General features: G+C 50.4%; 1 protein-coding gene and 1 long non-coding RNA gene across 4 annotated transcripts; one reads left to right on the top strand and one right to left on the bottom strand.

Moving 5' to 3' along the window:
• Positions 1 to 38,794: 38,794 nt before the first annotated feature.
• Positions 38,795 to 53,960, bottom strand: LOC116970044. Its single transcript, XR_004410991.1, has 4 exons — positions 53,866 to 53,960; positions 47,137 to 47,144; positions 46,404 to 46,408; positions 38,795 to 38,815 (listed from the first exon to the last, which is right to left on the bottom strand). It is a non-coding gene; the product is annotated as an uncharacterized LOC116970044 (long non-coding RNA).
• znf574 (zinc finger protein 574) lies at positions 44,577 to 55,214 on the top strand. 3 transcript variants are annotated; one of them, XM_033016772.1, is made up of 3 exons: positions 44,577 to 44,669; positions 50,249 to 50,661; positions 53,162 to 55,214. In XM_033016772.1, exons 2-3 carry the CDS (start codon positions 50,320 to 50,322, stop codon positions 55,124 to 55,126), a joined length of 2,307 nt encoding a protein of 768 aa, XP_032872663.1. In that variant the 5' UTR covers positions 44,577 to 44,669; positions 50,249 to 50,319; the 3' UTR covers positions 55,127 to 55,214. The 3 variants fall into 3 exon arrangements, with proteins under 3 accessions (XP_032872663.1, XP_032872662.1, XP_032872664.1); XM_033016771.1 differs by having other exon boundaries at positions 44,583 to 44,673; XM_033016773.1 differs by lacking the exon at positions 44,577 to 44,669 and adding an exon at positions 44,962 to 45,047.
• Positions 55,215 to 71,316: the final 16,102 nt, after the last annotated feature.

Raw genomic sequence — 71,316 nt, 5'->3', positions numbered from 1 at the left:
CATCCAACTCAGTATCCTGTACCTGCCTTCTCTCCATACCCCCTGATCCCTTTAGCCACAAGGGCCACAACTAACTCCCTCTTAAATATAGCCAACGAACTGTGGCCTCAACTACCTTCTGTGGCAGAGAATTCCAGAGATTCACCACTCTCTGTGTAAAAAATGATTTTCTCATCTCGGTCCTAAAAGATTTCCCCTTTATCCTTAAACTGTGACCCCTTGTTCTGGACTTCCCCAACATCGGGAACAATCTTCCTGCATCTAGCCTGTCCAACCCCTTAAGAATTTTGTAAGTTTCTATAAGATCCCCCCTCAATCTTCTAAATTCTAGCGAGTACAAGCCGAGTCTATCCCGTCTTTCTTCATATGAAAGTCCTGACATCCCAGGAATCAGTTTGGTGAACCTTCTCTGTACTCCCTCTATGGCAAGAATGTCTTTCCTCAGATTAGGAGACCAAAACTGTACGCAATACTCCAGGTGTGGTCTCACCAAGACCCTGTACAACTGCAGTCTATCCAGTCTTTCTCAGGCCCGTACGAAGCTTTTTAAAAAGGGGGGTGGCATGACAGGATTACAAAAAACTTAACGTGAAATAATGTGCGCGCTGCGCACGTCACGAGCGCAAAGCGTGAAGTCCCTCGATGCCAGGGTCCAGGGCCCGCTTAAGGGCCCTGGAAGCTCAGGGGTTTTAGATGCTTTCTGATGCATTCTGAGCCTTGTTTTGGAGCATTTTTGCACCAAATTTATGACCAATATTTCAGAAATTAACAGGAATCTGAGGTAGCTTTTTCACACAAAGGGTGCTGGGTGTATGGAACGAGCTGCCAGAGGAGGTAGTTAAGGCTGGGACTGAGACATTTGGACACGTACATGGATAGGACAGATTTAGATGGATCTGGGCCAAACGCGTGTGAGTGGGACTAGTTTAGATGTCAGTCGGTGTGGGCAAGTTGCGCTGAAGGGCCTGTTTCCACACTGCATCATTCTATGACTAAAAAGTGAAGAAGAAAAATGCATGTAGATAAGTAGAGCAGATTTGAAAGAGGAGTGAAATGTAAAGGCAGAGAGAGGTTTATGGGTGGAAAGGAACATAGGAAAGGGGAGGGGGAGAGTGGGCTTGGGCAGATGCTTGAAGAGAAAATAGTCACAAAGTGCTGGAGTAACTCAGCGGGTCAGGCAGCATCTGTGGAGAACATGGATAGGTGACATGTCACAGAGTGCTGGAGTAACTCAGTGGGTCAGGCAGCATCGCTGGAGAACATGGATAGGTGACATGTCACAGAGTGTTCAAAAGGGAACTGCAGATGCAGGAATATCGAAGGTACACAAAATTGCTGGGGAAACTCAGCGGGTGCAGCAGCATCTATGGAGCGAAGGAAATAGGCGACGTTTCGGGCCGAAACCCTTCTTCACAGGTAGCATCTCTGGAGAACATGGATAGATTATATTTCAGGTCAAGACCGTTCTTCAGTAATATTCATGATGTGCCATGCATAGACATTCTTGAATGTTACCCACACCATCGTGAGCTACTTTGTTACGGTGCTTGCCCTCTCCTATAAAGTCTCTGCTGCCTTGGGTGATGCAGGACAGGACACGAGCTTTGGGACACGGTGTGAAGCTGTTGCCGTCTGTCCCAGCCTGGTAAAAACCTGGATGGAGTGGATTTGGAGATGGGATTTGGCCCAGTGGGGGTCAGTTGGGGTGGCGTGGGCCCAGCGGTGGTGGCGTGGGCCCAGCGGGGGTGGCGGGGGATGTTTCCACTTGTGGGAGAGTCTAGGACCAGTGGCCACAGCCTCAGAATTAAAAGACATTCCTTTCGGAAGGAGGTGAACAGGAATTTCTTAAGTCAGAGGGTGGTGAACTGTGGAATTCATTGCCACAGACAGCTGTGGAGGTCAAGTCAATGGACATTTTTCAGGAGGAGATTGATAGATTCTTGATTGATACGGGTGTCAGAGGTAATGGGGAGAAGGCAGGAGAATGGGTTTGAGTGGGAAAGATAGAGTAATACAGTGTGGAATCAGGCCCTTCGGCCCAGCATGTCCCATCTGCACTAGTCCCACCTGCCCACGTTTGATCCATATCCCTCCGAACCTGTCCTATCCATGTACCTGTCTAACTCTTTCTTAAATGTTGCGATAGTCCCTGCCTCAACTACCTCCTCTGGCAGCTTGTTCCATACACCTACCACCCTTTGTGTGAAAAACATACCCCACAGATTCCTATTAAATCTTTTGCCCTTCACCTTAAACTTATGTCCTCTGCTGCTCGATTCACTTACTCTGAGCAAAAGACTCAACCATATCTATTCAAATCATGATTTTATACACTTCTATTAGATCATCCCTCATCCTCCTGTGTCCCAGCCTACTCAACCTCTCCCTATAGCTCTGGCCCTCTAGTCCTGGCAACATCCTCGTAAATCTTCACTGTACCCTTTCCAGTTTGATGACATATTTCCTATAACATGGTGCCCAGAACTGAATACAATACTCTGAATGCGGCCTCACCAACTTCTTATGCAACTGCAACATGACCTCCGAACTTCTATACTCAGCCTGACCCGCTGAATTACTCCAGCACTCTGTGAAACATCACATAACAGGGCAAGATTAGCAAGTTTGCTGATGATACAGAAGTGAGTGGTTTTGCAGATAGTGAAGATGGTTGTGAAAGATTGCAGCAGGATCTGGATCAATTAGCCAGGTGGGCAGAGGAATGGTTGATGGTTGCATGGTTCCTTGAAGGTCGTGTCACAGGTATATCAGGTGGTCAAAAAGTATTTTGGCACTTTGGCCTTCGTCAGTATTGAGTACAGAAGTTTGGAGATCTTTCCCTCTCAAACCCATTCTCCTGCCTTCTCCCCATTACCTCCGATAGCCGTATCAATCAAGAATCTATCAATCTCCTCCCAGTGGGGGTGGCGGGTGTGGCGTGGGCCCAGCGGGAGTCAGCGGGGGTGGCGTGGACCCAGCGGGTGCAGTGGGGTGGCAGTGGGGTCCAGCGGGGGTGGAGTGGGCCACCAGGGGTGGCGTGGGCAAGGGGGTGGCGTGGGCCCAGCGGGGTGGCGTGCCCAGGGGGGTGGCGTGGGCCAAGCGGTGGGGTAGGTGCAGCGGGGTGGCGTGGGCCCAGCGGGGGTCAGGGGGTGGCGTGGGCCAGGGGGGTCAGTGGGGTGGGTGTGGCACCAGCGGGGTGTCAGTGGGGGTGGTGTGGGCCCAGCGGGGGTGGCATGGGCCCAGCGGGGGTCAGCGGGGGTGGCGTGGGCCCAGCGGAGGTCAGCGGGGGTGGCATGGGCCCAGCGTGGGTGGCGTGGGCCCAACCGGTTAGCGTGGGCCCAGCGGGGGTGGCATGGACCCAGCGGGGGTGGCGTGGGCCCAGCGGGAGTGGCGTGGGCCCAGCAGGGGTGGCGTAGGCCCAGCGGGGGTGGCGTGGGCCCAGCGGGGGTGGCGTGGGCCCAACAGTGGTCAGCAGGGGTGGTGTGGGCGGGAGATGGCTTGGGCCCCGGCGGTGGGGGGAGGTGAGGGAAGCGGGCCCCACCGCAGCGGCGTCTGGTGTTGGGGTTACAGCCGCTGGGTTCAGATTCAGCCACTCCCGCCCGGCGACGGGAGAACGGAGAACTGGCCGTTTCCAAAGTGGAAACGCTGATTTTCCCCCCCGATTAATTTATTTATTTTGATTTTTTCTTACTCTGGGGGGGGGAAAGGGGGGGGTGCGGTCGCACCCAACGCACCCCCCCCTTCGGACGGCCATGTTTCTTCATATGAAAGTCCTGACATCCCAGGAATCAGTCTGGTGAACCTTCTCAGTACTCCCTCTATGGCAAGAATGTCCTTCCTCAGATTAGGAGACCAAAACTGTACGCAATACTCCAGGTGTGGTCTCACCAAGACCCTGTACAACTGCAGTAGAACCTCCCTGCTCCTATACTCAAATCCTTTTGTTATGAATGCTAACATACCATTCGCTTTCTTCACTGCCTGCTGCACCTGCATGCCTACTTTCAATGGTACACAAAAATGCTGGAGAAACTCAGCGGGTGCAGCAGCATCTATGGAGCGAAGGAAATAGGCAACGTTTCGGGCCGAAACCCTTCTTCAGACTGATCGGGGGTGGGGGGGGGGGGGCGGGGACAAGAAAGGAAAAAGGAGGAGGAGCCCGAAGGCTGGGGGATGGGAGGAGACAGCAGGGGGACTAAGGAAGGGGAGGAGACAGCAAGGACTAACAAAATTGGGAGAATTCGATGTTCATGCCCCCAGGATGCAGACTCCACAAGCGGAATATGAGGTGCTGTTCCTCCAATTTACGGTGTTGCTCACTGTGGCCATGGAGGAGACCCAGGACAGAGAGGTCGGATACGGAGTGGGAGGAGGAGTTGAAGTGCTGAGCCACCGGGAGATCAGCTTGGTTATTGCGGACCGAGCGGAGGTGTTTGGCGGAACGATCGCCCAGCCTCCGCTTGGTCTCACCGATGTAGATCTGCTGACATCTAGAGCAGCGGATGCAGTAGATGAGGTTGGAGGAGATACAGGTGAACCTTTGTCGCACCTGGAACGACTGCTTGGGTCCTGGAACGGAATCGAGGGGGGAGGTAAAGGGACAAGTGTTGCATCTCTTGCGGTTGCAACGGAAAGTGCCCGGGGAGGGGGTGGTACGAGAGGGAAGGGAAGAATTGACCAGGGAGTTATGGAGGGAGCGGTCTTTACGGAAGGCAGACATGGGGAAGATGTGTTGGGAAGATGTGGCGAGTGGTGGGGTCACGTTGGAGGTGGCTAAACTGACGGAGGATTATTTGTTGTATGTGACGGCTGGTGGGGTGAAAGGTGAGGACTAGGGGGACTCTGCCCTTGTTGCGAGTGCGGGGATGGGGAGAGAGAGCAGTGTTACGGGGTATGGAAGAGACCCTGGTGCGAGCCTCATCTATGGTGGAGGAGGGGAATCCCCGTTCCCTGAAGAATGAGGACATTTCAGATGTCCTGGTGTAGACGGAGGAATTGGGAGTAGGGGATGGAGTCCTTACAGGAAGCAGGGTGGGAAGAAGTGTAGTCCAGATAGCCATGGGAGTCAGTGAGTTTATTACTTTTAATGACTGGTGTACCATGACACCCAGGTCTCGTTGCATCTCCCCTTTTCCTAATCGGCCACCATTCAGATAATAGACTACTTTCCTGTTTTTGCCTCCAAAGTGGATAACCTCACATTTATCCACATTATACTGCAACAGCATAATAGAAACATAAAAACATAGAAATTAGGTGCAGGAGTAGGCCATTCGGCCCTTCGAGCCTGCACCGCCATTCAATATGATCATGGCTGATCATCCAACCCAGTATCCTGTACCTGCCTTCTCTCCATACCCTCTGATCCCCTTAGCCACAAGGGCCACATCTAACTCCCTCTTAAATATAGCCAATGAACTGGCCTCGACTACCCTCTGTGGCAGAGAGTTCCAGAGATTCACCACTCTCTGTGTGAAAAAAGTTCTTCTCATCTCGGTTTTAAAGGATTTCCCCCTTATCCTTAAGCTGTGACCCCTTGTCCTGGACTTCCCCAACATCGGGAGCAATCTTCCTGCATCTAGCCTGTCCAACCCCTTAAGAATTTTGTAAGGTTCTATAAGATCCCCTCTCAATCTCCTAAATTCTAGAGAGTATAAACCAAGTCTATCCAGTCTTTCTTCATAAGACAGTCCTGACATCCCAGGAATCAGTCTGGTGAACCTTCTCTGTACTCCCTCTATGGCAATAATGTCCTTCCTCAGATTTGGAGACCAAAACTGTACGCAATACTCCAGGTGTGGTCTCACCAAGACCCTGTGCAACTGCAGTAGAACCTCCCTGCTCCTATACTCAAATCCTTTTGCTATGAAAGCTAACATACCATTCGCTTTCTTCACTGCCTGCCGCACCTGCATGCCTACTTTCAATGACTGGTGTACCATGACACCCAGGTCTCGCTGCATCTCCCCTTTTCCTAGTCGGTCACCATTTAGATAATGGTCTGGTTGAACACAAACTCAAAACCGACGCTAGGGTCGGGTGAGCGGGCGTATGGAAGGGCAGTGGGATATATCTCCGCTTCTTTCACTCCTTCGTTAGTTCTGGGATTTTCCTTTTTACTTTTTCGTGTTTTTCTTGAAGTTTTTTCTTTTCTTTTTCTTTCTCTTTTTTCCTTTTTCTTTTTTTCCGATCCAGTAATTAGTTCATAAAATGTTAAAACCGAAGCAGCACGAAAATTGTATGACTGTTATGTCGATCATTGTCTCTTTGTACAATTGCTTCGAATATAAATAAATATTTAAAAAAATTAAATTGAGAATAAAAACTTTATTTGTCACTTACACATACAAGATGTGCAGTGAATTGAAAGTGGCAATGCCTGCAGATTGTGCAAAAAACAACACAACAGAATAGAACAGAATCAGTATTTATATGTTAGATTTAAATTTTAAAAAGGCACAACACAACAGTAATTACGCCCTGTGTTCAAGAAGGAACTGCAGATGCTGGAATATCGAAGGTACACAAAATTGCTGGGGAAACTCAGCGGGTGCAGCAGCATTTATAGAGCGAAGGAAATCGGCGACGTTTCGGGCCGAAACCCTTCTTCAGACTGATAGGGGGTGGGGGGGGAGAAGGAAGGAAAAGGGGAGGAGGAGGAGGAGCCCGAGGGCGGGCGGATGGGAGGGTGGGAGGAGACATTTTTAAACGATCGCCCAACCTACGCTTAGTCTCCCCGATGTAAATCAGCTGACATCTAGAGCAGCGGATGCAGTAGATGAGGTTGGAGGAGATACAGGTGAACCTTTGTCGCACCTGGAACGACTGCTTGGGTCCTTGAATGGAGTCGAGGGGGGAGGTGAAGGGACAGGTGTTGCATTTCTTGCGGTTGCAACGGAAAGTGCCCGGGGAGGGGGTGGTGCGGGAGGGAAGGGAAGAATTGACGAGGGAGTTGCGGAGGGAGCGGTCTTTGCGGAAGGCAGACATGGGGGGAGATGGGAAGATGTGGCGAGTGGTGGGGTCACGTTGGAGGTGGCGGAAATGGCGGAGGATTATGTGTTGTATTTGCCGGCTGGTGGGGTGAAAGGTGAGGACCAGGGGGACTCTGCCCTTGTTGCGAGTGCGGGGATAGCCCTGGTGAGATAAGAGTTTACAGTCCTAATGGCCTGTGGGGAAGAAACTCCTTCTCACCCTCTCTGTTTTCACAGCATGGCAATGGAGGCGTTTGCCTGACCGTAGCAGCTGGAACAGTCCGTTGCTGGGGTGGTAGGGGTCCCCCATGTTGCTGGCTCTGGATCTGCACCTTCTGGTGTATAGGTCCTAGGGGAGGGGCGAGTGTAGTTCCCATAGTGTGTTCGGCCGAACGCACTAGTCTCTGCAGAGTCTTCCTGCTCTGTCCTGAACCTGGACATTACAATTTTCAGTCTTCCTGATGGCAGGGGGTGAAATAAGTGTGTGGGCAGGGTGGTGTGGGTCCCTGATGATGTTGGCTGCCTTTCTGAGGCAGCGACTCAGTAAATCCCTTCGATGGTGGGGAGGTCAGAGCCAGTGATGGGACTGGACTGTATTCACCACTATCTGTAGTTCATGTCGATGGTGCAGAGTTGCGCAGGGCTCGGTGCTGGGGCCGCTACTCTTCATGTTATATATTAATGATTTGGACAAGGGCCAGGTTGAGGGGCAGGTAGTGTAAATTAAGCATGGACTCTGCAGAAGGACTGGGACAGGTTGGGAGAGTGGACAGGGAAGCGGCAGATGGAATATAGTGCAGTAAAGAGTGGCAATGCATTTTCGCAGAAGGACTAAAGGCGTAGTCAGGATCAAACCCGGTCTGTGGTTTAGTTTAGAGATACAGTGCGGAAACAGGCTCCTCGGCCCACCGAGTCCACGCCGACCAGCGATCCCTACACATTCAGAAGCAAGGAGGTCCTACTGCAGTTGTACAGGGCCCTGGTGAGACTGCACCAGGAGTATTGTGTGCAGTTTTGGTCTCCTAGTTTGAGGAAGGATATTCTTGCTATTGAGGGAGTGCAGCGTAGGTTCACCAGGGATGGCGGGACTGTCATATGATGAAAGAATGGGTGGATTGGATTTGTATTCACTGGGATTTAGAAGGATGAGAGGATATCTTATCGAAACATATTGAATTCTTAAAGGTTTGGACAGGCTAGATGTAGGAAAAATGTTCTTGATGTTGGGGGAGTCCAGAACCAGGGGTCACAGTTTAAGAATAAGGGGTCGGCCATTTAGGACTGCGATGAGAATTTTTTTTTCACCCAGAGAGTTGTGAATCTGTGGAATTCTCTGCCACAGCAGGCCGTGGAGGCCAATTCACTGGATGTTTTCAAGAGAGAGTTAGATTTAGCTCTTAAGGCTAACGGAATCAAGGGATATGGGGAGAAAGCAGGAACGGAATACTGATTTTGGATGATCAGTCATGATCATATTGAATGGCGGTGCTGGCTCGAACGGCCGAATGGCCTAGTCCTGAACCTATTGTCTCTGTTTCTAACACTATTCTACACTAGGGACAATTTTACATTTACACCAAGCCAATTAACCTAAAAGCCTGTATGTCTTTGGAGTGCGGGAGGAAACTGAAGATGTCGGAGAAAACCTACGCAGGTCACGGGGAGAGAATGTACAAACTCCGTACAGACAGCACCCATAGTCAGGATGGAACCCGGGTCTCTGGCACTGTGAGGCAGCAGCTCCACCCGCTGCACCTCCTTATTATGTATAGGTGGTTCTATATAGTGATGCAATTTGACACAAAGTGCTGGAGCAACTCAGCGGGACAGGCAGCATCTCTGGAGGGATGGAATGGGTGATGTTTCGAGTCAAGACATTTCTTCGGACTTAGAGTCAGGGGAGAGGGAAACAAGAGATATAGATGACAATAGACAATAGACAATAGGTGCAGGAGTAGGCCATTCGGCCCTTCGAGCCAGCACCGCCATTCAATATGATCATGGCTGATCATCCCCAATCAGTACCCCGTTCCTGCCTTCCCCCCATATCCCCCGACTCTGCTATTTTTAAGAGCCCTATCTAGCTCTCTCTTGAAAGCATCCAGAGAACCGGCCTCCACCGCCCTCTGAGGCAGAGAATTCCACAGACTCACCACTCTCTGTGTGTGAGTCCTCGTCTCCGTTCTAAATGGCCGACCCCTTATTCTCAAACTGTGTGTGGCCCCTGGTTCTGGACTCCCCCAACATCGGGAACATGTTTCCTGCCTCTAGCGTGTCCAAGCCCTAAAAAACCTTATATGTTTCAATGAGATACCCTCTCATCCTTCTAAACTCCAGAGTGTACAAGCCCAGCCGCTCCATTCTCTCAGCATATGACAGTCCCGCCATCAAATAATTCCCGAATTAACCTCGATGATGTAGAGAGATCGAGAACAAATGAATGAAAGATATGCAAGAGTTAACGATGATAAAAGAAAGGTGGAGCCCACAATGGTCCATTGTTGGGTGATAACGAGTTTTACACACAGTGAAACTTGTACGATGACTTGGGTGGGGGAGGGATGGAGAGAGAGGGAATGCCGGGGTTACTTGAAGTTAGAGAAGTCAATGTTCATACCGCTGGGGTGTAAGCTGCCCAAACAAAATATGAGGTGCTGTTCCTCCAATTTGCGCTGGGCCTCACTCTGACACTGGAGGAGGCCCAGGACAGAAAGGTCAGTGTGGGAATGGGAGGGGGAGTTCAAGTGTTTGGCAACTGGGAGATCAGGTAGGTCCAGGCGGGCTGAGCGGAGGTGTTCAGACAACAAAGTATTGAGTATAGAAGTTGGGAGATCATGTTGCAGTTGTATAAGACGTTGCTGAGGCTACATTTAGAGTACTGTGTTCAGTTTTGGTCACCGTGTTGTCCGAAAGATGTTGTCAAGCTGGAAAGGGTTCAGAGAACGTGTAGAAAGTAATTGCAGATGATGGTTTAGGCTGAAGATAGACACAAAGTGCTGGAGTAGCACAGTGGGTCGGGCAGCATCTCTGGAGAAAAAGGATGGGTGACGAGTCGAGACCCTTCTGCAAACCCTGCAGAAAAGATTTATCAGGATGTCAATAGGCAATAGACAATAGGTGCAGATGAAAGGTCATTCGGCCCTTCGAGCCAGCACCGCCATTTAATGTGATCACGGCTGATCATCCACAAATCAGTACCCAGTTCCTGCCTTCTCCCCATATCCCCTGACTCCGCTATTTTTAAGAGCCCTATCTAACTCTCTCTTGAAAGCATCTAGAGAACTGGCCTCCACCGCCCTCTGAGGCAGAAAATTCCACAGACTCACCACTCTCTGTGAGAAAAAGTGTTTCCTCGTCTCCGCTCTAAATAGCTTACCCCATATTCTAAAACTGTGTGTGGCCCCTGGTTCTGGACTCCCCCAACATCGGGAACATGTTTCCAGCCTCTAGCGTGTCCAAACCCTTAACAATCTTAAATGTTTCAATGAGATATCCTCTCATCCTTCTATACTCCAGAGTGTACAAGCCCAGCTGCTCCATTCTCTCAGCATATGACAGTCCCACCATCCCGGGAATTTTACTTCGGAGTCACGTGAGTGACTACGTGAAGAAGGCCCGTTCAGCCGCATGTGCGTCATTACATCAGACACATTGGTGCATGTGACCGGTTGGGGCAGCAGGAGCTCCCCAGCCCGGTAAGTTTAAAACTCAAGGCAAGCTTGTTTTCTTACCTGTTTTATTCCTAGCAGGAACCTCTTGCTCCAGAGGCTTCCTGATGGAGGATTCGCTAGGCCCGATGAGGGAACCAGCTATGGGCTGTGGGGAAACCCCGGTTCTTGCCGCAGGTGCAGATAGCTGGGTTGTCGGGTGTCGCTGTAGACGGTCGCTGACGGGTGGTCAGTGACTTCTAGGCGCTCCGGGTGCCGGGAGGGTTTCCCTCCGATAGGTACATAGACGCTGGGGTTCCCATGGAGGGGACCTCCAGTAGGCCGGGTGCCGGGAGGGTTTCCCTCCGATAGTAATAATAATGGATGGGATTTATATAGCGCCTTTCTAATACTCAAGGCGCTTTACATCGCATTATTCATTCACTCCTCAGTCACACTCGGTGGTGGTAAGCTACTTCTGTAGCCACAGCTGCCCTGGGGCAGACTGACGGAAGCGTGGCTGCCAATCTGCGCCTACGGCCCCTCCGACCACCACCAATCACTCACACACATTCACACACAGGCAAAGGTGGGTGAAGTGTCTTGCCCAAGTACACAATGACAGTATGCACTCCAAGCGGGATTCGAACCGGCTACCTTCCGGTCGCCAGCCGAACACTTAGCCCATTGTGCCATCTGTCGTCCCGATGATAGGTACATAGACGCTGGGGTTCCCAGGGAGGGGACCTCCAGTAGGCCGGGTGCCGGGAGGGCTTTTCCCTCTGATAGGCACATAGACGCTGGGGTTCCCAGGGAGGGGACCTCCAGTAGGCCGGGTGCCGGGAGGGCTTTTCCCTCTGATATGAATATTTATGCTGGGGTTCCCGTGGAGGGGACCTCCAGTAGACCGGGAGTCGGGAGGGGTTTTCCCTCCAAGATAAATATTTATGCTGGGGTTCCCGTGGAGGGGACCTCCAGTAGTAGGGAGGGTTTTCCCCCCGATATAAATATATATGCCGGGTGTCGGGAGGATTTCCCCGATATACATATAGAGGCTGGGGTTCCCGGGTAGGGGAATCCAGTAACTATGCGGCTTTCAGACTGCAGAGATCCCCAGGTAAGAGGTTAAACGGACCGGAACGGTAGGGGTTTCCCTCCAGTAATATATAAGGGTGCTGGGATTCCCGGGGGAGGGGAAATCCACCAGCAATGCGATGCCCAGACCGCAGAGGTCCCCAAGATATGGGGTCAATCGACCCAAGTGGTCAGTCCTGGTGCCGGGAGGGTTCCCTTCCGGTAAAATTAATAATGTGCAAGTTGGCCAGGATGGAGCCATTGAAGGAGGCTCAAGATAGATACACCCTAACATCAGGAGATATGGCAGTGTTGGGCAGATGGGAGAGCCTTGCCAGCAGCGCCTTGTAACAGGGCTGTATAATGGGAATCCTGAGTCTATGGCAGTGCTGGCCTATTGCTCTAGGCCGTGCCAGCAGTGCCTTGTAGTAGGGCTGCTTAATGTGTCCCTTATGGAGGAGGAGAACATGCCGGGTCAGTGTAAATCTGATGCTGAGGCTGAGAGTATAGCGTGGAGCATACCTCAAGGGATGAAGGGCATGTGACAGAGGTACGATTCCTGGCAGCAAGGTTGCCATCCCAACACAATGCAGTGAACACCACTATCAGGGGACGTTAGAGCCACCCGCCGAATCTTCTATTCAGGTAAGACCTATTCCACAGGCAAAACCTGAAGGACGAAGCATAAACTGTTGGACCAATTAGGCCAACGACGAGCAAGGCTTCATAGTTTCGAGGACAATGCACCCCACGGCTTCATCGGCAGTAAGCGGTTCACTGAAGCTGGTGGCAGCATGAAAGCTGACCAGAGTTACAACTAAGTGACCACGAACAAGTTGGTAAGATTTACAATTGGTTGGGCAATACACAAATGATTGAGACATTGTCATCTACTCAGAGGCATTTTAACCAGGTAAAACTGGACATTACTAGTATTCCAAGAAGGTTGGAATTTGGCCAGAAGAGTGTTGAGCCAGGTCCAATATTTTAACCAGGTTTGCCTTCAAGACAGGCTCGGAGATATGGGGAATTGTCTTTCAAGGCAAGGTCAGAATTATGGCAAGAGTTGTCTTGGGACATGTGAGAATTATCGGTAACCGGGCCAGAGTTGCCGTTCAGGGCAGACACGAAATGATGGCAGGCGTGGCCTGTTCATTATGAAAGAAGGGTGATCAAACTAATTTCATAGGGTTTTCCATGTACAATGATCATCAGAGATATTTGAAGTCATTGTTATGATGAGGCAATTTAACAGTATGATGACAATAAATCATTCAAAGGACTACTCAGAGTTCAAAAACACCTGTGATGTATTGTCTGGATGATATTTTGACGCTCTATTTGGCTAAAATCCACAGTTTCAGTCTCAAGCTACTTGAGAAATTGTTCTCCTCTATCCAGTTAAATTAAGTTGTTATCAAATGGATAGTTGGCCTGTGACTCCGCCCTGGGCAACAGATTGGAATCAATAGAAACCTGGAACAGCCTTGTTGTTATAAAGCAGCTTTCTATTCATTAGACTAACTTGCAATGTAATAGATGTGATGCAGCTGTGCAAGTGGGGGAACTGACAGCATGTTTAATGGCAAACTATAAATGGCCATGAAGGTCATTGATAACACACCTTTGCTATTACATCTGAAGCTACTAAAGCCACTATGATGGACAAACAGTATTCAGCATTGCTCCAGTAGTTGATCAATAAATATGTCATTATATTGCTAAAAAGATGCTATGGCTTAAGGTGGGAACATGCGAATGTCATCTCTCGTTGGAGGTGCAGGAGATTTGCATGAGTTATTAACTCTTCAGTATTGGTATCAACTATCTATAGACCCTAGGTGCATTTTATGGGTTAAAGAGTGATTGAGCGAATATGCATAGCTGCATGCTCAACTTCATGTTGATACACTAGATGTGGCATATGATAAGCACGAGGGTGCAATCAGGGAAAAGATCCTGTAAACGGTACATAATCTCATTTGCCACTGGAGTATCATTAAGTACAGATCAATGACAACACAGAATGGGTGTTGGACCACACAGTATTTATGAAATTCTGATTCAATGCAACACTGAATATAGATATATTGTTTTCATGCTAATTTAAAGGTTGCAAAAATATGTGGCATAACAGTGGCGAAAGATACATTCTAGCTACAAGCATGAGGAATGGTATTTTATGTCTTCCTCCATTTTGCTTTATGAGTCGGGTCTTGAAATAGAGTCATCAAGAGCCCGCTTTAGGTTCCAGCTGTGGGATTGGCCTATGCAGTTTGATTCCCGATTTGTCGGGAATAATAATAATGCAACATTATATGGTTATTTTAAACATAACTTGCCGGTTCAGCCTGCGGCTTGAGAGATCAGCCGTTGCATGATAAAATCAATATATGTTCTACAGATTCTCAATAGACTGCTTACGGCTTGGGTTGTCACACCTATTATTTTTGTGGATTTTATGGATTCACAGTACCAAAAGCGGTACTTTGCTGCTTCAGATGGGAAGCGTTTGTTTAATGCTCATGTTATATTTAAAATGATACAGATTCTGAGATTACAGTTCATTTAAATGGTCTTTGACAATATTGAATTATAGGATCATTAACTGTGCCAAGGGGCTTTCCATCAGACTTACTGCAGCTAACGAGATCCAAGTTGTTGGGTTCACCTCGGATATCGAGTTAGTAAAGGATATCTGTTACACAGGTTTCCCAGGACAAGTACAATGCAGTATGGGAGATTGACATTGTGTAACACTATTTCACCAGGGGGTTCCAGCTACATGCTTAGCTTTGATCGGACCTCATTAGGTAGTTATCCTCCTAACGCTGGTTAGCGCAACAGGTCACTCGCTACATTATTGTGACAGGAGAGGATGATTACATCTGCAAATATATGCATAGTATTTATGCTATAATTAATTTAAGCAGAGCAGTAGGGGTGTCAGGTCTCAAGATAGTTCAAGACATACCCAGGGACCTTTCGTTATGTGGGGACACACATATACAACAATACGTCAAGGTCACCAAGAGCCTTTGAGGCTCTGAGCTAACTATGATTGTTATTTACAAAAGACGTTATAAGAACCTATCTGCTCAGATCTTGCCAGGTGTTAAAACGGAGTTGAGGTATGCAGGAGTAGATGCTGATCCGGTTCTCACTCCACCAGGGCTGCTATGACAGCAGCAGCAAGGGTTCATTATGTTCCGCTGGACCACATCATAAAGGCTGTAGTGTGGTCAAACGAACAACATTTCAAACATGTTATAATAACCCGTTGCCAGACATGGGGTATTTCTCAATTTATTTTATGTTCTGTTATAGGTTCCATCCGGATGAGAGATGTGACTATTGTTATTGCTTATTTAACAGCATCAGCATGTTTAAATCTATGTCATGACTGTATGCATTATAAATGTTTTCCCTCATTTGTCATGAGGTTGTGTAGACTTGTTTCTCACGGCATGAAATCACAGAGCTTTGAAATCTTCACGTAGTCACTCACTAAAATAGTAAAATAGTAAGATTAAACAAGAACTTACCAGTTTGAAGTTTGATCTGTATTTTATGAGGAGTTACGATGAGGGATTATGTGCCCTCCGCTCCCACCCTCATTAAGATCATCTTGTAGTTCTAGACTTCTTTCATCTTACTATCATACTTCAGGCACTATTATTATTTGTGATTTCACGGGCCTTCTTCACGTAGTCCCTCATCGTAACTCCTCATAAAATAAAGATCAAACTTCAAACTGGTAAGTTCTCGTTTAATCTTACTATTAACCTTGTAAACCTGCGCTGCACTCCCTCAATAGCAAGAATGTCCTTCCTCAAATTTGGAGACCAGAACTGCACACAATACTCCAGGTGTAGTCTCACTAGGGCCCTGTACAACTGCAGAAGGACCTCTTTGCTCCTATGTTGCCAGGACTAGAGGGTGTGAGCTACAGGGAGAGGTTGAGCAGGCTGGGTCTCTAACCCTTGGAGCGCAGGAGGATGAGGCGTGATCTTATAGAGGTGTATAAAACCATGAGATGAATAGATTAGGTAGATACATTACGATAGAACTTTATTTATCCCAGGAGGGAAATTGATCTGCCAACAGTCACAAAGACACAACATACATGAAACATTAAAGTGAGGAGTGGTGAGGTTTGTGGGTCTGCAAAGATTGGGGAAGGGGAATCAGTCTCAGTCTACCCCACAACAGAAGGGGGAGGAGTTGTACAGTTTGATAGCCACAGGGAAGAAGGATCTCCTGTGGCGTTCTGTGCTGCATCTTGGTGGGACCAGTCTGTTGCTGAAGGTGCTCCTCAGGTTGACCAGTGTGTCATGGAGGGGGTGAGCTGTATTGTCCAGGATGCTCCTCAGTTTGAGGAGTATCCTCCCCTCCAAGGCCATCCTCCCATGGATCCAACTCCAACTCCGCCCCCAGGACAGAGCCGGCCTTCCTGATGAGTTTGTTGACAATAGACCTCCCGTGAATCCAACTCCAACAGCCCCCAGGACAGAGCCGGCCTTCCTGATGAGTTTGTTGATCCCGTTGGCATCCGCGGCTTTCGCCTGCTGTCCCAGCACACGGCCGCGAAGAAGATGACAATGGCCACCACCAATTGGTAGAACATTTGTAGCAACTCACTGCAGACGTTGAAGGAGTGGAGCCTTCTAAAAAAAGTACAGGCTACTCTGTCCCTTCTTGTACAGGGCCTCAGCGTTCCTGGACCAGTCCAGTTTACTGTCCTGGTACATCCACACCATTGATGGAGACAGGGGACAGGGTTGTTCCTCTCCTCCCAATGTCCACCATGGCCGGGCCTGGCAGATCCTTGCAACCCAGTGGCCACCGTCAGGAATACAGGCCTTAGTGGCACGGTGATGCAGCGGGTGGAGTTACTACCTCACAGCGCCAGAGACTCGGGTTCGATCCTGACTACGGGTGCTGTCTGTGCGGAGTTTGCATGTTCTCCCCATGACCCGCGTGGGTTTTCTCCGGGTGCTCCAGTTCCCTCCCACATTCCAAAGACGCGCAGGTTTGCAGATTAATTGGCTCGGTGTAATTGTAAACTGTCCCCTAGTGTGTGTAGTGTTAGTGTGCGGGTGATCGCTGGTCGGAGCAGACTCAGTGGGCCGAAGGGCCTGTTTCCGTGCTGTATCTTTAAACTAGTGTGTGAACGGGTTGATCGCTGGTCGGCACAGACCCGGTGGGCCGAAGGGCCTGTTTCGGCCCTGTATCTCTAAACTAAACTAAACAGTCGGTGACTCTCCGAGAAAATTCTCTGTCCTATCCGGGTTTTCTCCGGGTGCTCCGTTTTCCTCCCACACTCCAAAGACGTGCAGGTTTTTAGGTTAGTTGCCTTGAGGTTGTCGTGTTTAATAGTCTAATGGATGTGGGGAAGGAGCTGTTCCTGAACCTGGACGTTACAGTTTTCAGGCTCCTGTCCCTTCTTCCCGATGTTAGGGGTGAGATGAGTGTGTGACCAGGGTGGTGTGGGTCTCTGATGATGTTGACAGCCTTTTTGAGGCAGTGACTACAATAGATCCCTTCGATGGTGGGGAGGTCAGAGCCCATGATGGATCTACCATCAGCAGTTCCTTCCTGTACATTTCGTCTGCTCCACTGCAAAATCTCCTCAAGGTATGTCTCCTTTGAAGAAGTTCTCCTCTTCTCTCTGATGAGTTCTGCAACACTTTCTCACACTGCTCCCCCACTCCGCAAGCCAGCGGTATGAATATGGAGTAGGCAGTAACTGCAGATTCCCCTGCAACCGCAGGAGATGCAACACCTGTCCCTATACCTCGACTCTGTCCAGGGACCCCAACAGCCCTTTCAGGTGAGGCAGAGGTTCACCTGCACCTCTTCCAACCTCATCTACTGTATCCGCTGTTCCAGGTGTGGACTCTTATACATTGGAAAGACCAAACGTAGACTGGGCGATCGTTTCACTGAACACCTCCGCTCAGTCCGCCTGGACCTACCTGATCTCCCGGTTGCCAAACACTTGAACTCCCCCTCCCATTCCCACACTGACCTTTCTGTCCTGGGCCTCCTCCATTGTCAGAGTGAGGCCCAGCGCAAATTGGAGGAACAGCACCTCATATTTCGCTTGGGCAGCTTAAACCCCAGCGGTATGAACATTGACTTCTCTAACTTCAAGTAACCCCGGCATTCCCTCTCTCTCCATCTCTGGAGAGAACTCTCTGGATGAAAACGTTTTTCCTCATCTCAGTCCTAAATGGCCGACCCCTTATTCTTAAACTGTGAACCCTGGTTCTAGACTCCCCTGAAATCGGGAACATTTTTTCCTGCACCCATTGATCACGTGGTGACAACATTTTCCAGAATAAGTAAATGTGGCAACACAGCAATTGTGTTTTAACAGAAATACTTGGGTTTGCAAGCAACAAATTTCACCGTGCCTTGTTACATGTGAATAGTGAAAGGCATCGCTATAGTTCAAGTTTAAATGTATTTGTCCATGCACCACAAGGTGCACTGAAATGTAATTTACCATGCGTTACAATTAAAAGGGACACAATACACAACATAATTCAACAGACATGCTCCACAGCATTCTTCACTGTTGTGGAAGGCAAGACAGTTCAGATAGTTCTCCTTCTCCTCCTCCTGTTCACTCGTGGTCAAGGCACTGGCGCACCGTAGTCGCTGCCATGCACAGCCCGATGGTTGGGATGGTCGGAATGCCGACGTTGGGACAGGTCAAGCACGCCCGGAGCTCCCAAACCACCTCATTACCAGAGACCGCGGCTTCCAGATGTTGTAGGCCGCAGGCCGGCGTTCGGAACTCTTCTCTTGCAGTTGTATAGGGCTCTGGTGAGACCACATCTGGAGTATTGTGTACAGTTTTGGTCTCCTAATTAGACATCCTTGTGATTAAGGCAGTGCAGTGTAGGTTCACGAGATTGATCCCTGGGATGGTGGGACTGTCATATGAGGAAAGATTGAAAAGACTAGGCTTGCATTCACTGGAGTTTAGAAGGATGAGGGGGTTTCTTATAGAAACATCTATATTACTAAATCTCTGATCTTGACCGCTTTTGGCCCACTCTGCTGCGATTTCCGACAGAACACCGCCACCTACGGCCGTCATTTTTGGCCACCTCGCTCAGAGCCGCCCTCCGCCTTACGGGTGCAGAGGATTTTTCCCATCTATGACAAATCAGAGATATATTAATGTGTTTTTTTTAAATCACCATTCTCTCTGCTGCCCCTGCTGGAGGGAGGGGGAGGGACTATAAAACCAGGAAGTGGTGTGCCTCACTCAGTCTCTGCAAGATGGATGAAGCCAAGGGTTACTGCAAATGGTGGCTTGGGAGCTTTGGCTTGAAGTTGAAAGGCACTACTTACTGCACGTGGTGGCTTGGGTGCTTTGGCTTGAAGTTGAAAGGCACTACTTACTACAAATTGTGACGGGTGCTTTGGCTTAAAGTTGAAAGGCACTACTTACTGCAAATGGTGGCTTGGGTGCTTTGGCTTGAAGTTGAAAGGCACTACTTACTGCAAATGGTGGCTTGGGTGCTTTGGCTTGAAGTTGAAAGGCACTACTCACTGCACATGGCGGCTTGGGTGCTTTGGCTTGAAGTTGAAAGGCACTACTTACTGCAAATGGTGGCTTGTAGCTTTGGCTTAAAGTTGAAAGGCACTACTTACTGCAAATGGTGGCTTGGGTGCTTTGGCTTAAAGTTGAAAGGCACGACTTACTGCAAATCGTGGCATGAGTGCTTTGGCTTGAAGTTGAAAGGCACTACTTACTGCAAATGATGGCTTGGGTGATTTGGCTTGAAGTTGAAAGGCACTTCTTATTGCAAATGGTGGCTGGGTGCTTTGGCTTGAAGTTGAAAGGCACTACTTACTGCAAATGGTGGCATGAAGTTTAAAGGCACTACTTACTGCAAATGGTGGCTTGGGTGCTTTGGCTTGAAGTTGAAATGCACTATTTACTGCAAATAGTGGCTTGGGAGCTTTGGTTTAAAGTTGAAAGGCACTACCTACTGCAAATGGTGGCTTGGGAGCTTTGGCTTGAAGTTTAAAAAAGTCACCATTCTCTCTGCTGCCTCTGCTGGAGGGAGGGGGAGGGACTATAAAACCAGGAAGTGGTGTGCCTCACTCAGTCTCTGCAAGATGAATGAAGCCAAGGGTCATGTCTCTCTGAGCTCTGAATAACACTGAACAAATGTCTACACAAATGTGAGTACCCTTAATGTGGTTTGAAAATGAAAATATGGTTTGTTTGAAGTAAAAAGGCACTGCCTGCAAATGGTTGTTTGGGTGCTTTGGCTTGAAGTTGAAAGGCACTACTTACTGCAAATGGTGGCTTGGGTGCTTTGACTTGAAGTTGAAAGGCACTACTTACTGCAAATGGTGGCTTGGGAGCTTTGGTTTAAAGTTGAAAGGCACCACTAACTGCAAATGGTGGCTTGGGAGCTTTGGCTTGAAGTTGAAAGGCACTACTTACTGCAAATAGTGGCTTGGGTGCTTTGGCTTGAAGTTGAAATGCACTACTTACTGCAAATGGTGGCTTGGGTGCTTTGGCTTGAAGTTGAAATGCACTACTTACTGCAAATGGTGGCTTGGGTGCTTTGGCTTTAAGTTGAAAGGCACTACTTACTGCAAATGATGGCTTGGGTGATTTGGCTTGAAGTTGAAAGGCACTTCTTATTGTAAATGGTGGCTCGGTGCTTTGGCTTGAAGTTGAAAGGCACTACTTACTGCAAATGGTGGCATGGAGTTGAAAGGCACTACTTACTGCAAATGGTGGCTTGGGTGATATGGCTTGAAGTTGATAGGCACTACATACTGCAAATGGTGGCTTGGGTGCTTTGCTTGAAGTTGAAAGGCACTACTTACAGCAAATGGCGGCTTGGGTGCTGTGGCTTGAAGTTGAAAGGCACTACTGCAAATGCACTTACTTCCTGTTTGCACTATATATTGCTTTTAGAAAAAACGCTACCACTTGCGGCTGTGATTTTTGGCCATCTTACTCAGTCCCCCCTCCGTTGAGCACGTGCAGAGAATTCTTCCCATCAATGAAAAATAAAAGTGTTATTAGTGTTTAAAAAATGTTTAGAATCTCTCTCCTGTCAATCATGCCCTGAAAGCCACACCTTTTCCGGTGGGAGGGGGAGGGGTTATAAAACCGTGAAGTGTGGGTGTGGCTCAGTCTCTGCATGATGGGGGAGGGAGAGGTCACGACTCTGTCTGAGCTGTGAATCAAATGAACACACTGAATGTCTACTGAACTGCAAGTTTGGTATTTTGTGTGGTTTTATGGTGGTTTCACTCTGCATGAAATGGTATGAAGCTGCATTTGAATTTGGTGGCCTTGGACCCTGCTTGAAGTGGAATGAAACTGTACTTGAATTTGGCGGCCTTGCATCCTGCTTGAAGTGGTATAAAACTGCACTGAATTTGGTGGCCTTGGATCCAGCTTGAAGTGGTATGAAACTGCACTTGAATTTGGCGGCCTTGCATCCTGCTTGAAGTGGTATGAAACTGCACTGAATTTGATGGCCTTGCACCCTGCTTGAAGTGGTTGGAAACTGCACTTGAATTTGGTGGCCTTGCACCCTGCTTGAAATGGTAGGAACATGGATTTGAATTTGGTGGACTTGCAACCTACTTGAAATGTAATTTCAAGGAATAGTCATGAGTTAACTGTCAGCCCACCAGCCGTGAGTGAGCTGCCAGCAGATCAGGCTTGAGGGACTGAGCTGCCACCTCAAGAACCCATACCAGCACTCCAGAAATACCCCCCACTGGCCATCAATATTGGAATTGGTGGAGAGGTGGAATATTGCGTCGGGGAACCAGCCCTCCCATATGAACATGGTACCCAACGGGTCCCACTTAATCTAGTATGAAATTATAAAAGGACAGGACAAGCTAGATGCAGGAAAGATGTTCCAAATGTTGGGCGAGTCCAGAACCAGGGGCCACAGTATTAGAATAAAGGGGAGGCCATTTAAGACTGAGGTGAGAAAAAACGTTTTCACCCAGAGAGTTGTGAATTTATGGAATTCCCTGCCACAGAGGGCAGTGGAGGCCAAATCACTGGATGGATTTAAGAGAGAGTTAGATAGAGCTCTAGGGGCTAATGGAGTCAAGGTATATGGGGAGAAGGCAGGCACGGGTTATTGATTGGGGATGATCAGCCATGATCACAATGAATGGCGGTGCTGGCTGGAAGGGCCAAATGGCCTCCTCCTGCACCTATTTTCTATGTTTCTATGTTTCTCCGGTGTCCCCCCGGTGAGGGATCGCTCGCTCCACGATGGAAGGTCCGCTCCACGCCTGCCGCCAGAAGCTCCACAGACTGAGGCTCCAAGATGTTGTAGGCCGCAAGCCAGCGGTTGGGGCGCATCTCCGGCGACCCCCGGCAAGGGGGTCCGCAATGTGAAGTCCCCGCTGCACCGCCACTGAAGCTCTGGGCCCGACTCCGGAAAAGGTCGCACCAAACCAGCCGCATGGCCCGAGGAGAGGGATGAAGAAGCAACAAGGAAAATAGACGCATCTCCATCGAGGTAGGTGCCTGAAAAACGGTTCCCCCCTATTCCCCCCCCCACCACGGCGACTCTCAGCCACACCGGGACCCGGGATGTATTTCCACTAGTGGGAGAGTCTAGGACCGAAGGGCACAGCCTCAGAATTAAAGGACACTCTTTTAGAAAGGAGGTGAGAAGGAACTTCTTTTGTCAGAGGGTGGTGAATCTGTGGGATTCTTTGCCACAGATGGCTGTGGAGGCCACAAGTCAGTGGATATATTTATGCCAGAGATAGACATATTCTTCATTAGAACGGGTGTCAAGGGTTATGGGGAGAAGCAGGAAATTTGGTATTAGAAGGCAGAGATCAGCCTTGATCGAATGGCGGAGTGGACTCAATGGGCCGAATGGCCTAATTCTACCCCTATAAATTGTGAACTTGTGAGGAAGTGTCTGAAGAAGGATCTCAACCCTAAACGTCACCCATTCCTTCTATCCAGAGATGCTGCCTATCCTGCTGAGTGACTCCAGCACTTTGTGTCTATCTTTGGTGTAAACAGGCACCTGCAGTTCCTTCCTACACACAAACTAAACAATCTAAGGATACTATCTAAGAACACTAAGACCTTTGAGGTACACAAAAATTGCTGGAGAAACTCAGCGGGTGCAGCAGCATCTATGGAGCGAAGGAAATAGGTGACGTTTCGGGCCGAAACCCTTCTTCAGACTAATGGGGGGTGGGGGGGAGAAGGAAGGAAAAAGGGAGGAGGAGGAGCCCGAGGGCGGGAGGATGGGAGGAGACAGCTCGAGGGTTAAGGAAGGGGAGGAGACAGCAAGGGCTAGCAAAATTGGGAGAATTCAATGTTCATGCCAGCCGGACGCAAGCAACCCAGGCGGAATATGAGGTGCTGTTCCTCCAATTTCCGCTGTTGCTCACTCTGGCAATGGAGGAGACCCAGTCCAGAGAGGTCGGATTGGGAATGGGAGGGGGAGTTGAAGTGCTGAGCCACCGGGAGTTCAGGTAAGTTATTGCGGACTGAGCGGAGGTGTACGGCGAAACGATCGCCCAACCTACGCTTAGTCTCACCGATGTAAATCAGCTGACATCTAGAGCAACGGATGCAGTAGATGAGGTTGGAGGAGATACAGGTGAACCTTTGTCGCACCTGGAACGACTGCTTGGGTCCTTGAATGGAGTCGAGGGGGGAGGTGAAGGGACAGGTGTTGCATTTCTTGCGGTTGCAACGGAAAGTGCCCGGGGAGGGGGTGGTACGGGAGGGAAGGGAAGAATTGACGAGGGAGTTGCGGAGGGAGCGGTCTTTGCGGAAGGCAGACATGGGGGGAGATGGGAAGATGTGGCGAGTGGTGGGGTCACGTTGGAGGTGGCGGAAATGGCGGAGGATTATTTGTTGTATTTGCCGGCTGGTGGGGTGAAAGGTGAGGACCAGGGGGACTCTGCCCTTGTTGCGAGTGCGGGGATGGGGAGAGAGAGCAGTGTTACGGGGTATGGATGAGACCCTGGTGCGAGCCTCATCTATGGTGGCGGAGGGGAATCCCCGTTCCCTGAAGAACGAGGACATTTCCGATGCCCTGGTGTGGAACGTCTCATCCTGGGAACAGATGCGGCGTAGGCGGAGGAATTGGGAGTAGGGGATGGGTCTTTACAGGGGGCAGGGTGGGAAGACGTGTAGTCCAGATAGCCATGTGAGTCAGTGGTTTGTAGTGTATGTCGGTCAGAGTCTGTCCCCTGCGATGGAGATGGTGAGGTCAAGGAATGGTAGGGAAGTGTCGGAAATGGTCCAGGTGTATTGGAGTGCCGGATGGAAGTTGGTGGTGAAGTGGATGAAGTCAGTCAGTCGTGTGTAGGTGCAGGAGGTGGCCCCAAAGCAGTCGTCAATGTAACGGAGGTAGAGGTCGGGGATGGGGCCCTGGTACGTATTGAACAAGGATTGTTCAACGTACCCGACAAAGAGGCAGGCGTAGCTGGGGCCCATGCGTGTGCCCTTATAAAGCTCCGGAGCCAGAAGGCCTTTGAGATTATTGGAATGATATTGTTTTTTGTTTGTTATTAATGTTATCTATAACTACAGTGTAGCAGGCCTGTTATGATCATATCTTATAACTTCTACACCAATCTCTGCCTTACATTGGTCGTGGGGAAGTTGCTGGAGTCGATTATTAAAGATTTACTAGAATGTTGCCTGGGTTTCAACAACTAAGTTACAGAGATAGGTTAAATAAGTTAGGTCTTTATTCTCTGGAGCGCAGAAGGTTAAGGGGGGACTTGATAGAGGTCTTTAAAATGATGAGAGGGATAGACCGAGTTGATGTGATCAAGCTTTTCCCTTTGAGAATAGGGAAGATTCAAACAAGAGGACATGACTTCAGAATTAAGGGACAGAAGTTTAGGGGTAACATGAGGGGGAACTTCTTTACTCAGAGAGTGCTAGCGGTGTGGAATGAGCTTCCAGTGGAAGTGGTGGCGGCAGGTTCGTTGGTATCATTTAAAAATAAATTGGATAGGCATATGGATGAGAAGGGAATGGAGGGTTATGGTATGAGTGCAGGCAGGTGGGACTAAGGGAAAAAAGTTGTTCGGCACGGACTTGTAGGGCCGAGATGGCCTGTTTCCGTGCTGTAATTGTTATATGTAATAAAATCCTGGTCCTCACCTACAAAGCCCTCCACCATCTGGCCCCCCCATATCTCACTGACCTCCTCTCCCCCTACCAACCCTCACGGCCCCTCAGAATCACATCAGCCGGTCTCCTCTCCATCCACAAGTCCAACCTCCGCAGTTTTGGGGACAGAGCATTCTCCAGGGCAGCTCCCAGGCTCTGGAACTCCCTCCCCCAACTGATCCGCAATTCCGTGTCCCTCACCATCTTCCAGTCCCGCCTCAAGACCCATCTCTTCACCTCTGCCTATCCTTAGCCCCACGTCCCCGTCCCTTTTCATCTGTGCATTAATTGCCTCATACTGTGTTTTGTATTGAATTCTGTCTTTAATTTGTGTACTAGTCATGTCTCTACTATTTATTTCATTCCCCTTACATGTTTTTCCTCTACATGCTCAATTTTTGTAAGGTATCCTTGAGACTCTTGAAAGGCGCCCATAAATACAATGTATTATTATTATATGGTTATATGGTTATGGTTAGGTTATAGCAGCGCATTTGGAAAGCAGTGACAGGATCAGTCAGTCAGCATGGATTTATGAAGGGGCATCATGCCTGACTAATCTTCTGGAATTTTTTGAGGATGTAACAAGTAGAACATAAGTCCCTCCTCACCTCCTTCCTAAAGAAACGTCCTTTAATTCTGAGGCTGTGCCCTCTGGTCCTAGACTCTCCCACTAGTGGAAACATCCTCTCCACATCCACTCTATCCAGGCCTTTCACTATTCTGTACGTTTCAATGAGGTACCCCCTCATCCTTCTAAACTCCAGCGAGTACAGGCCCAGTGCCGACAAACGCTCATCGTACGTTAACCCGCTCATTCCTGGGATAATTCTTGTAAACCTCATAATAGATTAGTTGTTCTGTTTTTAGTACATATGTCAATTAAACCTGTTGAACAGCATCTCACATTTTGCTTGTGGACCTTACACCCCAGCGGTATGAATATTGATTTCACTAACTTCAAGTAACATTCCCTCTCTCTCCATCCCTCCCCCACCCAAGTCGCACCAGCTTCTCGTTCTCACCCAACAAACAGCTAACAATGGCCTGTTTCATTACTTTTTTGCACATCTTTCATTCATAGAAACATAGAAATTAGGTGCAGGAGTAGGCCATTCGGCCCTTCGAGCCTGCACCGCCATTCAATATGATCATGGCTGATCATCCAACTCAGTATCCCGTACCTGCCTTCTCTCCATACCCCCTGATCCCCTTAGCCACAAGGGCCACATCTAACTCCCTCTTAAATATAGCCAATGAACTGGCCTCGACTACCCTCTGTGGCAGAGAGTTCCAGAGATTCACCACTCTCTGTGTGAAAAAAGTTCTTCTCATCTCGGTTTTAAAGGATTTCCCCCTTATCCTTAAGCTGTGACCCCTTGCCCTGGACTTCCCCAACATCGGGAGCAATCTTCCTGCATCTAGCCTGTCCAACCCCTTAAGAATTTTGTACGTTTCTATAAGATCCCCCCTCAATCTCCTAAATTCTAGAGAGTATAAACCAAGTCTATCCAGTCTTTCTTCATAAGACTGTCCTGACATCCCAGGAATCAGTCTGGTGAACCTTCTCTGTACTCCCTCTATGGCAATAATGTCCTTCCTCAGATTTGGAGACCAAAACTGTACGCAATACTCCAGGTGTGGTCTCACCAAGACCCTGTACAACTGCAGTAGAACCTCCCTGCTCCTAAACTCAAATCCTTTTGCTATGAAAGGATTTTCATTGTGCTTCATCTGCACCGCCACTGAAGCTCTGGGCCCGACTCCGGAAAAGGTCGCACCAAACCAGCCGCATGGCCCGAGGAGAGGGATGAAGAAGCAACAAGGAAAATAGACGCGTCTCCATCGAGGTAGGTGCCTGAAAAACGGTTCCCCCCTATTTCCCCCCCACCCCCACCACGGCGACACTCAGCCACACCGGGACCCGGGATGTATTTCCACTAGTGGGAGAGTCTAGGACCAAAGGGCACAGCCTCAGAATTAAAGGACACTCTTTTAGAAAGGAGGTGAGGAGGAACTTCTTTAGCCAGAGGGTGGTGAATCTGTGGAATTCTTTGCCACAGACGGCTGTGGAGGCCACAAGTCAGTGGATATTTTTATGCCAGAGATAGACAGATTCTTCATTAGAACGGGTGTCAAGGGTTATGGGGAGAAGCAGGAAATTGGTATTAGGAGGCAGAGATCAGCCTTGATCGAATGGCGGAGTGGACTCAATGGGCCGAATGGCCTAATTCTACCCCTATTAATTGTGAACTTGTGAGGAAGTGTCTGAAGACGGATCTCAACCCTAAACGTCACCCATTCCTTCTATCCAGAGATGCTGCCTATCCCGCTGAGTGACTCCAGCACTTTGTGTCTATCTTCGGTGTAAACAGGCACCTGCAGTTCCTTCCTACACACAAACTAAACAATCTAAGGACACTATCTAAGAACACTAAGACCTTTGAGGTACACAAAAATTGCTGGAGAAACTCAGCGGGTGCAGCAGCATCTATGGAGCGAAGGAAATAGGTGACGTTTCGGGCCAAAACCCTTCTTCAGACTGATGGGGGGTGGGGGGGAGAAGGAAGGAAAAAGGGAGGAGGAGGAGCCCGAGGGCGGGGGGATGGGAGGAGACAGCTCGAGGGTTAAGGAAGGGGAGGAGACAGCAAGGGCTAGCAAAATTGGGAGAATTCAATGTTCATGCCAGCCGGACGCAAGCAACCCAGGCGGAATATGAGGTGCTGTTCCTCCAATTTCCGGTGTTGCTCACTCTGGCAAGGGAGGAGACCCAGGACAGAGAGGTCGGATTGGGAATGGGAGGGGGAGTTGAAGTGCTGAGCCACCGGGAGTTCAGGTAAGTTATTGCGGACTGAGCGGAGGTGTACGGCGAAACGATCGCCCAACCTACGCTTAGTCTCACCGATGTAAATCAGCTAACATCTAGAGCAACGGATGCAGTAGATGAGGTTGGAGGAGATACAGGTGAACCTTTGTCGCACCTGGAACGACTGCTTGGGTCCTTGAATGGAGTCGAGGGGGGAGGTGAAGGGACAGGTGTTGCATTTCTTGCGGTTGCAACGGAAAGTGCCCGGGGAGGGGGTGGTATGGGAGGGAAGGGAAGAATTGACGAGGGAGTTGCGGAGGGAGCGGTCTTTGCAGAAGGCAGACATTGGGGGAGATGGGAAGATGTGGCGAGTGGTGGGGTCACGTTGGAGGTGGCGGAAATGGCGGAGGATTATTTGTTGTATTTGCCGGCTGGTGGGGTGAAAGGTGAGGACTAGGGGGACTCTGCCCTTGTTGCGTGTGCGGGGATGGGGAGAGAGAGCAGTGTTGCGGGGTATGGATGAGACCCTGGTGCGAGCCTCATCTATGGTGGCGGAGGGGAATCCCCGTTCCCTGAAGAACGAGGACATTTCCGATGCCCTGGTGTGGAACGTCTCATCCTGGGAACAGATGCGGCGTAGGCGGAGGAATTGGGAGTAGGGGATGGAGTCTTTACAGGGGGCAGGGTGGGAAGACGTGTAGTCCAGATAGCCATGTGCGTCAGTGGGTTTGTAATGTATGTCGGTCAGAAGTCTGTCCCCTGCGATGGAGATGGTGAGGTCAAGGAATGGTAGGGAAGTGTCGGAAATCGTCCAGGTGTATTGGAGTGCCGGATGGAAGTTGATGGTGAAGTGGATGAAGTCAGTCAGTTGTGTGTGGGTGCAGGAGGTGGCCCCAAAGCAGTCGTCAATGTAACGGAGGTAGAGGTTGGGGATGGGGCCCTGGTACGTATTGAACAAGAATTGTTCAACGTACCCGACAAAGAGGAAGGCGTAGCTGGGGCCCATGCGTGTGCCCTTATAAAGCTCCGGAGCCAGAAGGCCTTTGAGGTTATTGAAATGATATTGTTTTTTGTTTGTTATTAATGTTATCTATAACTACAGTGTAGCAGGCCTGTTATGATCATATCTTCATAACTTCTACACCAATCTCTGCCTTACATTGGTCGTGGGGAAGTTGCTGGAGTCGATTATTAAAGATTTACTAGAATGTTGCCTGGGTTTCAACAACTAAGTTACAGAGATAGGTTGAATAAGTTAGGTCTTTATTCTCTGGAGCGCAGAAGGTTAAGGGGGGACTTGATAGAGGTCTTTAAAATGATGAGAGGGATAGACAGAGTTGATGTGGACAAGCTTTTCCCTTTGAGAATAGGGAAGATTCAAACAAGAGGACATGACTTCAGAATTAAGGGACAGAAGTTTAGGGGTAACATGAGGGGGAACTTCTTTACTCAGAGAGTGGTAGCGGTGTGGAATGAGCTTCCAGTGGAAGTGGTGGCGGCAGGTTCGTTGGTATCATTTAAAAATAAATTGGATAGGCATATGGATGAGAAGGGAATGGAGGGTTATGGTATGAGTGCAGGCAGGTGGGACTAAGGGAAAAAAGTTGTTCGGCACGGACTTGTAGGACCGAGATGGCCTGTTTCCGTGCTGTAATTGTTATATGTTATAAAATCCTGGTCCTCACCTACAAAGCCCTCCACCATCTGGTTCCCCCATATCTCACTGACCTCCTCTCCCCCTACCTACCCTCACGGTCCCTCAGATCCACATCAGCCGGTCTCCTCTCCATCCACAAGTCCAACCTCCGCAGTTTTGGGGACAGAGCCTTCTCCAGGGCAGCTCCCAGGCTCTGGAACTCCCTCCCCCAACTGATCCGCAATTCCGTGTCCCTCACCATCTTCCAGTCCCGCCTCAAGACCCATCTCTTCACCTCTGCCTATCCTTAGCCCCACGTCCCCCTCCCTTTTCATCTGTGCATTAATTGCCTCATACTGTGTTTTGTATTGAATTCTGTCTTTACTTTGTGTACTAGTTATGTCTCTACTATTTATTTCATTCCCCTTACATGTTTTTCCTCTACATGCTCAATTTTTGTAAGGTGTCCTTGAGACTCTTGAAAGGCGCCCATAAATAAAATGTATTATTATTATATGGCTATATGGTTATGGTTAGGTTCTAGCAGCGCATTTGGAAAGCAGTGACAGGATCAGTCAGTCAGCATGGATTTATGAAGGGGCATCATGTCTGACTAATCTTCTGGAATTTTTTGAGGATGTAACAAGTAGAACATAAGTCCCTCCTCACCTCCTTCCTAAAGAAACGTCCTTTAATTCTGAGGCTGTGCCCTCTGGTTCTAGACTCTCCCACTAGTGGAAACATCCTCTCCACATCCACTCTATCCAGGCCTTTCACGATTCTGTAAGTTTCAATTAGTTCACCCCTCATCCTTCTAAACTCCAGCGAGTACAGGCCCAGTGCCGACAAACGCTCATCGTACGTTAACCCACTCATTCCTGGGATAATTCTTGTAAACCTCATAATAGATTAGTTGTTCTGTTTTTAGTACATATGTCAATTAAACCTGTTGAACAGCATCTCATATTTTGCTTGTGGAGCTTACACCCCAGCGGTATGAATATTGATTTCTCTAACTTCAAGTAACATTCCCTCTCTCTCCATCCCTCCCCCACCCAAGTCGCACCAGCTTCTCGTTCTCACCCAACAAACAGCTAACAATGGCCTGTTTCCTTACTTTTTTGCACATCTTTCATTCATTGTTCTTCATCTGCACCGTCACTGAAGCTCTGGGCCCGACTCCGGAAAAGGTCGCACCAAACCAGCCGCATGGCCCGAGGAGAGGGATGAAGAAGCAACAAGGGAAATAGACGCGTCTCCATCGAGGTAGGTGCCTGAAAAACGGTTCCCCCCTATTCCCCCCCCCCCCCCCCCCACCACGGCGACTCTCAGCCACACCGGGACCCGGGATGTATTTCCACTAGTGGGAGAGTCTAGGACCAAAGGGCACAGCCTCAGAATTAAAGGACACTCTTTTAGAAAGGAGATGAGGAGGAATTTCTTTAGCCAGAGGGTGGTGAATCTGTGGAATTCTTTGCCACAGACGGCTGTGGAGGCCACAAGTCAGTGGATATTTTTATGCCAGAGATAGACAGATTCTTCATTAGAACGGGTGTCAAGGGTTATGGGGAGAAGCAGGAAATTGGTATTAGGAGGCAGAGATCAGCCTTGATCGAATGGCGGAGTGGACTCAATGGGCCGAATGGCCTAATTCTACCCCTATAAATTGTGAACTTGTGAGGAAGTGTCTGAAGAAGGATCTCAACCCTAAACGTCACCCATTCCTTCTATCCAGAGATGCTGCCTATCCCGCTGAGTGACTCCAGCACTTTGTGTCTATCTTCGGTGTAAACAGGCACCTGCAGTTCCTTCCTACACACAAACTAAACAATCTAAGGACACTATCTAAGAACACTAAGACCTTTGAGGTACACAAAAATGCTGGAGAAACTCAGCAGGTGCAGCAGCATCTATGGAGCAAAGGAAATAGGTGACGTTTCGGGCCGAAACCCTTCTACAGACTGATGGGGGGTGGGGGGGAGAAGGAAGCAAAAAGGGAGGAGGAGGAGCCCGAGGGCGGGGGGATGGGAGGGTGGGAGGAGACAGCAAGGGGGTTAAGGAAGGGGAGGAGACAGCAAGGGCTAGCAAAATTGCGAGAATTCAATGTTCATGCCATCGGACGCAAGCAACCCAGGCGGAATATGAGGTGCTGTTCCTCCAATTTCCGGTGTTGCTCACTCTGGCAATGGAGGAGACCCAAGACAGAGAGGTCGGATTGGGAATGGGAGGGGGAGTTGAAGTGCTGAGCCACCGGGAGTTCAGGTAGGTTATTGCGGACTGAGCGGAGGTGTTCGGCGAAACGATCGCCCAACCTCCGCTTAGTCTCCCCGATGTAAATCAGCTGACATCTAGAGCAGCGGATGCAGTAGATGAGGTTGGAGGAGATACAGGTGAACCTTTGTCGCACCTGGAACGACTGCTTGGGTCCTTGAATGGAGTCGAGGGGGGAGGTGAAGGGACAGGTGTTGCATTTCTTGCGATTGCAACGGAAAGTGCCCGGGGAGGGGGTGGTACGGGAGGGAAGGGAAGAATTGACAAGGGAATTGCGGAGGGAGCGGTCTTTGCGGAAGGCAGACATGGGGGGAGATGGGAAGATGTGGCAAGTGGTGGGGTCACGTTGGAGGTGGCGGAAATGGCGGAGGATTATTTGTTGTATTTGCCGGCTGGTGGGGTGAAAGGTGAGGACTAGGGGGACTCTGCCCTTGTTGCGAGTGCGGGGATGGGGAGAAAGAGCAGTGTTGCGGGGTATGGATGAGACCCTGGTGCGAGCCTCATCTATGGTGGAGGAGGGGAATCCCCGTTCCCTGAAGAGCGAGGACATTTCCGGTGCCCTGGTGTGGAACGTCTCATCCTGGGAACAGATGCGGCGTAGGCGGAGGAATTGGGAGTAGGGGATGGAGTCTTTACAGGGGGCAGGGTGGGAAGACGTGTAGTCCAGATAGCCATGTGAGTCAGTGGGTTTGTAGTGTATGTCGGTGAGAAGTCTGTCCCCTGCGAGGGAGATGGTGAGGTCAAGGAATGGTAGGGAAGTGTCGGAAATGGTCCAGGTGTATTGGAGTGCCGGATGGAAGTTGGTGGTGAAGTGGATGAAGTCAGTCAGTTATGTGTGGGTGCAGGAGGTGGCCCCAAAGCAGTCGTCAATGTAACGGAGGTAGAGGTCGGGGATGGGGCCCTGGTACGTATTGAACAAGGATTGTTCAACGTACCCGACAAAGAGGCAGGCGTAGCTGGGGCCCATGCGTGTGCCCTTATAAAGCTCCGGAGCCAGAAGGCCTTTGAGGTTATTGGAATGATATTGTTTTTTGTTTGTTATTTTGTTATCTATAACTACAGTGTAGCAGGCCTGTTATGATCATATCTTCATAACTTCTACACCAATCTCTGCCTTACATTGGTCGTGGGGAAGTTGCTGGAGTCGATTATTAAAGATTTACTAGAATGTTGCCTGGGTTTCAACGACTAAGTTACAGAGATAGGTTGAATAAGTTAGGTCTTTATTCTCTGGAGCGCAGAAGGTTAAGGGGGGACTTGATAGAGGTCTTTAAAATGATGAGAGGGATAGACAGAGTTGACGTGGACAAGCTTTTCCCTTTGAGAATAGGGAAGATTCAAACAAGAGGACATGATTTCAGAATTAAGGGACAGAAGTTTAGGGGTAACATGAGGGGGAACTTCTTTACTCAGAGAGTGGTAGTGGTGTGGAATGAGCTTCCAGTGGAAGTGGTGGCGGCAGGTTCGTTGGTATCATTTAAAAATAAATTGGATAGGCATATGGATGAGAAGGGAATGGAGGGTTATGGTATGAGTGCAGGCAGGTGGGACTAAGGGGAAAAAGTTGTTCGGCACGGACTTGTAGGGCCGGGATGGCCTGTTTCCGTGCTGTAATTGTTATATGTTATAAAATCCTGGTCCTCACCTACAAAGCCCTCCACCATCTGGCCCCCCCATATCTCACTGACCTCCTCTCCCCCTACCAACCCTCACGGTCCCTCAGATCCACATCAACCGGTCTCCTCTCCATCCACAAGTCCAACCTCCGCAGTTTTGGGGACAGAGCCTTCTCCAGGGCAGCTCCCAGGCTCTGGAACTCCCTCCCCCAACTGATCCGCAATTCCGTGTCCCTCACCATCTTCCAGTCCCGCCTCAAGACCCATCTCTTCACCTCTGCCTATCCTTAGCCCCATGTCCCCCTCCCTTTTCATCTGTGCATTAATTGCCTCATACTGTGTTTTGTATTGAATTCTGTCTTTACTTTGTGTACTAGTCATGTCTCTACTATTTATTTCATTCCCCTTACATGTTTTTCCTCTACATGCTCAATTTTTGTAAGGTGTCCTTGAGACTCTTGAAAGGCGCCCATAAATAAAATGTATTATTATTATATGGTTATATGGTTATGGTTATGTTCTAGCAGCGCATTTGGAAAGCAGTGACAGGATCAGTCAGTCAGCATGGATTTATGAAGGGGCATCATGCCTGACTAATCTTCTGGAATTTTTTAAGGATGTAACAAGTGGAACATAAGTCCCTCCTCACCTCCTTCCTAAAGAAACGTCCTTTAAATCTGAGGCTGTGCCCTCTGGTTCTAGACTCTCCCACTAGTGGAAACATCCTCTCCACATCCACTCTATCCAGGCCTTTCACTATTCTGTAAGTTTCAATGAGGTTCCCCCCCTCATCCTTCTAAACTCCAGCGAGTACAGGCCCAGTGCCGACAAACGCTCATCGTACGTTAACCCGCTCATTCCTGGGATCGTTCTTGTAAACCTCATAATAGATTAGTTGTTCTGTTTTTAGTACATATGTCAATTAAACCTGTTGAATAGCATCTCATATTTTGCTTGGGGAGCTTACACCCCAGCGGTATGAATATTGATTTCTCTAACTTCAAGTAACATTCCCTCTCTCTCCATCCCTCCCCCACCCAAGTCGCACCAGCTTCTCGTTCTCACCCAACAAACAGCTGACAATGGCCTGTTTCCTGTTACTTTTTTGCATATCTTTCATTCATTGTTCTTCATCTCTCTACATCACCATCTATATCTCTCGTTTCCCTTATCAAGATTCACAGTGAAATGAAATTCCCATACAGCCATACAATAAAAAAAATAAAGAACACAACACACTATAAAATTTGACATAAAACATCCCCACACTATAGAATCAAAGTTTCCCACTGTGTGGGAAGGCACCAAAGTCAGTCTCTTCCTCCACTGTTCCTCGTTGTCAGGGCCTCCCCAAGCCCTCCGCAGTTGCAGCTACGGGCGGCCTGATGTCCAGGACCGCTCGCCGGGGTGATACAAGTCCGACGTCGGGGCTGCGGGACTTCCTCAGCGGCATGGACACAGTCGGCCCCCTCATACCGGAGTCGGTGGCTTCCAAAGTCCGCAGGCTGCGCCGGGTGGAGACTGCTGCTGGAGACCCTCTGCAAGGCGCCCCAGGACTCCACGATGTTGTTCAGCTCCGCCCGCGTTGGAAGCTCTCTGCACCAGAGCTCCACGATGTTGGAGCAGCGGCCCAACGCTCCGGAGCTCCACACGGCGACCCAGGTAGGCATCGCCCGCTCCGCGGTGACTCCAGCGCTGCGCTGCCGCTGTAGCAGCCCTGGTCCGGTACTCGGTCCCCAGCAGGAAAGGCCGCTCCGATCCAGCTGGTAGGGGGCGAGGACGCGACCCGGAGAAATAGTCGCGTCCCCGCCAGGAAGAGACTGGGAGATGGTTTCCCCCCTTACCCTGCCCCCCTCCCCCACAGAGAAAAGTTAAAGTTTCCCCCAACACAAACTTTTATCCCTAACCAGTCTGAAGAAGGGTCTCCACCCGAAACGTCGCCCATTCCTTCTCTCCAGAGATGCTGCCTGTCCCGCTGAGTTACTCCAGCACTTTGTGTCTATGAACAATGAAGCCCTCTCTCCTGGCTGTGATGGTGGTATTGCATGTGACAACTCTGGAAATCTCTGCCTGTGGGGATTGTGCAGATGAAGTCATGGAAAATGCTGACTCTTCAGTGGAGATGGGAAGATATGAAAACTACAGGAAATAGCTGGACGGGGGGAGGGCAGGGGAGGCAGAGACTGGGGTAGAGAGGGAGGGGGAGGGGTGGGGAGGAAGAGGCAACAGACAATAGGTGCAGGAGTTAGCCATTCGGCCCCTCGAGCCAGCACCGCCATTCAATGTGATCATGGCTGATCATCCACAATCAGTACCCCGTTCCTGCCTTCTCCCCATATCCCCTGACTCCACTATCTTTAAGAGCACTGTCTAGCTCTCTCTTGAAAGTATCCAGAGAACCAGCCTCCACCGCCCTCTGACGCAGAGAATTCCACACACTCACCACTCTCTGGGTGAAAAAGTGTTTCCTCATCTCCGTTCTAAATGGCCGACCCCATATTCTTAAACTGTGGCCCCTGGTTCTGGACTCCCCCATCATCGGGAACATATTTCCAGCCTCTAGCGTGTCCAAGCCCTTAATCATCTTATATGTTTCAATAAGATATCCTCTCATCCTTCTAAACTCCAGAGTATACAAGCCCAGCCGCTCCATTCTCTCAGCAAATGACAGTCCCGCCATCCCGGAAATTAACCTTGTAAACCTACGCTGCACTCCCTCAATAGCAAGAATGTCCTTCCTCAAATTAGGGGACCAAAACTGCACACAATACTCCAGGTGTGGTCTCACTAGGGCTCTGTACAACTGCAGAAGGACCACTTTGCTCCTATACTCGATTCCTCTTGTTATAAAGGCTAACATGCCATTCGCTTTCTTCACTGCCTGCTGTACCTGCATGCTTACTTTCATTGACTGAAGAACAAAGACCCCCAGATCCCGTTGTACTTCCCCTTTTCCCAACTTGACTGGGGTAGAGAGGGAGGGGGAAGGGTGGGGAGGAAGAGTGGGGGAGAAAGGGAGGGAGAGGGGTGGGGGTGAATGGTCTCCTCCTGCACCTATTTTCTATGTTTCTATAATTAGGGGTCACAGTTTAAGAATAAGGGGCCGGCCATTCCTTGGAAATACTGAGATGAGGAAAAACCTTTTCACCCAGAGAGTTGTGAATCTGTGGAATTCTCTGCCGCAGAAGGCAGGGGAGGCCAATTCACTGGATGTTTTCAAGAGAGAGTTAGATTTAGCTCTTAGTGGCGTCTAAAGCTGAGCGATGGCAAAACAGTATCAACAGCATTTCGAACGGAGACGAGGAAACACTTTCTCTCACAGAGAGTGGTGAGTCTGTCGAATTCTCTGGATGCTTTCAAGAGAGCTAGATAGGGCACTTAAAAATAGCGGAGTCAGGGGATATGGGGAGAAGGCAGGAACGGGGTACTGATTGTGGATGATCAGCCATGATCACATTGAATGGCGGTGCTGGCTCGAAGGGCCAAATGGCCTCCTCTTGCACCTATTGCCTATAACAGCATCCCATCTAAACAACAAGGAAGCTAAGCGAGAGCTAGCTGTCTTCATTAACAACAGGCGCTTGGACTTCCAACAAACACCCACGTACCTCGGCGTAAAGGTGGATAGGTCGCTTACATTTCGTCAACACCTGGCTGGTCTCCACGACAAGGTCCCGGCACGTAGCGGCCTCATCCGACGCCTGGCAGGCACAAGTTGGGGAGCCAGCCCATCAACTCTTCGCACCTCTGCCTTAACGCTTGTGTATGCCCCAGCTGAGTACTGTGCACCCGTATGGAGTAGAGGTAGACATGGTAGACACGAGCCCGAACAGCACCTTGCGAACCATCACTGGGTGCCTTCAACCTACTCCAGTCGAGCAGCTCCCTATACTTGCAGGCATTATGCCTGCAGGGATCCGAAGGCAAGCAGCAACTCTGGCACTATCTCGTCGTGCCACAGACCCAGATCACCTCCTCCATCAGGCTGTCAGCAGAGAGCAGAGGCCATCCCGACTGAAGTCCCGTCACCCCTTTGCTCCACATGGAAAACAACTCCTAGCATCCATCCTGCCAACTGAGACAAAAGCACACTGGATAGCCACCCAGTGGTCACAAGAGTGGAAGGCAACCTCATCTCCATTACACAGCAACATCTCTTCACCAGATAAAAGCTGTCCAGGGTCTGAGCTTCCCCAGAGGAGCGTGGGTGAAGCTCAACAGACTTGGTACTGGAGTTGGACGTTTCAATTCCAGCGTGTGGAGATGGGGGCTCCCTCCGCCAGAGCCCAGCCTGTGAATGTGGAGCAGAACAACAGACAGCCAACCATGTCATCTCTGGGTGCCTTCTCTACCACCCACCAAATGGACCTCTGTCAGGGCCTGGCAGACATTGACGCCAACAGAGACAACAATCTGGCAGCTCAACACCGACTTGAGATCTAACTAATCCTTTGGTTTATTTATGTTTCATTTGCAAGAAGAAAATGCTCTTAGGGCTAATGGAATCAAGGGATATGGGAGAAAGCAGGAAAGGGGTACTGATTGTGGATGATCAGGATAGGTACAGGATACTGAGTTGGATGATCAGCCATGATCATATTGAATGGCGGTGCAGGCTCGAGGGGCCGAATGGCCTACTCGTGCACCTATTTTCTATGTTTCCATGATCAGCCATGATCATATTGAATGGTGGTGCTGGCTCGAAGGGCTGAATGGCCTACTCCTGCACCTATTTTTCTATGTTTAGAAACATAGAAAATACGTGCAGGAGGAGGCCATTCATTGTGATCATGGCTGATCGTCCACAATCAGTACCCCGTTCCTGCTTTCTCCACTAGCCTCTAGAGCCCTATCTAACTCTCTCTTAAATATAGCCAATGAACTGGCCTCAACCACCTTCTGTGGCAGAGAATTCCACAGATTCACCACTCCCTGTGTAAAAAATGTTTTTCTCATCTCAGTCCTAAAAGATTTCCCCATTATCCTTAAACTGTGACCCCTTGTTCTGGACTTCCCCAACATCGGGAATAATCTTCCTGCATCTAGCCTGTCCAACCCCTTAAGAATTTTGTATAAATATATAAGATCCCCCCTCAATCTTCTAAATTCTAGCGAGTACAAGCCGAGTCTATCCAGTCTTCCTTCATATGAAAGTCTTGACATCCCAGGAATCAGTCTGGTGAACCTTCTCTGTGCTCCCTCTATGGCAAGAATGTCTTTCCTCAGATTAGGAGACCAAAACTGTACGCAATACTCCAGGTGTGGTCTCACCAAGACCCTGTACAACTGCTGTAGAACCTCCCTGCTCTTATACTCAAAATGGCGGTATTGAATGGCGGTGCTGGCTCGGAAGGGCTGAATGGCCTACTCCTGCATCTATTTTTCTATGTTTCTATGGACCTGGAGCGAGGGTACTTTGTAACTTTGTAAATGTCCATTATGTGGCAACTATTTGCATACCTAGGGTTTGCCAGCAAAGAATTTCACTGTGACAATTAAGTATTCATGCAGATCGTACGACTTCCGTACAGACAGCACCCGTAGTGGGGATCGAACCCTGATCTCAGGCTCTGTGAGGCAGCAACTCTACCCGCTGCAGCACTGTGCCACCCTTGGTGGGCCGAATGGCCTCACCCTGCTCCTGGAGCTGATGCAGTGTCCTCCAACACTTTGACTTTAGCTCAGACTCTCAGCATCTGCAACATAGAAGTGAGATCGACCTTGTGACCAAATGGTGCCAGCACCCTAACCTAACTCTCAACACCAACAAAACCAAGGAACTGATTGTGGACTTTGGAAGGGGTAGGATGAGGACCCACAGTCCTGTTTATATCAATGGGTCGATGGTTGAAAGGGTCAAGAGCTTCAAATTCCTGGGCGTGCACATCTCTGAAGATCTCTCCTGGTCCGAGAACATGGATGCAATTATAAAAAAAGCACATCAGCGCCTGTACTTCCTGAGATGATTACGGAGAGTCGGCATGTCAAGTCGGTATGTCTCTCTAACTTCTACAGGTGCACAGTAGAGAGCATGCTGACCGGTTGCATCGTGGCTTGGTTCGGCAACTTGAGCGCCCTGGAGCGGAAAAGACTACAAAAAGTAGTAAACACTGCCCAGTCCATCATCGACTGTGACCTCCCCACCATCGAGGGGATTTATCGCAGTCGCTGACTCAAAAAGGCTGCCAGGATCATCAAGGACCCACACCATCCTGGCCACACACTCATCTCCTCACTGCCTCCAGGTAGAAGGTACAGGAGCCTGAAGACTGCAACAACCAGGTTCAGGAATAGCTGCTTCCCCACAGCCATTATTAAACTCAACTCAAACAAAACTCTGATCTTTAATAGCTCATTACACTTTATCTGTTTATTTTCTTTATCACTTTATCTATTATCTGAATGGTGACCGATTAGGAAAAGGGGAGATGCAACGAGACCTGGGTGTCATGGTACACCAGTCATTGAAAGTAGGCATGCAGGTGCAGCAGGCAGCGAAGAAAGCGGTATGTTAGCATTCATAACAAAAAGATTTGAGTATAGGAGCAGGGAGGTTCTACTGCAGTTGTACAGGGTCTTGGTGAGACCACACCTGGAGTATTGCGTACAGTTTTGGTCTCCTAATCTGAGGAAGGACATTCTTGCCATAGAGGGAGTACAGAGAAGGTTCACCGACTGATTCCTGGGATGTCAGGACTTTCATATGAAGAAAGACTGGATAGATCGGCTTGTACTCGCTAGAATTTAGAAGATTGGGGGTATCTTATAGAAACTTACAAAATTCTGAAGGGGTTGGACAGGCTAGATGCAGGAAGATTGTTCCCGATGTTGGGGAAGTCCAGAACAAGGGGTCACAGTTTAAGGATAAAGGGGAAATCTTTTGGGACCGAGATGAGAAAAACATTTTTCACACAGAGAGTGGTGAATCTGTGGAACTCTCTGCCACAGAAGGTAGTTGAGGCCAGTTCATTGGCTATATTTAAGAGGGAGTTAGATGTGGCCCTTGTGGCTAAAGGGATCAGGGGGTATGGAGAGAAGGCAGGAATGGGATACTGAGTTGGATGATCAGCCATGATCATATTGAATGGCGCTGCAGGCTCGAAGGGCCGAATGGCCTACTCCTGCACCTATTTTCTATGTTTCTATGTGTGTATATATATATATTCTGTGGTATATGGACACACTGATCTGCTCTGTACAATATTCTGTTGTGCTGCAGCAAAGCAACAATGTCATTGTCCTATCTGCGACGCATGGCAGTAAACTCTCTTGGGTACACAAAAATGCTGGAGAAACTCAGCGGGTGCAGCAGCATCTATGGAGCGAAGGAAATGGGCAACGTTTCGTGCCAAAACCCTTCTTCAAACTGATGGGGGGTGGGGGGCGGGGTGAAGAAAGGAAAAAGGAGGAGGAGCCCGAGGGCTGAGGGAGAGTCGTCAAGTCAAGTCAGGTTATTCGTCACATACACATACGAGTTGTGCAGTGAAATGAAAAATGGCAATGCTCGCGGACTTTGTGCAAAAAGACAAACAAACAAACAACCTAACAAACTATAAACACAATCATAAACACACACATATTCTTTTACATATTAAATATTGAAAGGAAAAACGTTCAGTAAAGTTAGTCTCTGGTGAGATAAGAGTTTACAGTCCGAATGGCCTCTGGGAAAAAACTCCTTCTCAACCTCTCCGTTCTCACAGCATGGCAATGGAGGCGTTTGCCTGACCGTAGCAGCTGGAACAGTCCGTTGCATGGGTGGAAGGGGTCTCCCATGATTTTATTGGCTCTGGAGTTGCACCTCCTGATGTATAGTTCCTGCAGGGGGGCGAGTGTAGTTCCCATAGTGGGGACGACAGATGGCACAATGGGCTAAGTGTTCGGCTGGCAACCGGAAGGTAGCCGGTTCGAATCCCGCTTGGAGTGCATACTGTCGTTGTGTCCTTGGGCAAGACACTTCACCCACCTTTGCCTGTGTGTGAATGTGTGTGAGTGATTGGTGGTGGTCGGAGGGGCCGTAGGTGCAGAATGGCAGCCACGCTTCCGTCAGTCTGCCCCAGGGCAGCTGTGGCTACAAAAGTAGCTTACCACCACCGAGTGTGACTGAGGAGTGAATGAATAATGCGATGTAAAGCGCCTTGAGTATTAGAAAGGCGCTATATAAATCCCATCCATTATTATTATTATTATAGTGCGTTCGGCCAAACGCAGTTGTCTCTGCAGAGCCTTCTTGTCCTGGGCAGAGCAATTCCCAAACCAGGTGGTAATATTTCCGGACAAGATGCTTTCCACAGCCGCTGCGTAGAAGCACTGGAGGATCCTCGGAGACACTCTGAATTTCCTCAATTGCCTGAGGTGGTAAAGGAGCTGCCTTGCCTTACTCACGAGTGCTGAGGCGTGTGCTGTCCATGTCATATCCCCAGAGATGTGGACTCCCAGGTATTTAAAACAGCTCACCCTATCCACAGGATCCCCATTTATCCTCAATGATGTGTACGTCCTCGGATGATGTGCCCTCCTAAAGTCCACGATCAGCTCCTTCGTTTTTTTGATGTTCAAGAGGAGGCTGTTGTCCTGACACCAGAGTGCCAGATCAGCTACCTCCTCCCGGTAGGCCTTCTCATCGTTGTCTGAGATCAGGCCCAACACCAGTGTCATCAGCAAACTGGATTATTGAGTTGGAGCTGAACCTAGCCACACAGTCATGTGTGTACAGGGAGTACAATAGGGGGCTGAAGACGCAACCCTGGGGCGATCCTGTGCTCAGTGTGAGGGACTTCGATGTATTTCCTCCCATCTTGACTACCTGGGGCCCGGCGGTGAGAAAGTCCAGGGCCCAGGCACATAGGGAGGTGTTGAGCCCTAATTCCAGTAGCTTCTCGGCCAGTCTGGTGGGGACTATCGTGTTGAAGGCTGAACTGAAGTCTATGAACAGCATCCTCACGTAGCCTCCCTTCTGGCTGTCAAGATGAGAGAGAGCGGTGTGCAAAACCTGGGAGACCGCATCGTCCGTGGATCTGTTCGGACGGTATGCAAATTGTAACGGGTCCATGTTGCGATGGATGAAGGCGCAGATGTGTTTCTTCACCAGCCTCTCAAAGCATTTCATGACTCCCGAGGTAAGGGCCACCGGACGGTAGTCATTCAGACAGGCATTTTTTGGTACTGGTACAATGATGAAGCAGGCAGGGACCACGGACTTGTCCAGGGAGAGGTTGAATATTGTAGTGAGCACCGGAGCTAGCTGCATAGCACAGGACTTGAGTACTCGCCCCGAGATGCCATCGGGGCCTGCAGGAAGGGGAGGAGACAGAATTGTGAGAATTCAATGTTCATGCCCGCAGGATGCAGACTCCCCAAGCTGAATATGAGGTGCTGTTCCTCCAATTTCCGGTGTTGCTCGCTCTGGCCATGGAGGAAGGGAAGAATTTCCAGCATCTGCAGTTCCTTCTTAAACAGTAAACTCTCTTGTCTTGACTTGACTTGTCTTGACTTGACTTGACTTGACTTGTCTTGTCTTGTCTTGACTTGACTCAGCATCTGCATCACACTGGAGGGTGGGAAAACAACACCATACACCTCTGCACATCGATGGAGCTGATGTGGAAAGGGTCAGCAGCGTGAAGTTCCTAGGACTCCACCTGTCAGATGACCTGATGTCCACGACCAACACCACAGCACTGGTCACGAGAGCCCAGCAGCGACTACACCCTCTCCGAAGACTACGTTAAGCAGGTCTCCCCACTACACACCTATGAACTTTTTATAGGGGGACAATCGAGAGCACATTAACCAACGGCATCACTTCCTGGTTCGGGAGCTGCAAGGCGTACGAACGGCACCAACTTGACAGGATTGTGAAGACCGCCAGCAGGATTATTGGTGCTCCACTCCCTTTCTTGCTGGACATATACAGGAAGAGATGTATCAACAGAGCCATCTCCATCATCAAAGACCCCTACCACCCATCGCATCACATATTCTCCATCCTGCCATCTGGGAAGAGGTACAGGAGCATTAGCTGCAAAACCAGCAGGATGCTCCTCAGCTTCTTCCCGCAGGCTATAAGACTGATAAACGGACTTAGCCCCCTACCAAAGTATCGCGCACCAACTCATCATTGATCTCAGACGTAAGGCACAACCCAAGACCCCCCTACTCATCTCAGGCGAACCCATATCCACCACTGACTCATTCAAATTTCTTGGCACTCACATAAGCAATAACCTCAAATGGAAAATCAATTCAAATCACATCTACAAAAAAGCCAACCAAAGACTCTTCTTCCTCCACCAGCTCAAGATGTTTAGAGTGAGGAAACACCTCCTAATCCGATTCTACACAGCCATCATCCAAAGCATGCTCACTTCATCAATTACAGTCTGGTTCAGCAGTTTAGACACTCACTCCCGTAATAAATTACAGCGCATAGTTAACAAAGCATCCAAAATCATCAGCACTCCCCTTCCATCAATAGAATCACTCCATCACAAACGATCCGTGTCAAGGGTGAAGAAAATCATCTCTGATCCCTCCCACCCAGCTCACCACATCTTCCACCTGCTGCCATCAGGAAGGCGCTACAGCTCACTGCCCGCCAAGACATCTCGATTTAAAAACAGTTCTTACCCACACGCAATCCGAATTCTGAACACACTATGGCAACAGCACATATCCTCCCTATGCATGTACTGTATATTGTATGATGTTGTGTTTTATGTTATGTTTGACGGGAATCAGCCTACCTTGTAACATCCTGTACTGAACCTGAATTCCACCAGTTTGACTGTGTGGTCATTAAATAATCTAATCTAATCTAATCTAATCAACCTGGACACACTGCAGCAGCTGTCGATCAGAACGCCTGTTGATGTTTAGTAGAGAGTAGTGTTTAATTTAATTTGTTGATGATATATGTATTTTTCTTTCTAGTTATTTGTTGTTATTTGTACTGCACACTGAATGGACACTGGTTGAGCAACGTTTTTTTGTTTCCTCTGGGTGTGTGAGTACTCAGGAAAATGACAATCAAGAGATACTGATACTGATACACAAACCCCTCCCACTAGTGACGTCCCGCACCGGGCCACACCCACCGCTGACGTACTTCCTAACCCCGCCCACCCGTGACGCACCCCGGAAACCCCGCCCACCCGCGTCGTACGCCGCGAACCCCGCCCACAAGTGCCCGCTCGGTGACGTACGACGTCGATCACGCCCACCGACGACGACGGGCGACGACGCAATCACGCCGACCGCCCGTGACGCAATCACGCCGACCGCCCGTGACGCGGTGACGCCGACCGCCGGTGACGCGCTGACGCCGACCGCCGGTGACGCGGTGACGCCGACCGCCGGTGACGCGAGGGAGACGCAGCTTGGCCCTAGTAACGCACATGCGTAGACCGCGCCGGCTGGCCACGCAAGCGCCCTCCCTCGGCCCGGGCGCCATCGCGATTCACGGGGTAAGTAAGGGACCGGTCACCGCATCAGCGCGGGCTGGACCCGACCCGACCCGGACCCGGCCGCTGCGGGAGGGCGGGAGGGAGGCGGGGAGGCGGACAGACGGCCCGGCTCTGCGGCTGCTCACGGCCTACAGGGATGGCCCGCTTCCGGCCGCCTGCCCCCCCCCCCCACACACACGGGCGGATGTGACGGCGGGGCGGGGCGGGGCGTGGTGCCCGCTGGGAGTTGTAGTCCGCGAGGGCGGCGGCCGTTCGCGCCACTCGACCCGGCCCCGGCTCCGTCTCCAGCAGCGGCGACAACAACAGCAACAACGACAGGAGGAGCGGCAACAGGAGCCGGAGCAGGAGCAGGAGCAGGAGCAGGAGCAGGCCCGGGTGGTGAGGAGCAGGAGCAGGAGGCGGCCCGGGTGGTCAGGAGCAGGAGCAGGAGCAGGAGCCGGAGCCGGCCCGGGTGGTCAGGAGCAGGAGCCGGAGCCGGCCCGGGTGGTGAGGAGCAGGAGCAGGAGCAGGAGCCGGCCCGGGTGGTGAGGAGAGGGGGCGGGATGGGGAGCAGGAGCAGGAGGCCGCGCACTCGGGCCCTGAAGCGTCCGATGGGATCGGGTCTAGTGTGGACCCGTGTGGGGGGTGGAGGGGGAGAAGAGGGAACAGGGGGAGGGGGTGGAGGGAGAGGGTGGGGTGGTGCCTCTTTCTCCCCCCTCACCCCCACCTCTTCTCTCCCACCCCCCCCTCGGGGCACCCCACTAGGCTCTTCCCACCTCGCCTCTCGCGCCCCCACACACCCCACTCAGCCGCCCGCGGGCGCCCCCTCCTCCTCCACCCCCGCTTCTCCTCCCACCACCCCTCACTCCTCTCCCTCTTCCCACCCCCGCCTCCCCCCCTCCACTCCCCTCCCCTCTCTCCCCCTCACCCCCCCCCCACTCCTTCTCTCCCTCTTCACCACACTATCTCCCCCTCTCTCCACTCCCCTCCCCTCTCTCTCCATCCCCCTCTTTCTCACCCCCTCACCCCCCCCCACTCTCTCTTCCCACCACTCCTCCCCCCCCCCCCCACTCTACTCCCCCTCTCTCCTCCCCCTCTCTCCAGAGTGGAGTGGAGAGGAGGAGGAGAGAGGGGAGAGGAGAGGGAGGTGGGGGTGGGAGGCGAAGGGGTGACAAAGGGAGTGTGTAGAGGGAGGGGGATGGTGAGTGAGGTGGAGGAGGGACTAGGGGGAGGGGGCTGGTGAGTGGGGGGAGAGAGAGGAGGGGGGGGGATGGGTAAGGAGCAAGGGGAGAGAACGAGAGGGCAGGGAGGAGTAATGAGGTGGGAGTTGGAGAGTGAGGTGAGGTGAATTGATGAAGAGGGGTTAGAAGGGAAAGCAAGTGAAAGACCGCTGTGCCCAGCAAAAGGTTGCAGAATGACGCATTTAAATCGATCTCAGTTCCTGGCCACTCCCCTCTCCCATGAAGCAAAAGGGACAGAAGTGTGAAAACGCACCCCTCCAGATTGAGGGACAGTCTTCCTGGCTGTTGTCAGGCAACTGAACCATCCTACCACAACCAGAGAGCAGTGCTGAACTACTATCTACCTCACTAGTGACCCTTGGACTATCTTATCCACGCTATTCCCTTTAACCTGTATCTGTACACTGCAGATGGCTCGATTGTAATCATGTATTGTCTTTCCGTTGATTGGATAGCATGCAGCGGTAGAGTTGCTGCCTCGCAGCGCCGGAGACCCGGGTTTGATCCCGACTACGGGTGCTGTCAGTACGGAGTTTGTACGTTCTCCCCGTGACCTGCGTGGGTTTTCTCCGATATCTGCGGTTTCCTCCCGCACTCCAAAGACGTGTGCGTGCAGGGATCGCTGGCCAGCACGGACTTGGTGGGCCGAAGGGCCTGTTTCCGCGCTGTATCTCTCAACTAAACCAAACTTAAAGCTTTTCATTGTAGGTAGACAAAAGTGCTGGAGAAACTCAGCGGGTGCAGCAGCATCTATGGAGCAAAGGAAATAGGCAACGTTTCGAGCCAAAACCCTTCTTTAGACTGATGTATGGTGGGGGGGGGGGGAGAAGAAAGGAAGAGGAGGAGCCAGAGGGCTGAGGGAGAGCTGAGAAGAGGATGAGACAGCAATTTCCGGTAGCCATAATCATTGACTTCTCCAATATCCGGTAGCCCTTGCTGTCTCCTCCCCTTCTCAGCTCTCCCTCAGCCCTCTGGCTCCTCCTCTTACTTTCTCCTTTCTTCTCCCCTCCCCCCCACCCTACATCAGTCTGAAGAAGGGTTTTGGCCCAAAACGTTGCCTATTTCCTTCACTCCATGGATGCTACTGCACCCGCTGAGTTTCTCCAGCACTTTTGTCTACCTTCGATTTTCCAGCATCTGCAGTTCCTTCTTAAACAGCTTTTCACTGTACCTGACAATAAACTAAACTCTAACTCGATTCCTGATCTGAGTTACCAGTTCCAGGTTAAAGACTTGTCAGATGAAACTTTACTCACTGCGTCTGTGTCTGCCATTATGTCCATCTGTACTAATCCCTCTGGCCAGCTTTGGTTGCATGTCCCTGTATGCCTTGCCCATGAAGTAAGTCCCTGTGCAGAAGCCTAACCTTTTTCAGCTTAGAACCAACATAATTCTTTCCAATGCAGTTCTTTCCACACTGACGGAAGGAACTGCAGATGCTGGTTTAAATCGAAGGCGGACACAAAATGCTGGAGTAACTCGGTGGGACAGGCAGTATCTCTGGAGAGAAGGAATGGGTGACGTTTCTGGTCTGCAGAAGGGTCTCAACCTGGAACGTCACCCATATAACCATATAACAATTACAGCACGGAAACAGGCCATCTCGGCCCTTCTAGTCCGTGCCGAACACGTATTCTCCCCTAGTCCCATCTACCTGCACTCAGACCATAACCCTCCATTCCTTTCCCGTCCATATAACCAATTTATTTTTAAATGATAAAATCGAACCTGCCTCCACCACCTTCACTGGAAGCTACCACTCTCTGAGTAAAGAAGTTCCCCCTCATGTTACCCCTAAACTTCTGCCCCTTAATTCTCAAGTCATGTCCTCTTGTTTGAATCTTCCCTACTCTCAATGGGAAAAGCGTATCCACGTTAACTCTGTCTATCCCTCTCATCATTTTAAAGACCTCTATCAAGTCCCCCCTTAACCTTCTGCGCTCCAAAGAATAAAGCCCTAACTTGTTCAACCTTTCTCTGTAACTTAGTTGCTGAAACCCAGGCAACATTCTAGTAAATCTCCTCTGTACTCTCTCTATTTTGTTGACATCCTTCCTATAATTAGGCGACCAAAATTGTACACCATACTCCAGAATTGGCCTCACCAATGCCTTGTACAATTTTAACATTACATCCCAACTTCTATACTCAATGCTCTGATTTATAAAGGCTAGCACACCAAAAGCTTTCTTTACCACCCTATCTACATGAGATTCCACCTTCAGGGAACTGTGCGCAGTTATTCCCAGATCCCAGTTATACCCACCCATTCCTTCTCTCCAGAGATGCTGCCTGACCTGCTGAGTTACTCCAGCATTTCATGTCTCTCTTCGATGTGGACCAGCCTAATTTGTGGACTTTGGCCTAAAGTCTTTGGACAGCCAGTGGACTTTGGCCTAAATATCTGTGCTGAACATGACTCAAACTTATGCATGCGTATAAGTCATATCCCCGCATTCCTTGTATATCCATGTATCTAACTAAAAGCGTCTTAAACACCATAATCGCATCTGCCTCCACCACCGCCACTGGCAGCGCGTTCCAGGCACCCACCACCATTTGTGTAAAATAACTTGCCCCGCACATCTCCTTTAAACTGCCACTCTCACCTTAAAGTTGTGTCCTCTAATGCTGGACATTTCTACAATGGGAAAAAGGTTCTGACTGTCTACCCTATCTATGCCTCTCATTACTTTACATTCTCCTATCAGGTTTTGTTTAATTTAGAGATACAGCGTGGAAACAGGCCTTTCGGCCCACCGAGTCCGCACCGACCACGATCCTATACACACTAGGGACAATTTACAATTTTACCGAAGCCAATTAACTTGCAAACCTGTACGTCTTTGGAGTGTGAGAGAAAACCCACGCAGGTCACGGGGAGAACGTACAAACTCTGTACAGACAGCACCCATAATCAGGATCGAACCCGGGTCGATTCTTGATTAGTGCGGGTGTCAGGGGTAATGGGGAGAAGGCAGAGATATGAGGTTGAGATGGAAACATATAATTGAATGCCGGAGTAGACTCGGTGTGCCGAATGGTCTAATTCTGCTCCTGTCACTTATGAAGCCAATGATTATTTTTAAGGCAGAGAGAGATACATTCTTGACTAGTACCGGTGTCAGGGGTTACGGGGAGAAGGCAGGAGAATGGGGTTAGGAGGGAGAGATAGATCAGCCATGATTGAATGGTGGAGTAGACTTGATGGGCCGAATGGCCTAATTCTGCTCCTATCACATATGAACATGAACTTGGTGGATATTTTTAAGGCAAAGATAAGATTCTTGATTAGTACAGGTGTCAGGGGTTATGGGGAGAAGTTGTCACGAGAGAAATAGATCGTGTCGATACACAGTGGTTGAGTAACATAGAAATCTAACGTAGATGAAGTTTAATGCGGATAAATGTGAGGTTATCCACTTTGGTAGCAAAAACAGGAAGGCAGATTACTATCTAAATGGCATCGTTGGGAATAGGGAATGTACAACGGGATCTGGTGGTCCTTGTTCATCAGTCTATGAAAGTAAGCATGCAGGTACAGCAGGCAGTGAAGAAAGCGAATGGTATGTTGTCCTTTATAACAAGAGGAATCGAATATAGGAGCAAAGAGGTCCTTCTGCAGTTGTACAGGGCCCTAGTGAGACCACACCTGGAGTATTGTGTGTAGTTTTGGTCCCCTAATTTGAGGAAGGACATTCTTGCTATTGAGGGAGTGCAGCGTAGGTTTACAAGGTTAATTCCTGGGATGGCGGGACTGTCATATGCTGAGAGAATGGAGCAGCTGGGCTTGTACACTCTGGAGTTTAGAAGGATGAGAGGATCTCACTGAAACATATAAGATTGTTAAGGGTTTGGACACGCTAGAGGCAGGAAACATATTCCCGATGTTGAGGGAATCCAGAACGAGGGGCCGCAGTTTAAGAATAAGGGGTCGGCCATTTAGAACGGAGACGAGGAGTTGTGAGTCTATGGAATTCTCTGCCTCAGGGTGGTGGAGGCAGTTTCTCTGGATGCTTTCAAGAGAGAGCTGGATAGGGCTCTTAAAGATAGCAGTCAGGGGATATGGGGAGAAGGCAGGAACGGGGTACTGATTGTGGATGATCAGCCATGATCACAGTGACTGACTCGAAGGGCCAAATGGCCCACTCCTGCACCTATTGTCTATTGATAGAATGGCGGAGGGGACTGGATGGGCTGAAGGGTCTGATTCCTCGCTGTATCACTCTGTGACTGGGGAGATTGGGGTTGGGAGGGAACGATAGGCCTGGCATGATAGAATGGCGGAGGGGACTGGATGGGCGTGATTGTGCGGCTGGAAGCTGTGAAGTTGAGCGGTCTGTGTCTTTGTCGTTACAGTGAGTGTGGACTGTGAAGGGGGAGTCTGCACGCTCCCTCCCTGCCTGCCTCTCCCCCCGGGCACATGTGCGATGGAGTCGGAGAGCGGGCTGTTGGTGGAACACCAGTACATGTGCTCCGAGTGTGGCCAGCTGTACAACACGCTAGAGGAGGTGCTGGTACACCAGCAGAGCCACGTCTGGCTCCACGTCTACGTCTGCCCCGAGCTGGCTGAGGCCGAGGCTGGGGCCGAGGGTGATGCCAAGGAGCTGGCACTGGCGCCCGATGCCGACAGCCGCTTCCAGTGCCTAGAGTGCGGCCAGCTCCTCAACACCCCCGAGCAGTTGCTGGAGCACCAGGCCACCCACGCCAAGGATGCTGGCAGCCCCACGCCACTCGCCGCACAGCTACATGGCTGCTCACACTGCCTGCAGGTCAGTGCCATGGGCACCCTGCCCACTGTAGATGCATGGGTGGGCAGTGCCATGGGGCATGTAGATGTATGGGGCACCATGCCCACTTTAGATGGGTGGGCAGTTCTATGGGGCATGTAGATGCATGGATGGGCAGTGCTATGGGGCATGTAGATGGATGGGGCACCATGCCCACTGTAGATGGGTGGGCAGTTCTATGGGGCATGTAGATGCATGGATGGGCAGTTCTATGGGGCATGTAGATGGATGGGGCACCATGCCCACTGTAGATGGGTGGGCAGTTCTATGGGGCATGTAGATGTATAATAATAATAATAATACATTTTATTTATGGGCGCCTTTCAAGAGTCTCAAGGACACCTTACAAAAATTGAGTATGTAGAGGAAAAACATGTAAGGGGAATGAAATAAATAGTAGAGACATGACTAGTACACAAAGTAAAGACAGAATTCAATACAAAACACAGTATGAGGCAATTAATGCACAGATGAAAAGGGAGGGGGACGTGGGGCTAAGGATAGGCAGAGGTGAAGAGATGGGTCTTGAGGCGGGACTGGAAGATGGTGAGGGACACGGAATTGCGGATCAGTTGGGGGAGGGAGTTCCAGAGCTTGGGAGCTGCCCTGGAGAAGGCTCTGTCCCCAAAACTGCGGAGGTTGGACTTGTGGATGGAGAGGAGACCGGCTGATGTGGATCTGAGGGACCGTGAGGGTTGGTAGGGGGAGAGGAGGTCAGTGAGATATGGGGGGGGCCAGATGGTGGAGGGCTTTGTAGGTGAGGACCAGGATTTTGTAGGTGATCCGGTGGGAGATGGGAAGCCAGTGAAGTTTTTTGAGGACTGGAGTGATGTGATGCCAGGATTTGGTATGGGTGATGAGTCGGGCGGCTGCGTTCTGGACCAGTTGGAGTCAGTTGATGTAGGTGGAGCTGATGCCAAGGAGAAGTGAGTTGCAATAGTCCAGTCGGGAGGAGATGAAGGCATGGATGAGTCTTTCAGCAGCAGGCGGTGTGAGAGAGGGTCTGAGTTTGGCGATGTTGCGGAGGTGAAAGAAGGAGGTTTTAATGACATGGCAGATGTGAGGCTCAAGGGAGAGGGTGGAATCAAAGATCACGCCAAGGTTGCGGGCCTGGGGAGATGGGGAGACAGTGGTGCCGTCGATGGTGAGAGTGGGGTTATTGATATGTATGGGTTAGTGTGCCCACTGTATGTGGGTAGGCAGTGCCAAGGGGCATGAAGATGGGGCACCATGCCCACTGTGTCTGGGTGGGCAGTGCCAAGGGTTTCTGTGCCCACTGGCGTGGGTTAGGTAATGCCAGGGGCACCATGCCCACTGTACATGGAAGGGTCGGCAGTGCAAAGATCTCCATGCCAACCGTACATGGGGCAGTCAGTGTGGGGGCATCGAGCCCACTCCACACAGTGTGTGGCCAACTCTATTTCACTTGCTGCTGATGGGCTGAATGGCCTGATTCTGCTCCTGTCACTTGTGAAGGCACATTTGGAGGAGGAGGTGAAGAGGGGGCACACAATCTTCAATTCCCTACCATTTACCATGTACGTCCTATTTTGATTTGTCCTGCCAAGGTGCTACACCTTGGCAGGACAAATCAAAATAGGACGTACATGGTAAATGGTAGGGAATTGAAGAATACAGTTGAACAGAGGGATCTGGGAATAACCGTGCGTAGTTCCTTGAAGGTGGAATCTCATATAGATAGGGTGGTAAAGAAAGCTTTTGGTGTGCTGGCCTTTATAAATCAGAGCATTGAGTATAGAAGTTGGGATGTGATGTTAAAATTGTACAAGGCATTGGTGAGACCAAATCTGGAGTATGGTGTACAATTTTGGTCGCCCAATTATAGGAAGGATGTCAACAAAATAGAGAGAGTACAGAGGAGATTTACTAGAATGTTGCCTGGGTTTCAACAACTAAGTTACAGAGAAAGGTTGAATAAGTTAGGTCTTTATTCTCTGGAGCGCAGAAGGTTAAGGGGGGACTTGATAGAGGTCTTTAAAATGATGAGAGGGATAGACAGAGTTGATGTGATCAAGCTTTTCCCTTTGAGAATAGGGAAGATTCAAACAAGAGGACATCACTTCAGAATTAAGGGGCAGAAGTTTAGGGGTAACATGAGGGGGAACTTCTTTACTCAGAGAGTGGTAGCGGTGTGGAATGAGCTTCCAGTGGAAGTGGTGGCGGCAGGTTCGTTGGTATCATTTAAAAATAAATTGGATAGGCATATGGATGAGAAGGGAATGGAGGGTTATGGTATGAGTGCAGGCAGGTGGGACTAAGGGAAAAAAGTTGTTCGGCACGGACTTGTAGGGCCGAGATGGCCTGTTTCCGTGCTGTAATTGTTATATGGTTATATCTCCCACTTGCAGTTGCTGTCTTTTCTGACCCCTTCTCTGTCTCCCCCTCCCCCACTCTGTCCCCCTCCCCTTCTCTGTCTCCCCCCTCCCCACCTCCGTCTCCCCCACCCTCACCGTCTCCCCAGGTATTCCAGAGCGCGGATGAGATGCAGGCTCACCAGCAGCAGCAGCACGGTGATGAGCGGGAGTGCGGCGTTGATGCGGCGGCGGCGGCGGGCGAGGTTAGCGAGCCGCTGCATGGGTGCCCGGAGTGCGGTCAGCAGCTGGGCACGGTGGAGGAGTTCCTGCAGCACCAGGCGCTGCATGCCCGCCCGGGGCCCCGTGACTGCCCCACTGTTGCTGCACCGCCTGCTCCAGCGACCCCCCACGACTGCAGCGAATGCGGCCGGGTGTTCAGCACTGTACGGAGGCTGCATCAGCACCAGCAGAGCCACGTGGCGCTGGCCCACCCCTGCCCCGACTGCCGGCGCTCCTTCAAGAAACTGTCGTCCCTGCAGCAGCACCAGCGCAGCCACAAGGGGGAAGTGCTGTACCTCTGCACCGACTGCGGCCGTGGCTTCAGCTCGGAGGCTGCACTGGTGCAGCACCGACGGCTGCATACAGACGACCCGCTGCATCGTTGCCCGCAGTGCGGCAAGGCCTTCAACAACATGACCAAGTTCCTCTACCACCGGCGCACCCACGCAGCCCCCGGCAAGACTGCGGCGCCCACCAGCGCAGTGACCCGTGCTGCAACCGTCACTGCAGCTGTGGCCGAGCCGGCACAGGAGGAGGAGGAGGAGGACGAGGACGAGGAGCCGGGGGAGGGGGGCACGGCCCCCGCACCAACACCGTTGCAGCTGCAGAACCACCAGCGACAGGGGGGCTGCGGGCGCCGGCACCCGTGCCCGGTGTGTGGCAAGGCCTTCAGCAAGCTGGTACACGTCCGTAACCACATGCGTACCCACACCGGCGAGCGGCCCTTCCAGTGTGCCGAGTGTGGCAAGACCTTCACCACGCTGGCCAACTTGATGCGGCACCACCAGACCCACACCGGCGAGCGGCCCCACCGCTGTGACTTCTGCCCGCGGGCCTTCGCCCAGTCCTCCAACCTACGCCAACACCGCCGTATCCACACCGGCGACCTGCCCTTCAAGTGTCGCGACTGCCCGCGGGCATTCGGCCGCGCCTCCAAGCTCCTCGCTCACCGCTTCTGCCACGCTGGCCAGCGCCCCTTCACCTGCGCCGACTGTGGCAAGGGTTTTATCCACCAGCGCCGGCTGGAGCAGCACCGGCTTTTGCACGCCGGGCTGGAGCCCAACTGCTGCACCGGCTGTGGCTGCCAGTTTGCCGACAGCACAGAGCTGCAGGAGCACCGCTGCACCATCGACCCCAACGCCGCCAGACACCGGCCCTTCCAATGCGGCATCTGTGGGCGCCACTGCGGCTCTACGGCAGGACTGAAGCTGCACCAGCGCAGCCACGCCGGGGAACACCGCCTCCAATGCGGCGTCTGTGGGCGCCACTGCGGCTCTGCGGCAAGACTGAAGCTGCACCAGCGCAGCCACACGGGGGAGCGCCCCTTCCTGTGTGGTGACTGTGGCAAGGGCTTTGCCAGCCACGGCGGCCTGCAGGTGCACCAGCGCCGGCACTCTGGGGAGCTCCCCTTCCGCTGCGCCGCATGCGGCAAAGGTTTTGGCTTCAGCTCGGCACTGCGACTCCACCAGCGCACCCACACCGACGAGCGGCCCTTCCCCTGCACCGACTGCGGGAAGCGCTTCAAGCAGTCGAACCACCTGCGCGAGCACCAGCGCATCCACACCGGTGAGCGGCCCTACCGCTGCAGCACCTGCGGCAAGGGCTTCGTGCAGTCCATGCAGCTGCTGGATCACCGCCGCACCCACTCCGCCAAGCGACCGCACGTCTGCCGGCTCTGCGGCAAGAGCTTCAAGACCCCCTCCAACCTCCGCAGCCACCGCCGCACCCACGCCCTCCCCTCCCCCGCCCCCCTCCCCTCCACCACTCTCTGCGCACAGTTCGGCGACACCTTCGCTGTCAAGGGTGCCGATGTAGTGCCCAGCTCCATCGTGGGCACCATCGAGATCTACTGAGGTACCGGCACGGCAGGGGAGGGGGCAGAGAGCAGGGGGAACCCTGGACCTAGTGTGGCGAGGGGGAGAGTGTGGGAGAGCAGGGACCCTGGCTTCTAGTGTGGCCATGGGGCGGAGAGAACTGGGACCCTGGACCCAGTGTGGAGAGGGGTGGGGAGAGAGCAGAGGCCCTGGTGTGGGGAGGAGGCGGGGGGAGAGTGGTGGGGGCGAGGAGAGGGGAGAGAGCAGGGAGGCCCGGGCCCCTGGTGTGCGGAAGCAGTGGGAGGGGAGAGGGGAGAGGGGAGAGAGCAGAGGCTCTGGTGTGGGGAGGGGTGGGGGTAAGAGCAAAGGCCCTGGTCCCCGGTGTGGGGAGGTAGTGGAGAAAGGGACGTGAGGGGAGAGGTGTGTGTGGGAGAGCTGGGTTCTCGGGGGGTGTTGGGAACCTAGTGTGGGCCGGTGGGGGAGAGCTGGGATCCAGCGTGGTGGGGGGGGGGGGGGGGGGGGGGTGAGTGGGAACACAGACCCTGCCTTTCTCTCTCCCTCTCTCCCCCCCCCCCCCCCCTGCTTTGTTGAACCATGTCAATGAGTTGAGGTGTCCAGGGCAGACAGTGTACATGTTGTGGTTTGAGTTACTGTTTTGCTGGGGTGGGGATGTTTCCGTGGGCCTGTGGCACGATCCAGGCTGGGGTTTGGGACGTTTGTCCAGTTACATGTAAAATAGAATTGTTGTTCCACGAGCCGCCGCTGGTGTTTAATTTCACGCACGCTCACGTTTCCTTCTATCACTCTATCGCGCGCGCCGAGGTACAGTGGAAAGCTTTGTCCTGCGCATCTTCCCATCCCACCCATTCCCAGGCAAACCTGTGCAGGCGCCGGTTTACACCAACGATAAAGGCGCAGAGTGCTGGAGGAACTCTCTGTGGAGAACGTGGACAGGTACAAAGTGTTGGAGTAACTCAGCGGGTCAGGCAGCATCTCTGTGGAGAACGTGGACAGGTACAAAGTGTTGAGTAACTCAGCGGGTCAGGCAGCATCTCTGTGGAGAACGTGGACAGGTACAAAGTGCTGGAGTAACTCAGCGGGTCAGGCAGCATCTCTGTGGAGAACGTGGACAGGTACAAAGTGCTGGAGTAACTCAGCGGGTCAGGCAGCATCTCTGTGGAGAACACGTATGGGTGACCCTTCTTCAAACATGGGTTGTTTTCTCCAGAACAGCTGTGTATAAAGTTCTGAGAGACAAGGATTGGGTAAACAGTTGGAACCTTAACCCAGGGGCTGAACGGTCAAAACACCAGCTGTTTGTTGTGTGAAGGTGAGAGGGGTGATGTGCGGGGCAGGGTTTTTTTACATAGACATATATATGGAGTCAGAGTAATACAGTGTGGAAACAGGCCCTTCGGCCCAACTTGCCCACACCGGCCAGCTATACTAGTCCCACCTGCCTGCGCTTGGTCCATATCCCTCCAAACCTGTCCTATCCATGTACCTGCTTAACTGCTTCTTAAACGTTGAGGTAGTCCCAGCCTCAACTCCCTCCTCTGGCAGCTTGTTCCATACACCCACCACCCTTTGTGTGAAAAAGTTACCCCTCGGATTCCTATTAAATCTTTTCCCCCTCACCTTTAATCTATGTCCTCTGGTCCTCGATTCCCTTCCTCTGGGCAAGAGACTACATCTACCCGATCCATTCCTCTATAAGATCACCCCCCATCCTCCTGACGCGTGCTAATCGAGAATATATCCTGCCCTCCAAGGACTAGAGACCCAGCCTACTCAACCTCTCCCTATAGCTCACACCCTCTAGTCCTGGCGACATCCTCGTAAATCTTCTCTGTACCTTTCCAGCTTGACAATATCGAGGGATGAAAATCGTGTGGGGTGTGATTAGTTTAGAGGTACAGTGCGGAATCAAGCCTTTCGGCCCACCGAGTCCACGCTGACCAGCGATCCCCGCGCACCAATGCTATCCTACACACACACACACACACTGGGGATAATTTAAATTTATAGCAAAGCCGATTAACGTACAAACCTGCACGTCTGGAGTGTAGGAGGAAACCGAAGATCTCGGAGAAAACCCACAGGGAGAAGGTACAAACACTGTACAGGCAGCACCCATGGTCAGGATGGAACCCGGGTCTCTGGCGCTGTGAGGCAGCAGCTCTACCCGCTGTCAAGCATTGTAGAGATGGCCCTGTCTGTGACCAGGTCTGCAGTGTGAGCTGGCTTTTCACCTGGAGTGTGGGGGAGGTGAGTTCCTACCTGCTACAACACTCATACAAGGTGGGGGTCTGTGCTGACCCTGAGAGGATCCTGGCAGTGTTACCACCCCTAACACCTTGCAATAGGAACCTGAGTGATAACCTTTTCACATTGGGCGGTGGGTGCATGGAACGAGCTGATGGAGGAGGTAGTTGAGGCTGGGACTATCCCAACATTTAAGAAACAGTTCGACTGACACATGGATAGGACAGGTTTAGATGGATATGCACCGCCATCCTTGTTAAATATTTTCTGCACTCTCTCATTAGGTCGTAAGTGATAATAGTAGAATTAGGCCATTTGGTCCATCAAGTCTACTCCGCCATTCAATCACGACCGATCTATCTCTCGCTCCAAACCCCATTCTGCCCTCAGACACCCGTTCTAATCAAGAATCTATCTCTACCTTAAAAATATCCACTGACTTGGCCTCCACAGCCGTCTGTGGCAAACAATTCCACAGATTCACCACCCTCCGACAAAATAAATTCCTCCTCATCTCCTTCCTAAAAGAATGCCCTTTCATTCTGAGACTGTGCCCTCTGGTCCTAGACTCTCCCACTAGTGGAAACATCCTCTCCACATCCACTCTATCCAAGGCCTTTCACTATTCTGTATGTTTCAATGAGGTCCCCCCATCATTCTTCTAACTCCAGCGAGTACAGGCCCAGTGCCGACAAACGCTCATCGTACGTTAACCCACTCATTCCTGGGATGGTTCTTGTAAACCTCCTCTGGACCCTCTCCAGAGCCGGCACATCCTTCCTCAGATACGGGGCTCAAGATTGCTCACAATATTCCAAATGCCCAAGTCCCTTTGCACCTCTGATTTCTGGATTCTCTCCCCATTTTGAAAATAGTCTGCCTACTTCCAAAATGCATGACATGTACACTATATTCCATCTGCCACTTCCCTCCCTACTCTCCCAACCTGTCCAAGTCATTCTGCAGAGTCCCTGCTTTCTCTACACTACCTGCCCGTCCACCTATTTTTGTATAATCCGCAAACTTGGCCATAAAGCCTTCAATTCCCTTGTCCAAATCACGATAAAATAGGCTGAAGTCAGCATGGCTTTGTTGAAGGTGAGGTCTTGTTGGACACATTTGCTGGAATTCTTTGAAGAAGCAGGCGGCATGGTGTCGCAGCGGTAGAGTTGTTGCCTTACAGTGAATGCAGGGGATGGGAGATTGCAACCTTCACGTGGTCCGCCCTGTTTCGACGAATTTAATCAACCCGGCGTGCACAATCAAATCAAATAGAACACGTTGTCGTACAACTTTAGGCTGTGCACGCCATACGCAAGAAGAAGAAGAAGTGAATGCAGCACCAGAGACCCTGGCTACAATCCTGACTACGGGTGCTGTCTGTACGGAGTTTGTACGTTCTCCCCGAGATCTTTGCTTTTCTCCCACACCCCAATGACGTACAGGTATGTAGGCTAAGTGAGTTGGTAAGTGTAAAAATTGTCCTTAGTGTGTGCAGGTTAGCGTTAGTGTGCGGGGATCTCTGGTCGGTGCAGACTCGGTGGGCCGAAGGGCCTGTTTCCGCGTTGCATCAATAAACTGAACTAAGTAAATAGCAGGACCGGAGAGTCAGTAGATGATTTGGACGAGAGGATTGAAGGCTTTGTGGCCAAGTTTGCGGATGATACGAAAATAGGTGGAAGGGCAGTTAGTGTCGAGAAAACTGGTGCATCTTTTGGAGATGATTAAATATGAACGGAATGGTCCCAACTAAATGGTGGCCGACTAGGAAAAGGGGAGATGCAGCGAGACCTGGGTGTCATGGTACACCAGTCATTGAAAGTGAGCATGCAGGTGCAGCAGGCAGTGAAGAAAGCGAATGGTATGTTAGCTTTCATAGCAAACGGATTTGAGTATAGGAGCAGGGAGGTTCTACTGCAGTTGTACAGGGTCTTGGTGAGACCACACCTGGAGTATTGCGTACAGTTTTGGTCTCCAAATCTGAGGAAGGACATTATTGCCATAGAGGGAGTGCAGAGAAGGTTCACCAGACTGATTCCTGGGATGTCAGGACTGTCTTATGAAGAAAGACTGGATAGACTTGGTTTATACTCTCTAGAATTTAGGAGATTGAGAGGGGATCTTATAGAAACTTACAAAATTCTTAAGGGGTTGGACAGGCTAGATGCAGGAAGATTGCTCCCGATGTTGGGGAAGTCCAGGACAAGGGGTCACAGCTTAAGGATAAGGGGGAAATCCTTTAAAACCGAGATGAGAAGAACTTTTTTCACACAGAGAGTGGTGAATCTCTGGAACTCTCTGCCACAGAGGGTAGTCGAGGCCAGTTCATTGGCTATATTTAAGAGGGAGCTAGATGTGGCCCTTGTGGGTAAGGGGATCAGAGGGTATGGAGAGAAGGCAGGTACAGGATACTGAGTTGGATGATCAGCCATGATCATATTGAATGGCGGTGCAGGCTCGAAGGGCCGAATGGCCTACTCCTGCACCTAATTTCTATGTTTCTAACTACTGCCTTGCCAATGTCGTGTGCAACTGTGACATTACGTCCCACCCTCTATACTTCTATAATTCACTTGAGCAGCGTACACTCCAGCAGTATGAACATTGGCTTCTCCAACCATGTAACCCTTGCTTTCCCTCTCTCTCTCTCCATCCCTCCCGCTTCCCAGTTCTCCCACCAGTCTGACCTTATTTACATTTTTTAAGTAGACAAAAAATGCTGGAGTAACTCAGCGGGTGAGGCAGCATCTATGGAACGAAGGAATATGTGCCATTTTGGGTCGATACCCTTCTTCAGACTGATGTGGGGGTGGGAAGAAGAAAGGAAGAGGCGGAGACAGTGGGCTGTGGGAGAGCTGGGGAGGGAGAAAGCAAGGACTACCTGAAATTGGAGAAGTCAATGTTCATACCGCTGGGGTGTAAACTACCCAAGCGAAATATGAGGTGCTGCTCCTCCAATTTGCACTGGGCCTCACTCTGACAGTGTAGGAGGCCCAGGACAGAAAGGTCAGTGTGTGATTGAGGCAGTGCAGCGTAGGTTCGTGGGATTGATCCCTGGGATGGCGGGACTGTCATATGAGGAAAGATTGAAAAGACTAGGCTTGTATTCACTGGAGTTTAGAAGGATGAGGGGGTTCTTATAGAAACATAAAATTATAAAAGGACTGGACAAGCTAGATGCAGGAAAAATGTTCCCAATGTTGGGCGAGTCCAGAACCAGGGTCCACAGTCTTAGAATAAAGGGGAGGCCATTTAAGACAGGTGAGGAAAAACTTTTTCACCCAGAGTTGTGAATTTATGGAATTCCCTGCCACAGAGGGCAGTGGAGGCCAAGTCACTGGATGGATTTAAGAGAGAGTTAGATAGAGCTCTAGGGGCTAATGGGATCAATGGATATGGGGAGAAGGCAGGCACGGGTTATTGATTGGGGACGATCAGCCATGATCACAATGAATGGTGGTGCTGGCTCGAATGGCCTCCTCCTGCACCTATTTTCTATGTTTCTATGGAATGAGAGGTGGAGTTGAAGTGCTGAGCCACCGGGAGATCAGGTTGGTTAAGCGGACTGAGCGGAGGTGTTGGAGGTAGTGATCGCCAAGCCTATGTTTGGTCTCACCGATGTAGAGCAGGTGACATCTAGAGCAGCGGATGCAATAGATGGGGTTAGGTTAGGTAAGGGGGAGGTACAGCGAGACCTGGGTGTCCTTGTACACCGGTCACTGAAAGTTGGCGTGCAGGTACAGCAGGCATTGAAGAAAGCTAATGGAATGTTGGCCTTCATAACAAGAGGATTTCAGTATAGGAATAAAGAGGTTCTTCTGCAGTTGTATAGGGCTCTGGTGAGACCACATCTGGAGTATTGTGTACAGTTTTGGTCTCCTAATTTGTGGAAGGACATCCTTGTGATTGAGGTAGTGCAGCGTAGGTTCACGAGATTGATCCCTGGGATGGCGGGACTCTCATATGAGGAAAGATTGAAAAGACTAGTCTTGTATTCACTGGAGTTTAGAAGGATGAGGTTGAATTCTTATAGAAACATATTAAATTATAGGACTGGACAAGCTAGATGCAGGAAAAATGTTCCCAATGTTGGGCGAGTCCAGAACCAGGGGCTACAGTCTTAGAATAAAGGGGAGGTCATTTAAAACTGAGGTGAGAAAAAACTTTTTCACCCAGAGAGTTGTGAATTGTGGAGGCCAAGTCACTGGATGGATTTAAGAGAAAGTTAGATAGAGCTCTAGGGGCTAGTGGAGTCAAGGGATATGGGGGGAAGGCAGGCACGGGTTATTGATAGGGGACGATCAACCATGATCACAATAAATGGCGGTGCTGGCTCGAAGGGCCGAATGGCCTCCTGCAACTATTTTCTATGTAGGTTGGAGGAGGTGCAGGTGAACCTCTGCCACGCCTGGAATGACTGCTTGGGTCCTTGGATGGAGTCGAGGGGGAGGCATTTCCTGCGGTTGCAAGGGAAAGTGCCAGGGGAGGAGGGGGTTTGGGTGGGATGGGAAGGGAAGAATTGACCAGGGAGTTACGGAGGAAGTAGTCTGCAGAAAGCAGACGGGAGGAGAAGGGAACATGTGGCTAGTGGAAGGCAGAGTCCCCCTTGTCCTCACCTTCTACCCCATCACCACTCTCGTTTACATTTTATCTCTGCTTTGATGTTACCTTCCCGCTAACAATGATATATTCGGGGTTTCCCCTCCCCTACTATAGATGAGGCTCTCACCAGGGTCTCTTCCATACCCCGTAACTCTGCTCTCTATCCCCATCCCCCACTCGTAACAAGGGCAGAGTCCCCCTAGTCCTCACCTTTCACTGCACTAACCGTCACATACAACAAATAGTCCTTCGACATTTTCGCCACCTCCAACGTGACCCCACCACTTATAATAATAATAATAAATTTTATATTTAATGGGCGCCTTTCATACAAAATCTCAAGGACACCTTACACCTTACACTTGCCACATCCTCCCATCTACCCCCGTCAGCTTTCTGCAGAGACCGTTCCCTCCGCAACTCCCTTGTCAATTCTTCCCTCCCGCACCACCCCCTTCCCGCGCACTTTCCCTTGCAACCGCAAGAGATGCTACACTTGTCTCTTTACCCCCACCATTCAAGGACCCAAGCAGTCGTTCCAGGTGCGACAGAGGTTCACCTGCATCTCCTCCAACCTCATCTATTGCATCTGCTGCTCTAGATGTCAGCTGATCTACATCGGTGAGACCAAGTGTAGGCTTGGCGATCGCTTCCCCCAACACCTCCGATCGGCCCGCATTAAGCAACCTGATCTGGTGGCTCAGCACTACAACTCCCCCTCCCATTCCGAATCCGACCTTTCTGTCCAGGGCCTCATCCATGGCCAGAGTGAGCACCACCGGAAATTGGAGGAGCAGCACCTCGTATTCCACTTGGGCAGTCTGCACCCTAGTGGCATAAACATTGAATTCTCCAATTTCCAGTAGCCCTTGCTGTCTCCTCCCCTTCTCAGCTCTCCCTCAACCCTCTGGCTCCTCCTCTTCCTTTCTCCTTTCTTCTCCCCCCCCCCCCCACCCCTACATCAGTCTGTAGAAGGGTTTCGGCCCGAACCGTCACCTATTCCTTCGCTTCATAGATGCTGCCTCACCCGCTGAGTTTCTCCAGCATTTTTGTCAACCAATGATCTATTCTACATTTTCCTTGATCTTCATTACCCTTGTCTGGTTTTCACACCTTTGTGCTAGGCCTCACTCTGTCAGTGGAGGAGGCCCAGGACAGAAAGGTCAGTGTGGGAATGGGAGCGGGAGTTAAAGTTAAACCATTTGATAAGGTCCCACATAGGAGATTAGTGGGCAAAATTAGGGCACATGGTATTGGGGGTAGAGTGCTGACATGGATAGAGAAGTGGTTGGCAGACGGGAAACAAAGAGTAGGGATTAACGGGTCCCTTTCAGAATGGCAGGCAGTGACTAGTGGGGTACCGCAAGGCCCGGTGCTGGGACCGCAGCTATTTACAATATACATCAATGATTTGGATGAAGGGATTCAAAGTAACATTAGCAAATTTGCAGATAACACAAAGCTGGGTGGCAGTGTGAACTGTGAGGATGCTATGAGAATGCAGGGTGACTTGGACAAATTGGGTGAGTGGGCAGATGCATGGCAGATGCAGTTTAAGGCGGTTAAATGTAAGGTTATCCACTTTGGTGGAAAAAACAGGAAAGCAGATTACTATCTAAATGGCGTCAAGTTGGGAAAAGGGGAAGCACAACGGGATCTGGGGGTCCTTGTTCATCAGTCTATGAAAGTAAGCATGCAGGTACAGCAGGCAGTGAGGAAAGTGAATGGCATGTTAGCCTTTATAACAAGAGGAGTTGAGTATAGGAGCAAAGAGGTCCTGCTGCAGTTGTACAGAGCCCTAATGAGACCACTCCTGGAGTATTGTGTGCAGTTTTGGTCCCCTAACTTGAGGAAAGACATTCTTGCTATTGAGGGAGTGCAGCGTAGGTTTACAAGGTTAATACCCGGGATGGCGGGACTGTCATATGCTGAGAGAATGGAGCAGCTGGGCTTGTACACTCTGGAGTTTAGAAGGTTGAGAGGGGATCTCATTGAAACATATAAGATTGTTAAGGGTTCGGACACGCTAGAGGCAGGAAACATGTTCCCAATGTTGGGGGAGTCCAGAACCAGGGGCCACAGTTTAAGAATAAGGAGTAAGCCATTGAGAACGGAGACGAGGAAACACTTTTTCTCACTGAGAGTGGTGAGTCTGTGGAATTCTCTGCCTCAGAAGGCGGTGGAGGACGGTTCTCTAGATGCTTGCAAGAGAGAGCTAGATAGGGCTCTTATAGATAGCGGAGTCAGGAGATATGGGGAGAAGGCAGGAACGGGGTAGTGATTGTGGATGATCAGCCATGATCACATTGAATGGCGGTGCTGGCTCGAAGGGCCGAATGGCCTACTCCTTTACCTGTTGTCTATTGTTTGGCAACCGGGAGATCAGGTCGATCCTGGCGGGCTGAGTGGAGGTGTTTAGTGAAACGATCGTCCAGTCTACGTTTGGTCTCACCGATGTATAAGAGTCTACACCTGGAACAGCGGATACAGTAGATGAGGTTGGAGGAGGTGCAAGTGAACCTCTGCCTCACCTGAAAGGACTGTCGGAGTCCCTGGACAGAGTCGAGGGAGGAGGTGTAGGGACAGGTGTTGCATCTCCTGCGGTTGCTGGGGAGGGTCAACGCTGGGTCCACCTTCGTTGTCAGTGGTCGCGTCCATCCCCTCTGGCACCCACGTGGCCCATCCTTGACCACTGACCTCTTACTGGACCTCCTCTCCGGCCCGGCCCAGAGTCCAGCCGCAGGGACTGATCCCGAGTGACTTCAGTCGCGTCTAACCATGGTTCACATATCTCAGCCCTTGTGATCTCTAGATATTGGCTTCTATGTTCCATTCCCTGTCTGATAGAGGCCAGTGTGCCAACTCACCACCTTGCTGCTGCTCTGATGCAACGATGCACTGGTCCTCTGCTCCACATGCCCGGATCTACACCGTGCACTGAATGCTGTCCCCTGCTTTGACTTCCCCAAATGCAACATCAAGTTTAGTCAAGTATCCATTATTAACATTCCGACTTTTCAGTCTGAACGAAATGTCGTGCCTTGCAGTTATAACATAGAATAAAATAACACACACAATAAACACAGATTTAACATCCACCACAGTGAGTCTACTGGGCACCTCCTCACTGTGATGGAAGGCAAAAGTCTTAAATCCTTGTCTCTTCTCTCCTTGTTCTCCCTCTGCGTTGAGGCGATCCAGGCTTCCGATGTTGTGCCCCCACCCGGTGATGGTAAGTCCCACGGCCGAATCCGAACTCCGCAAACGGGCCGGTTCAAACTCCGCGGCCCGGGGCGGTCGAAGCTGCCGCCCTCCACTCCAGCAGACACAGTTGTGGGAGCTCCGGAGAACAGGTCACCAACCTGTGATCGGTGAGCACCCGACATTGTCGTCCACTGGCCCGCAGCCGAGGCCCCGAAGTCGGGTCACCGCCGCCACAGCTGATCTATACCACTATCGTTTATTGTCCCGTGTACCGAGGTACAGTGAAAAGCTTTTGTTGTGTGCTAACCAGTCAGCGGGAAGACAACACATGATTACAATTGGGCCATTTACAGTGTACAGTGTACAGATACATGATAAGGGAATAACGTTTAGTGCAAGGTAAATCCAGCAAAGTCTGATCAAGGATAGTCCGAGGTTCACCAATGAGGTAGATAGTAGTTCAGCTCTGGTTGTGGTAGGATGATTCAGTTGCCTGATAACTGCTGGGAAGAAACTGTCCCTGAATCTGATATTGCCTTTTGAAACATTCGTGAGCGTATTCTAGAGATACAGCGCGGAAACAGGCCATTCGGCCCACCGGGTCTGCACCAACCAGCGATCCCCGCACACTGACACCATCCTACACACACTGGGGGCAATTTACAATTTGCACTGAAGCCAATTCATCTACACACCCTGCACGTCTTTGGAGTGTTGGAGGAAACCAAAGATCTTGGAGGAAACCCACAGGGAGAGCGTGTTAACTCCGGACAGACAGCGCCCAGAGTCAGGACCGAACTCTGGTCTCTGGAGCTGTGAGGCAGCAGCTCTACCCGCTGTGCGACTGTGTCAGTGGACAGAGTATGCAAAGCGACAAGGTCCCAGTCACACGGACCTATCCACACCGTCAGGTCTCCCCTATGGAAAGAAATGCAATTTCCTCGTTCCCCGCTGTGTTCCTGCCTATCGACTGTCATTTATCATTCATAGAAACATAGAAAATAGGTGCAGGAGTAGGCCATTCGGCCCTTTGAGCCTGCACCGCCATTCAATATGATCATGGCTGATCATCCAACTCAGTATCCTGTACCTGCCTTCTCTCCATACCCCCTGATCCCTTTAGCCACAAGGGCCACATCCAACTCCCTCTTAAATATAGCCAATGAACTGGCCTCAACTACATTCTGTGGCAGAGAATTCCAGAGATTCACCACTCTCTGTGTGTGAAAAATGTTTTTCTCATCTCAGTCCTAAAAGATTTCCCCTTTACCCTTAAACTGTGACCCCTTGTCCTGGACTTCCCCAACATCGGGAACAATCTTCCTGCATCTAGCCTGTCCAACCCCTTAAGAATTTTGTAAGTTTCTATAAGATCCCCCCTCACTCTTCTAAATTCTAGCGAGTACAAGCCGAGTCAGTGGTAGACAAAAGTGCTGGAGAAACTGAGGAGGTGCAGCAGCTTCAATGGAGCAAAGGAAATATGCAACGTTTCGGGCCGAAACCCTTCTTAAGACCGATAGGTGGTGGCGGGGAGAAGGAAGGAAAAAGGAGTCTATCCAGTCACCTGCGTTGAATTCCACTTCATACCTGTCTTGGATCCTGTCCCCCCCACCACCACCAAACTCTCTCTAATAGCTCCTGTACACCGGTTAGCATCGGCAGAGTTGCTGCTTTACAGCGCCGGAGAGCCGGTTTCCATCCTGGACACGGGCGCTGTCTCTATGGAGTTTGCAACTTCTCCGGGGTCACAAGGTCATAAGTGATAGGAGCAGAATTAGGCCATTCGGCCCATCATGTTTTCTCCGCCATTCAATCATGGCTGATCTATCTCTCTCTCCTAACCCCATTCTCCTGCTTTCTCCCCATAAGCCATGACACCCGCACTAATCAACTATCTATCTATCTCTGCCTTAAATCTTCTGTTCCCTCCCACAGGTTAATTAGCTCAGCTTGGAAGCTGCATACCCAAATCTCGTTGCACTTATGTGCAATGACAATAAAATATATTATTATTATACGAGGGTAAACATCGAAACATAGACAATAGGTGCAGGAGGAGACCATTCGGCCCTTCGAGCCAGCGCCGCCATTCATTGTGATCATGGCTGATCATCCCCTATCAATAACCCGTGCCTGCCTTCTCCCCATATCCCTTGACTCCACTAGCCCCTAGAGCTCTATCTAACTCTCTCTTAAATCCATCCAGTGATTTCCCAAACTTGTCCCTAGTGTGCGTACGGTAGCAATTTACCACACCATCATCCAGATCATTGATGTATATGACAAACAACAGTGGACCCAACACAGATCCCTGTGGCACCCCACTAGTCACTGGCCTCCAACCTGACAAACAACCATCCACCATTACTCTCTGGCATCTCCCATTCAGCCACTGTTGAATCCATCTTGCTACTCCACCATTAATACCCAACAATTGAACCTTCTTAACCAACCTTCCGTGAGGAACCTTGTCAAAGGCCTTACTGAAGTCCATATATACAACATCCACATGCTTTACCCTCATCAATTTCCCGATTAACCTCTTCAAAAAATTCAAGAAGATTAGTCAAACATGACCTTCCAGGCACAAATCCATGTTGACTGTTCCTAATCAGACCCTGTTTATCCAGATGCTTATATATATATATTATCTCTAAGTATCTTTTCCATTAATTTGCCCACCACTGACGTCAAACTAACAGGTCTACAATTGCTAGGTTTACTGTTAGACCCCTTTTTAAACAATGGAACAACATACGCAGTACGCCAGTCCTCCGGCACTATTCCCGTTTCTAATGACATTTGAAATATTTCTGTCATAGCCCCTGCTATTTCTACACTAACTTCCCTCAATGTCCTAGGGAATATCCTGTCCGGACCTGGAGACTTATCCACTTTTATATTTCTCAAAAGTGTCAGTACTTCCTCTTCTTTGAATCTCATAGTTTCCATAGCTACTCTACTTGTTTCCCTTACCTCACATAATTCAATATCCTTCTCCTTGGTGAATACCGAAGAAAATAAATTGTTCAATATCTCCCCCATCTCTTTTGGCTCTGCAGATAGCTGTCCACTTTGACTCTCTAATGGACCAATTTTATCCCTCGTTATCCTTTTGCTATTAATATAGCTGTAGAAACCCTTTGGATTTACTTTCACCTTACTTGCCAAAGCAACCTCATATCTTCTTTTAGCTTTTCTAATTTCTTTCTTAAGATTCTTTTTACATTCTTTATACTCCTCAAGCACCTCATTTACTCCATGCTGCCTATAATTATTGTAGATCTCTCTCTTTTTCCGAACCGTGTCCAATTTCCCTTGAAAACCATGGCTCTTTCCAATTTTTACTATTTCCTTTCAACCGAACAGGGACATAAAGATTCTGTACTCTTAAAATTTCACCTTTAAATGTCCTCCATTTCTCTTCCACATCTTTCCCATAAAACAAAATGTCCCAATTCACTCCCTTTAAATCCTTTCGCATCTCATCAAAGTTAGCCTTTCTCCAATCAAAAATCTCAACCCTAGGTCCAGTTCTGACCCTCTCCATAATTATATTGAAACTAATGGTATTGTGATCACTGGTCCCGAACTGTTCCCCAACGCATACCTCTGCCACCTGACCCGTCTCATTTCCTAACAGGAGGTCCAGCACCGCCCCTTCTCTAGTAGGTATTTCTATGTATTGCTGCAAAAAACTATCCTGCACACATTTTACAAACTCCAACCCATCCAGCCCATTTACAGAATGCGTTTCCCAGTCTATGTGTGGAAAATTGAAATCTCCCACAATCACTACCTTGTGCTTACTACTAATATCTGCAATCTCCTTACATATTTGCTCTTCCAATTCACGCTCCCCATTTGGCAGTCTATAATACACCCCTATAAGTGTTGCTACCCCTTTCCCATTTCCCAGTTCCACCCAAATAGCCTCCCTAGACGAGCCCTCTAATCTATCCTGCCAAAGCACTGCTGTAATATCTTCCCTGATAAGCAATGCAACACCTCCACCTCTTGCCCCTCCAATTCTATCACACCTGAAGCAACGAAATCCTGGAATATTTAGTTTCCAATCACAGCCCTCCTGCAACCATGTTTCACTGATCGCCACAACATCATACTTCCAGGTGTCAATCCAGGCTCTAAGTTCATCCACCTTTCTTACAATGCTCCTAGCATTAAAATATACACATTTAAGAAACCCACCCTCTCTTATTCTCTGTTTATTGTCTTTTTCTTCTCTCTCCCCTACATTTTGGGTCAGAGTGCTACCATTCTCTGCCTCCTGCCTCACACACTGACTGCTAGCTTTCCCAATTTGAGTCCCTCCCCCCAACCATACTAGTTTAAAGTCTCCCCAGTAGCCTTTGCAAATCTCCCCGCCAGGATATTGGTCCCCCTCGAGTTCAAGTGCAACCCGTCCTTTCTGTACAGGTCGCACCTTCCCCAAAAGAGGTCCCAATGATCCAGAAACTTGAATCCATACCCACTGCACCAGTCCCTCATCCACTCATTTATCCTCCACCTCGCTCCATTCCTACTCTCACTGTCGCGTGGCACAGGCAGTAATCCTGAGATTGTTACCTTTCCAGTCCTTCTCCTTAACTCTCTACCTAACTCCCTAAATTCTTCTTTCAGGACCTCTTCTCTTTTTTTACCTATGTCGTTGGTACCTATATGTACCACAACCTCAGGCTCCTCTCCCTACCATTTCAGGAGTTCTTGGACACGTTCAGACACATCCCTGACCCTGGCACCAGGGAGGCAAACTACCATCTGGGTCTCCTGTCTGCGTCCACCGAATCGCCTATCCGACCCCCTGACTATAGAGTCCCCTATTACAATTGCCCTCTTCTTTTCCTTACCCTCCTGAGCAACAGGACCGGTCTTTATGCCAGAGGCCCGGCCGCTGTTGCTGCCCCCAGGTAGGCTGTCTCCCCCACCCTTACTCAAGCATGAGTACTTATTTGCAAGGTGTACAGCCACCGGGGTACTCACCAGTCCCTGCCTCCGCCCATTGCCCTTCCTAACTGTGACCCAGTTTTCTGTCTCCCGTGGTCTTGGAGTGACCACCTCCCTGTAACTCCTATCTATGACCTCCTCGCTCTCCCTGAGCAGACAGAGGTCATCGAGTTGCTGCTCCAGGTTCCTAACACGGTCCCTTAGGAGCCCCATCTCGACGCACCTTGCGCAGATGTGGACATCTGGAGGGCACTCCGACTCCATGACCTCCCACATCTGACATCCCGAACAGTAAACTGCTCTGGCCCTCATTCTCCCCCTTATCCAAATACAATAAAGCCTTACCCGGGATACAAGGCAATCAGCTGCTTCCTCTGGTCCTCTTCCACCAGAATCCTTCTCTGGAAGTGAGATGGAACGTTGCAGATTTGGGTTTCTCACAGCTCCAGGTAAGTCCTCCTCTCACCAACGGCTCCCCGGGCCTCTGTAGAAGCAAACCCCGCGCTGTATTTATACTCACAGCTCCAGGTAAGTCCTCCTCTCACCAACGGCTCCCCGGCCCTCTGTAGAAGCAAACCCCGCGCTGTATTTATACTCACAGCTCCAGGTAAGTCCTCCTCTCACCAACGGCTCCCCGGGCCTCTGTAGAAGCAAACCCCGCGCTGTATTTATACTCACAGCTCCAGGTAACTCCTCCTCGCACCAACGGCTCCCCAGGCCTCTGTAGAAGCAAACCCCGAGCTGTTTTTATACTCACAGCTCCAGGTAACTCCTCCTCGCACTAACGGCTCCCCGGGCCTCTGTAGAAGCAAACCCCGCGCTGTTTTTATACTCACAGCTCCAGGTAACTCCTCCTCTCACCAATGGCTCCCCGGGCCTCCGTCGAAGCAAGCCCCGCGCTGTTTTTATACTCACAGCTCCAGGTAACTCCTCCTCGCACCAACGGCTCCCCGGGCCTCTCTTCCGCTAACAATGAACTGTTCTACATTGTCCTTGAGCAGCGTCTGCTTTGATCTGTCATTTTCACACCCTCCCCTTCCACGTATCTCCATGTCTCCCTCTCCCCTGACTCTCAGTCTGAAGAGAAGTCTCAAACCGAAACTTTCTCTCCGGAGATGCTGCCTGTCCCGCTGAGTTACCCCAGCTTTTTGATTTTGATTCAATTTATTGTCATTGCACTTTTCAGTGGAACG

This window comes from Amblyraja radiata, unplaced genomic scaffold (assembly GCF_010909765.2).
Source record: "Amblyraja radiata isolate CabotCenter1 unplaced genomic scaffold, sAmbRad1.1.pri scaffold_489_ctg1, whole genome shotgun sequence".
Classification (NCBI taxonomy): domain Eukaryota; kingdom Metazoa; phylum Chordata; class Chondrichthyes; order Rajiformes; family Rajidae; genus Amblyraja; species Amblyraja radiata.
The sequence above is the reverse complement of the archived record's forward strand: the minus strand, read 5'-3'. Positions and strand labels throughout refer to the sequence as shown.

What these genes read in the sequence shown, in the direction of transcription:
- znf574 (XM_033016771.1), top strand. Translation starts at nt 44,601, where the DNA reads ATGCGTAGACCGCGCCGGCTGGCCACGCAAGCGCCCTCCCTCGGCCCG. An exon ending in CATCGCGATTCACGGGGTAA is followed by an intron (nt 44,674 to 50,248) that starts GTAAGGGACCGG and finishes TTGTCGTTACAG; the next exon opens with TGAGTGTGGACTGTGAAGGG. An exon ending in GCTGCTCACACTGCCTGCAG is followed by an intron (nt 50,662 to 53,161) that starts GTCAGTGCCATG and finishes CCGTCTCCCCAG; the next exon opens with GTATTCCAGAGCGCGGATGA.